A 72089-nucleotide genomic window follows, 5' to 3' on the forward strand; every position below is an offset into this window, starting at 1 on the left:
TTCGACGTTGAGCACACCATCGCAGGCGCTCCTGTCTGTGATGCAGCGTCAAGGGTAAACGCAGCCATGGCCTCCGAGCTGGTAATCGATGCTGCTACAAACGTTGTCGAACTGTTCGTGTAGATGTTTGTTGTCTTGCAAACGTCCCCATCTCTTGACTCAGGGATCGAGACGTGCTGCACAATCCGTTACAGCCATGCACATAAGACGCCTGTCATCTCGACTGCTAGTGATATGAGGCCGTTGGGATCCAGCAGGGCATTCCGTATTACCCTCCTGAACCCACCGATTCAATATTCTGCTAACAGTCATAGGATCTCGACCAACGCGAGCAGCAATGTCGTGATACGATAAACCGCAATCGTGACAGGCTACAATTCCATCTCTATCAAAGTCGGAAACGTGATAGTACGCATTTCTTCTCCTTACACGAGGCATCACAACAACGTTTCACCAGGCAACGCCGGTCAACTGCTGTTTGTGTATGAGATCGGTTGGAAACTTTCCTCATGTCAGCACATTGTAGTTGTCACCACCAGCGTCAGCCTTGTGTGAATGCTCTGAAAAGCTAATAATTTACATATCACAGCATCTTCTTCCTGTCGGTTAAATTTCGCGTCTGCAGCACGTCATCTTCCTGGTGTAGCAATTTTAATGGCCAGTAGTGTAATAATACTGCAAAAAATTTTAAAGCCAGGTGTGGCCTCCGACTTTAATTTACTGATTGACTGCAGATTAAAATTGATAAAAATTGCAGGAAGGTAGGAAATCAGAGAGATTGGAAGTTTCAAATGTACTGTCATGCAGTGATTGACTGAAGCAATGGGAAGAAACACAACAGAAGGCGAATGGATTATTTTGAGACTTGAGATAGTGAAGCCAACAGTACGTCGAACAGGCAAAAGTATGAGGCCCACCTGAAATATTTGAGTAACACACGAGATACTGAACTGAACTGACGAGAGGTGAAACTACAGAAAAGCTGCAAACGAAACAACCAAAAGGGAATAGAGACGTCTAGAAAGTAAGACTAACATAAAATGAAAACCTGCAAAGCAGGAATGCCTGGAGGACAAGTGCAAAGCTGTAGGATCATATACGCTAGTGAACATTTCTTTATCTGTAATTTGTTGAAATATAAGTCTGTCACCTACAAACCAAAGCAGGCTGTAACTTTTTAACGTGTGTAGTAACTGTTATTCCAAAATTTCATTTGGTAAATGTTTGAAACAAGCAACAAGTTTCAGTTAATTACTAAACTATTAAAAACGCTACATTGTAACTAAATTTGTTAAACAACTAACTACTTAATTATTACTAAAAAGATGTCTATTCTATCTTAACTGCATACCAGGTCTACTTCAAAAACGGGTATGTGGGGTTTACAGATTCCAGCAATATTTCGATTTGATACTATTACCATAGCTACGTCGTTCGCTAGTTAACACTGGATACACTGTGTCAGCGTTACAAGGTTAAGATTACACAAGCTTTATAATACAAGCACAAATTAGTATACGTACGCATAATATTACAAGAACAAACATATAACATAACACTTAATGACATTTACAGTGAGAACCTTTTAACAAGCACATGTTCACTTCACTTCATGTTCAGTGGTTTTTGGCGAAGATTCTGCGATATTGTTCCTCGAAATCTGACCAATTCCACGGACTGCATGAATGTTTTAATAGCTACTGTTGAAAAACGCTCCCTTGTCATCGATAGTCGACAGCTCGGGACCTCTATATTTTCCTTATTGCACGTGTTATAATTGTGGAAGTCACTCCTGTTGGTGAATGTTTCATGATTTTCTTTCACATACATGAGACAGGTAAAGACATATTGACTAAAAATAATCATCACTCTTAGACGTGAGTAGATAGATTTGCAGTGGTCCAATTTTCTGGTTGATATTAGGATCCATATTGCTTTTCTTGTAGTAGCAGTAATTTCTTACACCCTTAGAGTGACCCCATAGTCACAATCGATGACTGTGGGACAGTGAATAATTGACTACCAACAGATATTCATCAGTTGTCACATGCTTCAGTCTCCTCGCAAGAGTTCGTCACTCACATGTGCAGTGTGTTTTTTCTAAGTGAGTTTAGTATTCACCATGGACCCCAGAAGATTCACAGCTCCTGCACTGTTTAGGTATCCTTTGTCACTGAGGCTACATACAAATTTTTTATGGTTTCTCTTCTTTAATTTTCATTTTCTTTATATCAAACCATTCCTTTGTAGCTTCTTCTTGAGCCTTTCTGTCATCAATGCCTTTCCACTATAGAGTTGTGTGGTCTGCGAATATAGGTACTGCTCCTGGGAGCTTAAATCATTTACAAATACTGGGAACAGCACAGGGCCAATTACCGATACCTGTGGCACGCCATATTCCAACATCTGTTCCCATGGTAGTGCTCCTTGGACTAATACCATCTGCCTTATGTTTCCCAAATAAGATTTCAGAGTTGCCAGAACAGTGCCTCCCACTCCACATTTACTGAGCTTGTTTAGGAGTACCTTATGAGCAATGCAGTAAAACGCCTTACTAAGGTCGTAAACTGTCAATACTACAGACTCTTTTCTCCCAAAACTGTGCTTTACCCCAGTAGCCAGATCTAGTGCTATTGATGTAAACTTGCCTTTTCGGAAACATGCTGTGCATCTGTGAGGAGTTCACTAATTTCGAAGTGGCTGGCTCTGAGCACTATGGGACTCAACTGCTGTGGTCATTAGTCCCCTAGAACTTAGAACTACTTAAACCTAGCTAACCTAAGGACATCACACACATCCATGCCCGAGGCAGGATTCGAACCTGGGACCGTAGTCGTCGCACGGTTCAGGACTGCGCACCTAGAACCCGGAGACCACCGTGGCCGGCAATTTCGAAGTAATTTGATATTAGGTCTTTCATTGCATGACTTTAGCGAAGACAGGAATTATTGAGATTGGTCTTGCTACCATTGCTCGGTTACCTTTTCTATAAAATGTCAATGTCCATGCAAGTTTAGGAAGTCTTTAAATACACAATTAGTGAAACACTTATTACTTACCATAGTTAATGGTTTGGAAATTTCGTAGCTAATTTTCTAGAGGACATATTTTTGTAACTTATTACAGCAGCTGCAGGGTCTGTCTAGGGGTCTGGGATTGTAATATAGTGTTTCCTCTATTTCAGTGAAATAACTTACAGTTGTTGATTAATCAGATCTTAGGTTCCCTTGCATGGATTGTCAAATCCTTGAATAAACCTATCATTACTTTTCTCTTAGGCTTCTTCTACTTCATTTCTGTACTGACTTCTTGCTTGTGAATATCTGAGGTAGTACACCTTATTTCCACGGGGATCTATTGCTGTTTTGTAGCGATCGTGTAATAACAGTACTACGAATTTTGATTTTTCGGTTTGTTAGTACACCATGTTTTCCTCTTCCGCACTATGGCTGTGTTTTGATGTGCCTGTACAACATTTGTCGATCTTATGTGGATAGGTACAGTCAAATTTGGATTTGATGATCTGGAAAAACTCTTTAAATGCATTAACTGCTGCCATTTGCTGCAACCCAGGCTGTCACATTACTGCTGATACTGTTGTCTGAAAAGCATTTCATGTTTATTTATTCAGGATCCTTTTTCTGAATATATAACTACAATGCCAGGTAACAGTTGCTTGATTTTTATATCCTTTTGTGTATGTAGTTCCATAGCTAATCCACTATGGACAGAGATCATTGGGTCTACTACAGTCCTCTCATAGTCTCAAATATTTATATTTGTGATCACAGTGTCAAGGCAGGCATCACCTCTGGTTAGTAGATGGTTTTCTACAAAAAGGCCATAACTGGCTACTAGGTTCATAAATTCTATCCCCTTAGTGATCTCTTCAGTAAAGTATACATTGAAATTCATCATAAAATGCAATTTGTTTTCTTTCAAGCGCATTAAGTAGGATAAACAGTATTCATTTTGGTTGAGAAAATTTTCAAAATTGCCATTTGGACAATGGTATATCGAGGCAACTGTATTAAGATTGATAAACTCTAAAGCAGCCAACTCCAATTCTAGGTCCATAGAGCAGTTGTTTAAGTCAATCTCTTTAATACAGAATTTTCTGTTGAAATTTATAGATACACCACAAAAGGAAGTAGTTGTTCTGCACCATGCACTTATCAAGTTTAGGTATTCAATACAATTGTAGTACTCAAGTTCCTGTGCTAATAACCAGAATTCCAACAAATACAACACATCTGACTTTTCTTCTAGAAGGACTGAAAACACATCAGGTTTACATGTAACACATTGTACAACTGTACTGATTATAGATTTAGGATTTACATTCTCAATAGTGCGTGACTCGATTTCATCTATTTGCTCCTGGTATCTGTTCGTCACAGAGGAGCCTATTCCACAAGGATTTGGTCTTTCTTCGGAATACAATACGCTTTATCATAGTATTTTAGGGCCATATTGTGCTATCCATTACTTTATCTCTTAGCTCAAAGTCAACACTAACTTTGAAACTGTTATTACGCACCTTAATTTCAATCTCCTTGGCAGTAAAGTTTTTACTCTTATGAAATGTCTTTTGCAGGAAACTAATGACATCTCCTAAAGTTGTCCTGTTTCTGACTCTGTTCACACGAAACCAGGCCCCTTTGTCAGCACAGTGTTTCTGGAATCCAGAGGGCCATGACAAGGGTGAATGGGTGAATAGTTCAAATATGGTGACTTCGGCAGTTCCCACTGACATTTGTGCCACTTTCTACCTCAGGCGACACCGTAAGCACGCCAGCTTTGTATTTGCCTCCACGGTTCCAGTAAGGACACACGCTGCAGCAAGTCTTCTGATTCCCTTTGGTCATTGTGCAGCTTACCTCTGGCACTCCCCAACGCTTATGCCCCACTACATGCAGCCCAACACATGTCTGAGCCGCAATCTTCACTTAGATACTCGTTTGCGATGGATCAGTGCTATTCTCTTCTTGGCGTTGAATACAGATCTCCAGTTTCCTCCTACGTACGTTCTTTGCTGTGTTGTGTACTGTTTCTTCCCTGTTTCAGCTTTTTCCTATTGGAAGACGTCTCTGAAATGAATATGTCTGGCATTCAATCTCTTCGCACTCATATTCACAGCAAAGTCGACGGACTATTCTGCTCATATTCACTGTCTGATCAAAAGCATTCGGACACCCCTATGTAGTACGGAATTTGCCAGCAGAAGTCACGAGAGGCAGCTCCTCCATATACAGGGAGACAGGGAGTACCGTGTTGTCAGCAGAGAGATGGCAGTAACAGCAGAGTAGGTCGATCAGGAGAGCTCAGTGACCTTGGAACATGGACTAGTCACTGAATGTCCCCTGATTAACGTATCCATCAGGGGTATGTGAACCATTCTAAAGCTGCCAGGTCAACTGCTGTTGATGCGACTGTGAAGTGGAAACGCGAAGGAATATCGCTGCTAAAGCAAATCCAGGTAGACTTCATGCCTGATGTACAGGGACCGTCGAGCACAGCAGAGGGTGGTTTTAAAACTCGCGTGTCTCTCACCATACCATGTGACAATCCGATGGAAGTGTTTGGGCTAGATGAATATCTAGAGGACGTTACCTGTCACTACTTGTAGTGCCAACAGCGGTGTACAGAAGAAGTGGTGGTACAGTACAGAGTTCTTTTCGTGGGTAGGGTATGGTCCTCTTACTGCACTTCAGAAGACGCTCAATACGGAAGGATATGAGCACATCTTACAGCTCTGTGTACTCCGTGAAGTTGAGGAACAGTTTGGATGATTGTTTGTATCAGCATTATAATGCACCCTGTCATCATGCAGCCTCTGTGAGACAATGATCTGTGGACAACAGCGTTTCTGAAATAGACTGTCCCGGTCAGAGTCTCGACCTTATCCCAATGCAACACCTTTTGGGTGAGTTAGAACGTCAATTTCGCTGCAGAACCCAGTGCCCAACATCACTACCTTTTCTGGGTTCGTCTCTTGAGGAACATGGGCATTTAGACACCTCATAGAAACTGTCTCAAGCGCAAGCTATCGTAAGGACGAAGTGTGGACACACCCTGTGTTAATGTCTGCCATAGGTGACCATATACGTTTGGTTAGATAGTGTACGAAGATCTATTTTCTGTTAAACCCCAGGATAGTACCCCTGGCGGACATTAAAAACATGTCCAAGTTCTACCTTGGCAGCTTGGCAATTGAACGGCCTGTGTCATGAGCAGCAGACTGCCAGCTTGAGGGAAATGCTGAGCGAGTTGCGACAAACACGGAAGCTGTCGCAGCACATGGGAATGACCGAGAGCCGAAGTCTGCAAGCGAAGCATAATGACGTCATGAAAGTCGAGGGATACCGTAGAACTAGTGACAAAGCAGAGTTTCGTAAGGAAAGCTAGGCCCAACGCATCAATAAATATCTAGGTGTCGAGCAGGTAGAAAAGAGCCCCTGAAAGACAAATCTGACAAAGACCGAACTCACTAGGAGAGCTGACAGCGAGGAAAAAGCAGGACACATGTCACAGCCATCCACACTGCCACAGAGCATACGGGAAGTGCCAACATAAATACGCTGACAAATGTCTCATTGGTGACTGCTGAGGGCTGACTGCTGACTGCTGACTGGCTAGCCTCAGCCCTTGTGGCAGCTGCATCTATTCATTGTGACGGGAGGCTATGGAGGTCGAACATCGGCACACACGTAGGTGTCTTCAATCGTCCATGGAAACCACGAGTCCAGTTGGTAGGACGCTCCTGCTGCCAGCTGCACTGCCAACTTCCGAGGCAACTGATGGGGCGCGGAGGCCGCCGTCGCCCTGGAGGTCTGCTGGTGGCTTCACCTGCGTGACCTGGACGCCGTCCGTAATCAGCACTGCAACTGCTCCCCCTGTTCCAACGGCAGACAGTGATGCTGCCGGCTCCTGTCTCCCAAATGGGGGCCGAGACCTGAGCCTTGTGTGCCAGCGAGTCCTTCAGGTGGACCTGAGGCCAGACTCCAGAGTGCAAATCTACAATGTAAACGAGAGCACTTTCGAGATCGATACGCAGAGCTGGACGCCGCCGGATTCGGCAGGTCGACGATCGCCCCTTGACGTAGCAGTCTCTACTCGACGTTATGCTACACTGGCCGAACTAAAAGTCGCCCGGCCGAGGTGGCCGAGCGGTTCTAGGCGCTACAGTCTGGAACCGCGCGACCGCTACGGTCGCAGGTTCGAATCCTGCCTCCGGCATGGATGTATGTAATGTCCTTAGGTTAGTTAGGTTTAAGTACTTCTAAGTTCTAGGGAACTCATGACCTCAGAAGTTAAAGTCCCATAGTACTCAGAGCCATTTGAACCTTTCTTTTGTCCAGAGAACAAAACACATCTACTACATTTAGAATCTTATTTTTCCAGTATCGCCTGATTTAATTCAACCTGATTCCATTACCTTTGTTTTACCTTTGTTGACGTTCGAGACTATTCATTCCATGCAACTGAGCTTTTATGTTCTTCGCCATCTCTGACAGGATCATAATGTCTTTCATAAATCGTAAATGTTTTCTTCCTTCTCCCTGACCTTTTATTCCCCTTCGGCATCTCTTTTTGGTTTCCTTCACAGTATGGTCAGCATTCAGACTGAATAACACTAGGAATTGACTACAGTCGTGTCTCACTTCCTTCTTAGCTACTACTTTCATGTTGTTATACACATACAAGTGCACATGCATTTACTTATAAGTTGTGGTTACCTTTCGTTCCAATATTTCATCTCTTCTGCCTTCAGAATTTCGAAGAACGTATTCCGGCAGTACTGTCAAAAGCTTTCTTTAAATACAGAAATGCCACTTACGTAGGTTTGTCTTTCTTGGACTGTCTCGTAAAATAAGTAGTGGTCAGTATTGACTTGCACATTCCTACGTTTCTCCCGAACGCAAACTGAGCGTCGCCTTGATAGTCTTCTATCAATTAAGCTAAGTCCCATAGTGCTGAGAGCCATTGAACCATTTTGAACTAAAAGTCGAGCAAACGCCAGCTTTCCGCTGCTGACGAAGCGCAGCTCCACCTGCACAGCTGAGACGCTGTGCTGTGGAAGGTAATACTGTATTAATGTCTAATAAATGTGTTATTGTCAGTGTTGATCTCTCGGTGCTCTACAACGTAACTAAGTCCCCTCCCAACGTATCTTGGCCAGCTCTCTCCTGACGACTGTAAGCGTCTGAGACTAGGCACCTATAGTGCTGTAATGTAATGGCTCGTAACTACCCATCCCAGAGTTTAGTTCATCTACATCATATTCTGCAAGCCACCTAACATTGTGCGGCGCATGGAATTTCTTGTACCACTAACTGATCTCTCCCTAGCTGTTCCATTCACAAATTGCTGGTGGACAGAATGGTGTATCGGTAAGCCTCTGTAGGCCTGTTAGCTCTAATTTCACGAATTTTTCTCGTTGTGGCCATTACGCAAAATGTATGTTAGAGGAAGTAATATGTTGTCCGACTCTTCCCGGAAAGTACTCTCCCGAAATTTCAATAGTAAACCTTTCTGTGATGCACAACGCCTCTCTTGTAGCGTCTGGCAGATGCGTACACATCGACCTAGCGGTTATCGACCTCGTCTGGCGTACAATTTGCGTATATAGCTCGCGCCTGAGGCGAGGCACGTGAAGAGAGAGTGAACACGCAGCCGCTGGTAGGCCTGAATCGCCTGTACACTGTGTTTGGTTCAAATGGCTCTGAGCACTATGGGGCTTAACATCAGAGGTCATCAGTCCCCTAGAACGTAGAACTACTTAAAACTAAGTAACCTAAGGACATTACACACATCCACGCCCGAGACAGGATTCGAAACTGCGACCATAGCAGCGGCGCGGTCCCGGACTGAAGCACTGTGTTTGCAAGCACGCTGGGTGGCAATATAAGCTGGCAGCGCATGCGACTGAGACTGTTGGTATTGGCGTTGGTCACTCTGACGTTCATTATTTCTGCTCACGACGGCATTGGAACCATTGATTAGTTTTTTTTCCTTTTTTAGCAAAATTTCACCCCATGAACTGTGGTAACAATGTAATTTAATGTATTGCTGCCTCTTGTTGCCTCATTCAAAATTCTCGTCGGTTACTTCAATCTGTGCTATGGGTATTGAAAACTGCCAGTCCTGAACGATTTCATTAGTGCTGAAATGCCCGTGTTTTGATGGTATATCAAGTTTGGTTCGATTTTTTATTTTGTTTACTCGACCAATTTTTTGCTTTAAGTTTTCCAGGCCATAGTTTAAATTGTCATTATTGTCTGGCTGGTATACCCTGAAGCACGTATGAACATGTTTTTGGGGCTTGTTGAATTAAACACCATCTCTCTGTGTGTTTTAGAAGGTTGTCTTCTAACTTTGCGTTCTCTACCGTGTGTACAGCGGCCTGTCTGAGGACACGGCCGAGCTGGGCCTGTTGATTGTTGGATAGTAAAAGGGCTCGTGCCAAGAGCGGCAGTTCATGTGTAATGAAGGGAAAGCTGTGTAATCCTGCTTTGAGTATACGCTTCTAATTATAGCCACTATCTCTTGATGCATCTGTAGTAGCGTAAGTGATGGTTTAATTTTAAAACCACGAGTTTGTTTAATATTGTTTAATGATCCGGCGTTGAACTATTGCAGAAGTTAACTCTAAAGTCATTTACTTGTTAGCTTGAATTTGTTTTTGAGATTTCTATAGCTAATCAGAGTAATGCTTTTACGAGAAACTTTGTCTTAAAATTTTATGCTCTGTGCCTTTTCTTAATAATTACCAAGAAATGAAACTTGCTGAGAGAGTTATATTGTAATGAAGTCAATCATGCTTGGGAATTCAAAAATGGCTCTGAGCACTATGGGACTTAACATCTGAGGTCATCAGTCCCCTAGAACATAGAACTACTTAAACCTAACTAACCTAAGGACATCACATACACCCATGCCCGAAGCAGGATTCGAACCTGCGACCGAAGCAGTCACGCGGTTCCGGACCCAAGTGTCTAGAACCGCACGATCACCGCGGCCGGCGTTTGAGAATTATGGCCTGCTCTTTTTATTAACTGAACCTTTCCTGTGCTAGCGTAAAGTTGAGCTACACTGGCACTGTAGTTCGTTGCGGCTCCCTGTAACGCTCTTGCGCCGACTAAACGATACCGTGACGAAATGCGCTGTCCTTCGTTGGATCTTCTCTGTCTCCCCTCTCAGTCCTACCTGGTAGGGATCCCAGATTGGTGAATAATGCTCAAGAATCGATCTAACAAGCGCGTTGTAACTCACACCTTCCTGGGGATTTACATTTACTTAAGATTCTTCCTATAAATATTAGTCTGGTATCGCCTTTCCTACTATTAGTTTTGATTGATCATTACACTTAAGGTTACCCTTGATATATACTCGTAGATATTTTACGGTAGATACTGTTTCTAGAAATTTGTCATCGATAGTGGTTTCTAGAAATTTGTCATCGATAGTGTAGTTGTACAGTAGCGGATTTCTTTTCGTATATGTGCGGAGTATGTTCCATGTGTGCCGGGACTTACCCCAGTTTACTGCTGCTAGCGCCACGTCACCATAACGCATCTGTGCGTAGCATAAAGACAATGCGCCATACTCTAAGGATGAAATTAAAAGTTACAGTTGCTTCTCCAAACGTTATCAATATATGCTTCAGTTTATTAACGTTTAATTTGTCAAGTCTCAGATTAATGAGATGAATATCTTTCCCTAAATACATCATTTTAAGAAAAACATAAGTGGCACTAAATAATAAAGCTATAAAGCCAAACATAGGTCATAATGTGCAAATGTATGCCAAAATCAATTGTTAGAAGTTTCAACTTGATCGGAACAAAATTTTAGTCAGAATCCACGTTTTACGAAAAATGAGTGGCTCTAAATAATGAAGCTAGAAATCCAAAACTTTGTATGAAGCTTCAGTTCGATACAAAATGTGTGACCCCGTTGAACTTCCTCTAATGGTTTTCGAGTAATTTACTGAAAACTAAATTTGGAATAACAACGTCCTTATTTGTAGTATATTAAGTATCATTTATGTCAATGATAGAAAGTTTCGATTACAGCACCTAATGAAACCCATTAAACAATAGATCTACAACGAGTTTCAAGTTCTTAATGTAAATAACAACCAATATAAAATCTGTTAAAATTGTAGTTCAGGGGTCTTGTTCTACCGTCAGTCCCGTTCTACAAATTCTAGACGGCGAAGTTTGATTGCTGTCGAGCTAAGACTTTTTCTTCGATTAAAGCCTACTTAACTCTATACATTAGAAAATTACGAATCTTCTGAATTCATACAGCACAGTGTTATAAAATGTGTGTCTGAGAAACCGGCCATTTAGAGGCTGCTACTGGGGCATAGAGCGGATGACAGCAGGTGATCCCTTCGCCGTCCACTGCACCCGTATATAAATACGGCCTGAGAGGCAACGACTTCACTGCGCACCGAGCTACCTTACGGTCCGTGTCAGGCAAACAACGGCTTACATGCTGCCTCGGGTGACGTCACAGACACGCTGCTACTAAACGTAGTTTCAGTAATAACAGAAAGTGAACCCGCGAGGACTCTACACCGTCCTGTATCACTGAAGTAACTGTTGGTGTGCCGCCGGGATGTTACCAAAAGGCGAGGCGAGTGGTGGCATAATTTTCCACTTCATTTATTGGAAACTTACCGTAGACCTCGCCTCTGAACTGCTCATAGTGTTGTACATGTCACAGACTACAAAATTGCTATTGTCATTATTATCAGGAATATTACACTACTGCCCATTAAAACTGCTACACCAGGAAGATGACGTGCTACAGAGGCGAAATTTAACCGACAGGAAGAAGATGCTGTGATAAGCAAAAGATTAGCTTTTCAGATCATTCACACAAGGTCGCCACCGGTGGTGAAACCTACAACGTGCTGACATGAGGACAGTTTCCAACCGCTTTCTCATACACAAACAGAAGTTGTCCGGCGTTGCCTGGTGAAACGTTGTTGTGATGCATCGTGTAAGGAGGAGAAATGCGTACCATCACGTTTCTGACTTTGACAAATGTCGGATTGTAGCTTATCGAGATTGCGGTTTATCGTATCGCGACATTGCTGCTCGCGTTGGTCGACATACAATGACTGTTAGCAGAATATGGAATCGGTGGGTTCAGGAGTGTAATACGGAACACCGTGCTGGATCTCAACGGCCTCGTATCACTAGCAGTCTAGATGACCGAAATCTTATCCCCATGGCTGTAACGGATCGTGCAGTCACGTCCCGATACCTGAGTCAACAGATTAGGACGCTTGCAAGACAACAACCATCTGCACGAACAGTTCGACGACGTTTGCAGCAGAATGGAGTATCAGCTCGGAGACCATGGCTGCATAACAGACAGGAGCGCCTGCGATGGTGTACTCAACGACGAACCTGGGTGCACGAATGGCAAAACGTCATTTTTTCGGATGAATCCAGGTTGTGTTTACAGCATCATGATGGTCACATCCGTGTTTGGCGTCATCACGGTGAACGCACATTGGACGCGTGTATTCGTCATCGCCATACTGGCGTATCACCCGGCGTGATGGTATGGGGTGCCATTGGTTACACGTCTCGGTCACCTCTTGCTCGCATTGACGGCACTTTGAACAGTGCACGTTACATTTCATATGTGTTACGCCCCCTGGCTCTCCCCTTCATTCGATCCCTGCAAAACTCTACTTTTCAGCAGGATAATGCACGACCGCATGTTGCAGGTCCTGTACGGGCCCTTCTGGATACAGAAAATGTTCGACTGCTGTCCTGGCTAGCACATTCTCCAGACCTCTCACCAACTGAACACGTCTGGTCAATGGTGGCCGAGCAACTGGCACGTCACAATACGCCAGTCACTAGTCTTGATGAATTGTGGTATCGTGTTGAAGCTGCATGGGCAGCTGTACCTGTACACGCCATCCAAGCTCTGTTTGACTCAATGCCCAGGCGTATCAAGGCCGCTATTACGGCCAGACGTGGTTGTTCTGTGTACTGATTTCTCAGGATCTATGCACCCAAATTGCGTGAAAATGTAATCACTTGTCAGTTGTAGTACAATATATTTGTCCAATGAGTACCTGTTTATGATCTGCATTTCTTCTTGGTGTAGCAATTGTAATGGCCAGTAGTGTTGTATGTTGTGCATGTGAAAGTTTATCCAATCAATGTGTTAGAGCTTAAAAGTTTCATTTGCAATCATAGTTCCTGATCCCGCTGAGCAAACAGAGAGTAGAAACACTTCTTTCACGGAACAAAAGAAGAATGTGGACTTGCAGACTGGAAACTATGATCAGTACGTTCTCCGTCAGTTTCTGGCTGATCACAGAAATAGTTTTATGGCTCTTGTAGCAGACGGCGCCGCCACCCCACAAACTTCCATAACCTCCACCGTTCACCAGTCTTCTGTAGCTCGTTCTGTAAATTGATACAGTCTTCTGGAGTTGCTACTTATCATCTGCAAGCAGCCTTAAGCAGCATTCGACGCTTTCTACTGGATCATTTACATACACTGTAAAGAATAACGATCGTATCACATGTCCTTGGGGTATTCCCGAAATTAACTTTACATCTGTCGATTTTATTACGTTAAGAGGGGCTTATTGTGTTTTATCTATAGGAAAGTCTTGAATCCAGTCGCAGGCATGGTAAGCTCGTATTTTTTGTTCAAACGGCAGTGTGGGACGGTTCAGATACCTTCTACATCTGTATAAAATGCTTTGCTGAAGTCAAGGAACACGACATCAACCTGAGCGCCGTTGTCTACAGCGGTATGGATCTCGTGGAGGCACAGGGCGAGCTGAGTTTTGCAAGATCGTTGCGAAATCGATGTTGATTCTTATAGAGCAGATTTTCGTTCTCCAAAAACATCATACTTTTTGAACATAAAACATATTCCAAAATTCTACAACAGATATTCGTCAACGACATAGGGCCGCGGATTTCTCCTTTCCCGCTCTCAGTCGAATAAGCTTCAACGAACTTCCTCTCCGTATGAAAATGCGCTCCGAACATAACTCGACAAGTTCTTCATCTCAATACCACGTGATTTCTAAAGACGTGGATTCGGAAATTTCTCTCAGCGTTGGCGCGCTGTTGGAAATAGTGAAGATTAATATATTATTGATCACTAAAGTCTCAGTTACATGCATCTACAACTTTACGAACTTATGGACCAACCCAATAATTTTCCGCCAAAATCATCTGACTTAAGCAACAATAAAAATATGTATTATATTATGGCCCTAAACGTGCTGGCATCTAGGAGCAGAGACCAACTTCCTGGGTTTTTAGGAAACCCAGATGCTTAACGAAACCGATTATAAAGGATAAGCTTCACTTGACGTTAATGAGCAGCGGTTAGCTGCTTTTCTTCTGAAAGCTACATTTTCTTTTTTCAAGGATTTGCGGGGTGAAGAAGTGAAATATTGAACACCTAGTTACCCATGGAGCAACTCCTCTCTAGTTAACTTCGTTTAGATTACCTGCGATAATAGTTGTGAGCGACTAAGAAACACACACACACACACACACACACACACACACACACACACACACACACACACATAACGTCACAGCAAGTACAGGATGTGAAACTGAGAAGAATTTGCCACATAACGATTAGCGCGCCAAAGTCTTTGCCTTTCTTTCCGAAAGAACAGTTACCATAAGTCATCTTGCAGGTCTCGAAGAATGAAATTACAATGAAATACAGACCATTAGCTGCTTACAGGCGTTGAAAAATATGAACGGGGACAGTTTAAAATGTGTGCCCCGACCGGGACTCGAACCCAGGATCTCCCGCTTACACGGCAGACGCTCTATCCAATGGAGCCATTTTTTCTTAATTATTGTTAGAGTTACTTGGTACTATCATAAAACATCAGTAGACCATAGTCAAATCATCATGTAATATAAGCTGCAAATGGGAGAAAAATTAATTATGATAGCAACAACAGGAAAAGAAGAAAGGAAAAAAAAACGCTAACATAGCCGAAAAATCACCACCAAGCTCTCATGATATGTATGACCAATTTTTATAGTTTTTAATATTTATTTAGTTTTTTATTTTTATTTATATAAAAGGAATCCTATCGTTGCTTGAACGGGGCTTGAAAACCATGTCTCGACTGTAATCGTTCAACGTGAAGAGGGGTCATAAATTTCAAGTAAAACACGTACCCGTCTGCATCTAAATAAGCGGCATGGACCTGATCAGAGTTCACATGAATTGTATCGACAAGCCAATCGTGGGTTTCTAGAGACCCAGGTTGCACGTGTCGTGTTATTTTATCGAAAGTAAAGCTCATAGTACCTTTTTGTGGAATACATGTGGAAACCATGGTAGCCATAGCGGAGCGGCCGAGGCCGCTGAAAGCAGACGAACACAAAACAGTCAGCAAGGCGGAGAGGAGGCGCTATGACTCACTCAGCAGACAGAACAACACTAACGAGGAAAACCTCACACAGGCGACGTCAGGGCAAGTGAAATAAACAACCACCTTGCCACTCGGCGCTCGAAGCGGAACTGCGCCATCGAAGACACAGAGGCTAGTGAGACTGCAGGGACTTACCTCTGGCACTCTCACCGTTAGACATTTCCAACTTACTGCCCACACACTACATTTGTAGTGCCCCTGCCCATTATACTCATTGCTCACGGTAGTCAATCTACTAATTCCAATAAGAGTTTGAGCAATGTGACTCCATCCTCCATATACGGTAAGGCTTACCGGCCAATGATCTTCTTCAGTGCAGATGTACTGACATTGCTCAAACTCTTACGGGAATCGGTAGATTAACTGCCGCGAGTAATGAGTATAGTAGGCAGGGGAAGTACAAAAGTAGTGTGTGGACAGTTAGTTTGCAATGTCGGTCTCAAGAGGAGCGTACCAGGCATAAGCTCCTGCAGTCGCTCTGTCGCCGGTGACAAAAAAAAAAAAAAAAAAAAAAAAAAAAAAAAAAAAAAAAAAAAAAAAGCGTTCATCAAAATGTGTGTGAAATCTTATAGGACTTGACTGCTAAGGTCATCAGTCCCTACACTTACATACTACATAACCTAAATTATCCTAAGGACAAACACACACACCCATGCCCGAGGGAGGAGTCGAAACTCTGCCGGGACCAGCCGCATCGTCGGTGTCCTCAATGGCTCACTTCGATAGAATGTCTGCCATGTAAGCAGGAGATCCTGGATTTGAGTCTCGATCGGGGTAAACATTTTCAACTGTCCCAGAAGCAGCTAATAGTCTGGATTTCATTGTAATTTCGTTGTTTGCATTTAGGCTGACTCGCCCCAGGCAATGCCTGATAAGGTAAATAACGCAGTTACTGTGTAATTATATCAAGGCTACTGTTTAACCTCAATAGTCGAGGCTACTGAGATTTTAAATTTCTGTCAGTGGTTGGTTTCGTTAAATGCGCCTTCTCTGTTATATTTACTGGGTAGGGTCCACTATTAGGAAATGTGGAAACAAGGCGGCAGGATTCCTGCAGTTACGTGAAAGTATTCGAGACAAATGTTTCAATAAGCATAATGAGCAAAAAATTAGTGACCGACAGTAGGTATCACACTAATACTGGGTAACACCGCCTCTCACCTTGATAATCGCCTCAGCTCATGGAGGAAGAGGCTCCGTAAGCGCCTCTAAGTATGCCATGCATCCTGCCAAAATCACTCGCTGATGATGAAATCCAGCAGAGCTATCAAATCGTGGGCTGGATGATTGCTGAAACAGATCCGCTGTTGCAGATAGTCACGGATATTTTCTATGGGATTACTCATACGATGGGGGTCATGTGAAGTGTGATAGGGAATCTGGTGTTCGCACCACCAAGAACCTACAAACCCCATCAACATGGCTGTCGTCCAAGGCATACTTAGCATGTGGAAGAGAAGGCAACACCTGGTCTCGGAGGATGCTGGAATAAACATCCTGAGTCATGGTAACAGCGTACAGAATTAATGGGCCCAAGTCAAGGTACCAAAAACAACATGGAAGACATCATAAAAGTAACTCCTGCCAGAACTGCCCACCCCACCCCACCCCTCTCCCCGCCACATACAAGCTGTGTAAGTTTCAATGCCTCATTGCGATATTGGGGCACTCGTCGCAAAGTCGAGGCAAAGTCTCAGCTCGTCAGACCACACTAGAACCTTCAGTCACCTTCTGCTCAGTGGGTATTGTTTGGATCACTGAAGCTGTGCAGCTGTAGGTTGCACAGAGAGCAACGACCTTTTGCGAAGTAACCACTTCGAAATGTCCATTGAGTGTAGGTCCCTTCGCAGAGCCCACTTGGAAACTGGTTGAGGTGAATCTGCAGGCAGTGACACCAGCAATTGCTACCAAGTTCTGCAGCATCTGTCACCGACACTGCGTGACAGCTGTGTCTTGACCCTGTTGGCCGGAACTTTTTATAGGACCACTGTTCTTTCGCCGTATTACATCGCTATAAGCCTTAGACCATTGCTTCCAGACACGTAGGACAGTTTACGATGATACAATAAACTAGGCAGCTTCATTCGTTGTGCGGTGACAAACACCTCTAAACACAACCGCTCCCTTATGACAGCATGTATCATCCCTATATCAATTCATGTTGCATCACTAATTCCATACAACTAACTAGCACAAGCACGCCACTTCACTGCCATGAGTCATTTCAGCGGTGGAGGGTCACGTGGCAGCCCAATACCAGTCCTACACCACCGGCAGTGCTCCAGAGCGACCGGTGTGCTCTGTTATTGTGGTGACTATGTGGTCGTACGTCTTTTATGAAGCAACACCCTAAATTTTCGAGTAACTGTTCGACAGGTGAGTTCTACACTCGAAAACAAGTTGACCTTTTCAGAACAGATAAATGACCCTATGTCTGAACATTTTGTAACAACAAGACGATCTCTGTACTCGAAAACAACTTGACTTTTCAGAATAGATAACTGACTGAGAATTTTGTAACAAAGCTTTGTGATATCTCTGTACATTGTATGCCACTTGAGATATGACCTTGGCAAACGTCAAATATTGACAAAGGTCGCATTGTTCACGGAGCAGTCTGATAGTGCCCGACAAGTGTCTGGGCGGTACAAAAGCGGCCTTACAACCTGCGCCTCGCGCCGGACCTCCGCCATGAAGCTCGCAGCGCTCGTCATCGCCGCGGCCTGTCTGCTGGCGCCGCCGTCGTTGGCGGCTCCGTGGCTCAGGACTCGCGGCCTCGGGCGCGTCATCAACGGCACGGCGACCGACATCGCCGACTTCCCCTGGATGGCCTCCATGCAGATCCTGGACAACAGCGGCTGTGGCGCGTCGGTCATAAGCAGCACGTGGGCGCTGACGGCGGCTCACTGCGTCCTCGCGAGTCAGGAGATGCCCGGCGCATACACGACCTTGCGGGTCGGCTCGTCCAGCCGCGCCAGCGGCGGTGTCCGCCTCGACGTCGCGCAGATGATCAAACACGCCGACTTCCACATGTCCACCGACGACGCCGACAACGATATCGGCGTCATCCAGGTGAGCCGACATCCAAGAGCACGTTTAGGGTACGTTTATCAGGGTGAACTGGAGAGGTGTTTGTGGCACAACTCGACAACAAGGAGGGACCGGTTGGTAAGACATGTTTTGAGGCATCAAGGGATCACAAATTTAGCATTGGAGGGCAGCGTGGAGGGCAAAAATTGTAGAGGGAGACCAAGAGATGAATACACTAAGCAGATTCAGAAGGATGTAGGTTGCAGTAAGTACTGAGAGATGAAGAAGCTTGCACAGGATAGAGTAGTATGGAGAGCTGCATCAAATCAGTCTCAGGACTGAAGACCACAACAACAACAACAGAGCCCACACAGAGGCATATCGACAATCTTTCTTTCCACGAACAGTACGAGACTGGAATAGAAGGGAGAACCGATAGAGGTACTCAAAGTACTCTCCGCCACACACCGTCAGCTGGCTTGCGGAGTATGGATGTAGATGTAGATGTACAGCGACGGTTAATGCTGGCTGTGGATGACGTTGGAGTAGTCGTCCGATGATGTCCCTTATCGTCCTATGGTGTCCGATATGTGTTCGACTGGAGACTGATGTGATCGAGTAGTTCAAGGCACCGTGTCTACACTCTGCAGAGCATGGTTGGTTACGACAGCGGTATTTCCCATCGGGAAATACACGCTAGAATGCTGTTCATGAATGTTAGCGCAACAGGTCGAATCACCTGACCGACATACAAAACTGCATTCAGGGACGCAACATAACTGCCAGAGTCCTCCCGCTGTCATACGAAATCACACCCCAGACCATATCTCCAGATCTAGGTCCAATGTGTCCACTACGGAGACAAATTGGTAGCATGCCATAAACTGGCCTGCTCTTAACCAACACACGGACGTCACTGGCGCCGGGGCAGACCAGTTTCATCAGAAAACACAACAGATCTTATAAAGAAACTGGTTCTCTACTTTTTATAAAGAAAACCTTTTAAATAATAAAACATGAACTATACAAGGAATCTGATTATCCCTGATAGTCACGGGCAAAAAAATTTTTAGCGTAGTCTTTGTCAGAACGTGCAGAATCTTATGTGAAACCAATAAGACGTCAATTTTAATCTAAATATGGTATGCCAATGTTTACGGAATAAAAAATAAATTAGGTAATTCAGTATAATTATTATATAGATGCGATAATCACTTTAACGGGGCCAAATGAACAATTAAAGTCAATATAATTCCAGGAAACCTGGAAAACCAAAAACAAATTATTGTAAGGGCCTATATAGACATCGCGCATCTGCTAGATGTCAACGAAATACGTAATTTTGTTTTGAAGCTGACAGCCAATGAGTAAATAGGTGCAGTTTTCAAGCAGTAATGGCGGACAGCATCAGCTGGTAATATACCTAATTTTATGGTAGCTAATTTTACTACACAAAAAAATAAAATATGTTCTCCCTCCAAAAGAAGTTACAAACAAACATTAAAATAAGATTATAATGAGCAGCAAAATGTCTGGGATGAATTTTGAAAGAAAATTATTAATTGAACTTTAATTTGGCGGGTTTTCAACACTGTCAACAAGACGAAATAATGGAAAGAATATTTATTGGGACTAAACAAAATTGAGATATTGTGACAGTATATTTAAAATAGTTAGTTTGACTGCAATTGTCCTTAATTTTGAAATGAGAGAGAGCGTAATAGTTTTCTTTTAATGTCTTAACTGTTGCTGCAGGCAGTGCGATGACGTCAGCGGTGGTCCGCGCGGACGATGTGTGAAGTTAATCCTGGTTCGTGGCGTGAAGATAATGATGGACCCTCCTGTTTCATTAATATTGCAGTTACGGCGGTGGTCCACGTCTCCGTTGAAGTCGAATCAGCTGGCAGCACTGGCGCCATAATAATAGTTCCAGTGTGTGCGTTGTCGTTACGTGCGCGACGTTTTATTATTAAAAGTTTATTAATCACGCGGTGCGGGTAGGTCGGAATTATGCAATGTCTTTAGTATTTAAGATATATATCCGGTTAATGCCAATACTTCGCATAGTTCTTTCACCGTGTTGTTACAGGAAAACAGTCACATGTGTTTATCACTATAACAGTCCGTTAAACATCAGTTCAAAAAAAATGGTTCAAATGGCTCTGAGCACTATGGGACTTAACATCTATGGTCATCAGTCCCCTAGAACTTAGAACTACTTAAACCTAACTAACCTAAGGACAACACACAACACTCAGCCATCACGAGGCAGAGAAAATCCCTGACCCCGCCGCGAATTGAACCCGGGAACCTGGGCGCGGGAAGCGAGAACGCTACCGCACGACCACGAGAAAACATCAGTTCAATTTACGTCGTCCTCTTTAAGACAGTTTGGACGATATAATAAATATTTCTTGATCAATTCACAGCACTGTTCCATTACTCAACATATTTGGTTTGTTCCACATTCACGCAATTCTGACAGTTAGTGTCTCCACACGACAATGGTGTCTGATCATGGCTAATTGTCACAGGTTCACACAGTTAGTAAAATCGTCACCGCAAACACTCGATATACTTTTCAGGTTTTACTGTTGACTTAACACTGCACGATCTCCTATTAACCCAGCGAACGCACTGTAATTAACTGTTCCTCCGCGTATCACCGTCTTTCACGCCGAACTTTTTCACGTTTTTCCACCCGTGAACCGGACACGTACCACAACAACTCGCACCCTCTCTACCGATAGTCGTTCGCTCTCTGTCTGACACAGTACTTCTCCTAGCCTAACCAAAGATACATACAGAACCAGAACATTCATGTTCGTACAATATGAAATATAAAACAGTAGGAAAATGAATGAAGAAATAATGTGACGTATTAACAAATAAGGAAGAGTTTAAATAAATGATACATACCTACTACGACAAGGTAGTGCACAAAAGAAAAGAAATATTATCGACTTTCGGGGAAAGCAATGTCTTTACAACCTCCACCTTGCCCTCTCATGAACTCTCGCTTGACACCTCTGAAATAGCAAATAGAGGTGGTTTGGAGTCAGTGGAATGCACACTATGGGGTGTCTGGCTCGCGCCTGTCCTTGAAGAAAGCGGTATGTAATAATTCGTTGTGTCACTGTGATGCCAACTGGTGCTCAAACTGCTTCTGCAGATCCAGTTACGATGCGCCAAAGCCATAGGCCGAACGCGGTGGTCTTCCTTCTCGGTATTGCAACGTGGTTATCGGGAGCCCGGTCTTCTTGCGACTTCATATTCCAGTGACGGCCGATGCCAGCGATCATGTACAGTGGCTGCATTCCTGCCAACTCTTTCTGCACTATCGCAGAAGGAACAACCAGCTCCTCGCATTCCAATTACACGACCTCGTTCAATCTCACTGAGGTGTTGATAATAGCGTTTCCGTCACCATAAGTGTATTCTTGACTAACGTCAACTCACCATGTACACTCTCAAAGGTAGCTAACGCTCATGATCGTTACAGTGTGTATTTAAAGCAAACCTGATTTGCATCCTCACAAGGCGCTCCTAATGCCATTCTCACACGACTGACGCGAAATTTGAACAGACATCATATTTCAGATGTAGAAACACGCCTACCAACTTTCGCTTATGTCACACAACTTCTTCTTGGCTTTGCGATTTTTTTCCTTCAGTGTCTTTTAGTATAATTGTTTGTGGCAGCTGGACGAATGAAGGGGGGTTCACTAATTAGATATGCAGGTGGCTACCGAACTGAATCGTGTGTCTAAGTCAACCTTTGCACTGCTTCCTATTCTTAGAGGGCTATATTTAGTAATCTGAAATGATAAAACTCAGTTTAAACACTGCAACCAACTGACTCATTCCAAAGTCTCGAAAGTGTGGTCAGTCAACGTGCGATTCTCCTACCGTTGGCGCGAAACTGTAGCGTCCAGAACGTTCTAGTACATCAGCAATACCGCAGCCATCGGAAACGAGCTGTCTGATTTCGACTTTAGACAGGAGATTGCAGAACCGTATGTCTTGGGTATAAGGTGTTTAAAACGCTGTTCTTCCGTTTAGCTTGTGTGTGTGCAAACCGTAATATGCAGAATCCGGCAGTCCGAAATCTGTTACGTATTAATCAAGAGGCTGGTCCCGGCGGAGGTTCGAGTCCTCCCTCGGGCATGGGTGTGTGTGTTAGTCCTTAGGATAATTTAGGTTAAGTAGTGTGTAAGCTTAGGGACTGATGACCTTAGCTGTTAAGTCCCATAAGATTTCACCCACATTTGAACATTAATCAAGCACAATTGAGTCTCACAATTGAGTCTCCTGTCGCACGACCCTCGACAGATAAACCCAACTCCCTGCATACGGCGTGTGCAACAACGTCAGTAGGAATTAATAAAACGCTAAGGTCGCCATTGAGATTCGAAGCCAGGATGAGCAAAGCTGTGTTAGGACAACTGACACACCCTCGCTGACAATACATTTTGATTAACATTTCAGAAGCATGATTTATATTTGACACTAATTCCTTGCACTAAAAGGTTAGGTCGTTGATAGCGAAAACCAGTGCCAGTTCTGACAACCCTACCACAACAAAGGTGAAAAATTAATTATGATTGGAGTGTTGCTCACGCTGCTAAATATTGCATTTTCGGGATACAGCAAAGTTATATTATGTGTCAGGTGTCTTTAGAGCACAGTTACTAAAGTCATTTCTTGAAATAATGGATAAACTAGGCAGTCATCTTTTCGTGTTTCCCACGCTGGTCTCGTTGTGAACTCATGGCTCAATCGTCGAAAATCTAGGTAGTGATGATTGCTTCAAATGGTTCAAATAGCTCTGAGCACTATAGGCCTTAACATCTGAGGTCATCAGTCCCCTAGAGCTTAGAACTACTTAAACCTAACTAGCCTAAGGACATCACACACATCCATGCCCGAGGCAGGATTCGAACCTGCGACAGTAGTGGTCGCGCGGTTCCGTACTGAAGCGCCTAGAACCGCTGGGCCATCAGGGCCGGCTATAATGATGATTCCAAGCTCGGATGCAAAGAGGCCTAGGTGTTATTCTGCGATATTCAAAAGTTTTATAGATGTGTTTCATAAACCATTGTTGAAAATTAAACTTTTGCAAGTTAGGACAATGATGATGTAAAAGAAAGTAATCAGCACTCCGAATTTAAATTACACTTCTTTTTTATTACTTTTGTTGTAATATCACGTAACTCGTTCCAAAGCATCCCTTCACAAGAATGAGATTTTCACTCTGCAGCGGAGTGTGCGCTGATATGAAACTTCCTGGCAGATTAAAACTGTGTGCCCGACCGAGACTCGAACTCGGGACCTTTGCCTTTCGCGGGCAAGTGCTCTACTATCTTTTTTTTTTTACCCTACCACTTTTTTCTTTTTTTGCTACCCCTTTTTTAGTAATTTCCCTTAAAAAGCCCCTTAGGAAAATGGAACTAAGAAAAAACCCTAAGTGCCACCGCCACTTTTCATCCTATAACAAAAAATCTGATCCACTTCAGGCGCTGGCTCCTGAGTAAACCCTTCCCAGAGAGCTGCCTATATATCAGGGGAAATATGGGAAATCAAGGTTAGGGCTATCCTATACCACTTTTTTATATTTTTTTTTACATGATTACATTTAGGGAACGTGTACAAATGAGAATTCTAGTAACTAAGTGTTAGAAGTAAGTGTTACAACAACAAAGGTGGCATAAAAGAGTAATCCAGAAATAAAAACTTAAATCACTGATGTAATTCCAACTAAAAGGTTCTTCAATATTGTAACTGGTTCTACTTGGAGCCTCGTCTTCGTTATCTGATATCTCCAATTGCGCCTTTGAAGGGCATCTGCAACGGAGGCATTCAGCGTCGCTAGTGCCTCAAGGAAAACAGCATCCTTGCAGCAGCTTGTTTCTTCCTTCGCTCATGACTGACAAGGCAGAACGTTCAGCCGTTTGTGTGATGCGGCACAGAACATTAACCGCAGCTCGGCACTCCCTAGCTGAGTGGGGGGTTAACGAAAACGCTGCGTAAATAATTTGCGAAGAGCGTACGGTATTTCGGTGTGCGTTCGAGGGCATTGTGAGCATTTTGCAGGAACCACCAGTAATCAAGCTGCTCTTTCTCTCCGTCGCTAAAGATATAGGCGACGGTAAGTCCTTTGAACCATGTAAGCGCATGATATTTTGCAGCCGGAAAGTAAGTTCCATCGGGACAGAGTAGGGTCTGAGGGTCAATCATATCAGGTGTGATCCGGAGGTAACAAGCCAATACCTTCTGTGTTAGTCGCCAAACTCCGGACGATGATGCGCAAGCAAAACGATGTTCATCAGTATCCAAAAGATAACAATCTGGGCAATAAGGGGAGTCTGTCAGTCCAATAGTGTGAAGTCGCTGTAGTGTGGCATATTTTTTGTCGGCGATCTGATACCACTTCGAACGCACCGTGGAGGACAGAAAGTTGTGGTGTATCGTTTTCCACACTCTTGGCCAGTGAACCGTAGGGTACTTGTTTTCCACCACGTTATGGGGAACAGCACGCAGAAGGTTGGTATAAAAATCTTTCGCCTTTGGTGGACGCGTGGCGGAGAGGTTCGAGCTGACATAGCTGTAATCAAGAATGAAGGTCGACACATGAGAGAGCTGTGGTGCGACGTGCGCAACCGACACCGGCGGGACGTTAGAGACTGGCATCAGAACCTGTAGTAAACGACCCGTGAGAGAGGTATATTGACTTTTCCATCGTTTCCTCATGTTGCTCATGTAAAGGCTAGCTGCTCTCGCCCTGACGTTGACCAATCCCAGCCCTCCTTTGTGCACTGGGAGGGTAAGAGTGTCGTATCGTACTTTAAAGATATGACCTGCGGAAACGTAGTAACTGAAGGCCGCCTGAAACCGGCGACCTATCTGCATCGGTAGTGGGAGGACTTGTGCCACGTGGTTGAGTTTTGATGCCACGTAGAGATTCAGGTATTCAACATGTTGTAGCTGATTCAAGTCCCGGAGCAGGTTCTGTCGCACCATTGCGCGTATGATCTGTAGTAACCGTCGGTAGTTTGCTGCAGCTGTTTTACGTACATCTTTCTTGAATGTGATTCCCAAATATCGCAGATCAGAAACTGGTGGGAGGGGAGCGAGGGCTTCCGGTCCGAGACCACGCCCAATATCCAACGCCGCCGACTTGTTGATGTTCAGAAGACTGCCTGCGGCCTGTCCGTATCGCTCAATCCAGGTTAGTACGCTTTGAACTTCGTCATTGGAACGAACCAGGAGTAGCAGGTCGTCAGCGTATGTCCTATAGCGAAAGGTGACGTCCCGCAGCGTGATGCCAGATAGGCGGTGGTTAAGGCCCCCTATGAGTGGCTCGAGTGCGATTGCATAAAGGTAGGTAGAAAGGGGACAACCCTGTCGTAGAGACCTCTTAATGGGTACTGGTCCTACCGTCCTTCCATTGACCTGGACGTATGAGCTGGATGCGGTCCAAAGACGCCGTAGGGTGTCGATGAGGCCCGGGAGAAATCCCATACAGTCCATCACTCGTAGGAGGAAGTTGTGGTGCACTCTATCAAAGGCGCGGTTGAAATCTACGGAGACGATCGCCGCTCTCAGACGGCACGCAGAAGCGATTGCTATTAAGTCCCTGCAGTCACCGGTGGCCATGTGTATGTTGGCTTCTCCCCCCTGCGACGTCTGTTCTGGAGCGAGGATCATCGGCTCGCCATAATCTTGGTGAAAATCTTGTAATCGGCGTTCAGCATTGTAAGCGGCCGATAGTCGTTAATCGATAGCCCTCCACCTGGCTTGTGTACCGGTATGAGAAGACCTTCTACAAACTCTGGCGGCACAACACAGTCTGGAGACATAAGTTCGCGGAACATTATAACCCAGCGAGGCATCATGATGTCACGGAAAGTCCGGTAGAATTCGATAAGCAATCCATCAGGTCCAGGAGACTTATTGGCCGCACCTTTTTCCACGACGTCTTGACTTCTTCGAGTGAGATTTCCTCTGTTAATGCATTCACGGTAGCCTCGTCGATAGTACGTGTTACCTGCTGTAACACTTCAGTAGTGGCCTCTTCATCGACGATTCTTTCCTTGTAAAGATGGCGAAAATGATCCTCCACCGCCTTTACTATGGTTGCTTGGGTCGTACATAAGCGACCATCGTGTGTCCAGAGTTGTGTGATTAAGTGTTGGCGTTGTCGGCGCTTATCCGCCACAACGTGGTGCATAGTGGGTTCCCTGCAAACGTTCGGTCGTGCCGTCGCGAGCGGACGACTGCACCTTCTAGTCGGCGCTTCGTCAATGACAGTATGTGAGCCCTGATTCTGCTTTGATCATGTTGTCTCTCCGAGGAAGGGGGTAAAGCGTCGAGGTCCCTTGAGTGCCGCGTAGTAAAAATCGAGGGTCTGTCGATGCCACGCAGTCACGTCCTTGCCATATTGCATAAGTGTCCTACGGATTGCTGGTTTGGCACAGAGGAGCCACCACTCCAGGGTCGAGGTGTATCGAGGGTGGCGGCGTTCACAGTCAGCCCACGTTGCTGCAACTTGCCGACGGCAGTCCAGGTCCTGGAGATGAGTTATGTTGAGCTTCCAAAAGCCATTGCTGCGCCAGACTTGTTGGGGGCGTAGGTGTATAGTGCACATATCGGCACTGTGATCAGAATAGGCTTGAGGCCATAGTTCGGCGTCCACCACACCTTGTGAGAGATCTTGTGACACATATATACGATCGAGTCGGCTGGCCGAATGATTGGTAAGATGAGTGTGGCCAGAGCGGTTACGGGGGACCTTTTCCCACGTGTTGCACAAGTGAAGTTCTTGGATTATCGCACCCAGTTCCGGACAAGGCATGTAATGTGGGATTTGGTCCTTGGGGTGAAGTACGCAATTAAAATCGCCGCGAAGACGCTGTGGTCGTATCGTCCAAGGAAAAGGGGAGCGACATCAGTGGAGTAGAATCTGGCGCGGTCGTGACGTCTTGTGGTACCCGACGGCGCGTAAACATTAATGAATCGGGTGTTGAGTGCCGTAAAAGCTATCCCTCGCGCGGAGGGAAGAAACGTGTAACTTCAATACCTTCACGCACTAATATTGCCACTCCGGTATCTGCAGGGCTACCGGGCGTCACATGTGTGGTGTACCCGTAAAAGTGCGGGAGTGCAGTCGTTTTCACTTCTTGTAGGAAATCAAAGTCAACCCCCATGGCTCGTATGGTTTCTTTCAAAAGTTGGATCTTGACAGGAGAACTGATCACGTTGATATTCATTGTCGCCAGGCAGTAAGCCTGGCAACGAGTTGTTTGGGCGAGGTTATCCATGGTGAAGGTGGAGAGAAGCGAACATCGGAAGTGATGTCACCCCCCGCCGAACGCGGTCCTCCTTGTGCTGCTTATGCTGCATGATCCGGCGGCGCCTGAGCCGGCCGCGGGTCGGGATCTTGTGTATCGGCGTCCTCGGCCCACGAAGCGGGCGCGGATGTCTGTTCATGGTCCATAGCCTCGGAATGTTTGATAGTAAGGGACCGGGCGACTTCGCTGCCTGCACTGGTACCTTCCCGCTGCTCACTGTTTCTGTCAATGGGCTGATGGTCGAAAGCTGCATATTTTTCTGTCTGTTCTGCTAGGTTGGAGTCAGTGGAAACAGATTCAGCTTCGCGGCTGGCTTATTGAGTGGTCAGTCGTTCTTCCCCGGCCGAATGCGAACCGCTGTGTTCCGACAGGGTCCGACGACGCCGCTTTCGGCGTTTCGGTGATCGCTGTTTCCGTACGTGGCCTTCATTGTCAGAAGACGGCACTGACTCATGCTCCGCCGGAACAAACGCTTCGGTCGGTACAATAAGGGAATCAATTGCCATCTTACTGGCGTCAATGTCTGTCGCGTTCGGTAGCTCCAGAGTCGTAGTACTATTTTCCACCACTGGCCAGGTCGGCGGATCATCCAGGTCTTTGTCCGTGGAAAGTGATTCTTGTACCGCTGAAGCGGTCGGCCGTGTCTGTTGTGTGGAGAACGTCGTGAGCGCCGCCGCGTAAGTAACGGGTAGAATAGTCTTCGCCGCTGGTGGTGCAACGTCCTTCGGTGGGAGTTGTGTGATCCGACGCTGGAGGCACTCGGAACGAAGGTGACCTTCCTTACCGCATCCGGAGCACGTCTTCGGTTGGCCGTCATAAATAACTATGGTCCGGCATCCACCTATCTGTAGATAGGATGGCACGTGTCGTTGGAGATCTACGCGCACTTGGCGTACTCCATTGAGTACTGGATACGTCTTAAACTGGGTCCATTTTTCAGCCACATGTTCGTGTACCGTGCCGTAGGGGCGGAGCGCCGCTACAACTTCTGCCGCCGGGAGTTCAAATGGAAGTTCGAAGATGCGTATAGTCCGCAGTCCCATTGCGGCATGGCCGACCTCGACGTTGCCAACATTGCCATCTGCGTGGCAGAAGCGGAGTTCTTGTTTCATCTCTCGAAGCACCTCGTCGCAAGTAGTTTCGTTTACGAGCTTCACATAGGCCGTGCTACTGACGATCGAAAAGTGAATGCCGACAATGTCGGCAGCCGGGATCTTGGCTTCCTCTTTTAAAAAACGTTCGACTTCGAGCGCCTTTGGTCGGGTAAAGTCGTTCCGAAATGTGAATTTCAAGGTTGATCTTCTGTATTGGTTTGCCATGGTCTTGGAGCGCTACGGCGTCACGTTAGTGTCGGCCGAAGAAAGTAAACAAGGCGCGCGGGCCCTCTCTGCCAGCGGAGAGCACACACCGCACGTCCGCTTCGCTCGGCTGCGAGAGCCGCACTTGTCCATCTGAGCTACCGAAGCACGACTCACGCCCGGTCCTCACAGATGTACTTCTGCCAGTATCTCGTAAGGCAAAGGTCCCGAGTTCGAGTCTCGGTCGGGCACACAGTTTTAATCTGCCAGGAAGTTTCATCCCTTCACAATATAAAACATACATGAAAATATCTTCCTCACAGTTAAAGGTCACATTTCATAAGCTAACTACAATTTGCGTCTCTTTAACATGACGACCAAAGCTTGACTCCCTAATAACCGCTTACGCGACCAAAAATCAGAGTTACAACTACGTCAATGATCATAGTGACAAAAGAAAGAATACACATAAGAATAATATCATTGCAATATATACATATCGGTCTATCGAAGTACCTTTACATTAATAAAATCAAATCTGAATGTTTTCACAGAAATATGTTAACTATTTTACAGCAACACAGTAGAATATTGCTGGTATCGACAGGTTGAGGTGAGGTGCCGTAATGGTTACGTAATTCAAGTACCATTACAGAGTGCAGCAAGGTAACTGATGTACAACGTCTCACCAACGCTGTGCACCGTTATAGTCAAATCCACCCACGAGTTCAAGCGCTTTGAAGAAGGAATCCTGCTTGAACTGATAATTCAGTCAATACCCTAAGCTATCGACTGGCGTTGATATAGATCAATGGGGACACTTGAAAATGTGTTCCCCCCTCCCAACCGGGACTCGAATCCGGGATCCCCTGCTTACATGGCAGTTGCTCTATCTATCTGAGCCAGTGAGTGCACAGAGGATATTGCGTCTGCAGGGATTTATCCCTTGCACACTCCCTTGCACCCTCCCCGTGAGACCCACATTCCCAACTTAATGTCAGCACACTACATTTGTAGTGCCCCTGCCTACTACACTCATTACTCACTGCAGACAATCTTACCGAGTCCCGTAAGACTTCGGACAATGTGTGTGCATCCAGCACAGAAGAAGAAGGTCAATAGACGGCTAGCCTTAACTATATGAAGATGGTATCTGTTCTTTCGGGCATGTCCGAAAGATCAGTGCCATCTTCATATAGAAATCCTGTGTGTCCGCCGCTCACGAGGACCCATGACGAAGTGCCTTGTCGTTCTATGCCGTCCTCTTATTAGGCTGCACAACGTATGTTAGTGTCAGCCAATCAGGGGCTGGTACATCCTTCCAGGCTACTCTATCTTTTAATGACTTATGATAACTTCTGCTTTGAAAAGTAATTAATATTTCCAGATGACTTGGTGGAAGACCAACTAACTTTGGCTGTATCTCTTCAGTTTATGTTGGCCGCTGTGGCCGAGCGGTTCTAGGCGCTTCATTCCCAAACCGCGTGACCGCTACGGTCGCAGGTTAGAATCCTGCCTCGGGCATGGATGTGTGTGATGTCCTTAGGTTAGTTAGGTTTAAGTAGTTGTTAGTCTGGGGGACTGTTGACCTCAGATGTTAAGTCCCATTGTGCTTAGAGCAATTTTTTTCTTGAATTTAGGATGCACTTTTTTTCTTTTAAACACGACATGCTCAGTTTGAAATGCAGGAGTGTGATTAGGTGGATCCATTTTTGGTGTACTCCGGTATTTTTTTAGACGCATAGGGATAGCTGGACCGTTGGCTCCCACCCAAGGGTGATCAGTGGTTTTGCTTGGAGACGAGCCGTCGTCCTGCGTTCCACCTGCACGTTGGCAGAGAGCTTTTGCGACTCCCGACACCCTCAGCCAGAGGGTCTGGCATACGATCCACTCCTGCATCCGCCTTTACGTCATTTTTGAGTGTAGCTACAAAATCTGTCAACAAGCTTGTGGTCTCCTTAGACATGTGCTCCGTTCTATTACAGTGTTAATAATGTACCCTTACAAGATCCCTAAACGTTAAAATTGCGCGTAACGACAGTAACTGTATCTAGTAGACAAAAAGAGGAATGGGCACTTCCACACAAGGAAAGGTGGGTCAAACGCAAATTTTGCTGGACAGGAGAGATACGTTGCGCCAACCTGAAGTTTCTTTGCTGTTTTTAGGAGGCACTGTTGGCCTAGAGAGTAGTTTCTCTGGCTCTCCGTTTGCTGACAGTATCGGAGATTAGTATCTTCCTCCACTATCTTTGCGATAGGGTCCAATTCTAGCTCATTTAATTGCTCAGAAATGTATTCTCACTAAGTTTCGGCTAGTAATTACCGGTCAAACATCCAAAATAAGGAAAATCCTTCATCATAACTATTTTTAGTCAACACTTAATACTTTTCGTAAAACAAAAGAATCATACAGAGCAGTGGTATACGCAGTTCACGTTAACCTAAACATTGTGGGGGACCAAAAAACTGCAGAGAAATAGATCTGCAAAATTGCATATATTTATAACTACAACGTAGTTATTAAACTGAACGTCGTACTGAGTACAGTACTACCTGGCAGAAGCCTATACTGTTATGCAGGTAGCCGACGTACCTTTTACATTAAAGTAAACACATGGCGCAATAATAACATCCATGTCATAGTTAGTAAATTAAGTTTTGATAACGAGCAGCCGACACCGATACAGCATCGCCTCGTTGTATACCAGAATATGAAGACGAACGTACATTTATGTACAGTTAACACACAACTGCAGTATGTGAAAGTAGCAGTTTCATCTACAATCACTACTTCGTTTAGGAAATTATTAAATTACACAAAATAAATTATGGGAGCGACCAAACTGGTTCAAATATTGACGTTTTATCAGAGGCATCAGACTGATAGACTCTCAGTTTATTTAAGTGCAGATAAGAGCTGGCCGGTGTAGCCGAGCGGTTCTAGGCGCTTCAGTCCGGAACCGCGCGACCGCTACGGTCACAGGTTCGAATCCTGCCTCGGGCATGGATGTGTGTGATGTCCCTAGGTTAGTTGCGTTTAAGTATTTCTAAGTTCTAGGGGACTGATGACCTCAGATGTTAAGTCCCGTAGCGGTCAGAGCCATTTGAACCATTTGAACTAACAACAACCCTCCACATAAATTCTGCTGTCGTTATGTGTGTCCTTTGCCTGAGGTTGTGACGTAATGGGTAGTGATGTAATGGGTAGTGACGGACATGAGAATTGCGACGTATCTAATGATTCAAAATAAGTATCGTGTTGATCCAAGCTATGTCGATAGCTAGTAATGCAGACAGTACAGAGCATCAAAGAGGCACTGGTAAATCCTCAAAAATTTGCCAATTCTGGTGGCATGAAAACGGTGTTTGCGATGTTTTGATTCAAGCGGCTTAAAAAGAGTTAGAAGGGCTAAAAATGTATCACAAAATTATTAGAAAATACTGGAATCAAGGTTAAACAGAATATATCATGATGTACGTTTAACTCCGACTGATTAGAGAATTGCAAAACTGTAATTAAATTTCGTGTAGGCAAAGTCTTATGAAAGTTACTGATTTGCCTTTAACAATGCTTCTGCTGATGAGTCCTGCTGAGAGTTCTCAGCGGGACTCATCAGCAGAAGCAGCATTTCCTGAAGATGGCGACCAGTTGGATCGCCGAAATTTCGAGTCATGTTGATTTTAGGATCCGGCAGAAAATCCGAAGAGACTTTCAAGGAATGTACCAGTTTATTCCCAGCGTTCCCAGTATTTCATTAATACGTTTTCGTACCTGCAGTAGACATGATTTTGGGTCTTCTTTTTTTCTGTACTCAGGCTTCTGAGCCGTTCCCACTAGGCTCGAGCGTTCAAGTGGTCAACCTCCCTGGCGATGGATACGACGCTCCAGCAGGCTTGCCAGTCACCATCTCGGGCTGGGGCGCCACCGCGACCGAATTCAACCCCGTCTACCTGCAGCGGGCGGACATGCACGTCTTGGACCGCGACACCTGCCGGGACATGATGGCCGACGTTGCGACAGTAACGCTGGGCATGGTGTGTGCGGGGGACCCCACCATGGCCATCTGCTATGGGGATTCTGGGAGCCCCCTGGTCTATGGGGACATGCAGATTGGCATTGCATCCTGGACCCGACCTGGCTGTATCAGCACTACCTCTGTCTATACCAGTGTGGGCAACTTCCGAGCCTGGATCAGGGACAACACAGGAGTTTAACTCTTGGATACATAACAGGGATCTTCCGGACCTGGCAACCTTTAATTCTGTCAACAAACTGTATTAAAAGTTGCTTATTTTTGTTAAAGCTCTGTGTAATTCTCAGAAATACAACTGACTTTGTTTAAGAAAAACATTGTTTGGTGGAGATCAAATTAATTATTTTTCTTTGTTAATTTTGCATGGCAAGGGTCTTCCAGACACCTTACCGGAATCCAATTCTCGAATAGTTCATTCATCTGACTCTGATGAAACACAATGTAGGCAAGATAACTGACAACAATTAACAGTACGAGACACCTACACTCACTGTCGAAAAGAAGTACTGCAAAGATTACAATAGAGTATTCTTTTGAAGATAAGTGTATTTCTTTATGGCGAAACTGATTCACGTGAGCATATGTTTACTTGTAGGACACAACAACTGTACAACACAATCATATCCTTTACTTACAGCATGGATTCCATAGTATCTGTTAGATGCAAAAGAACAACCGAAGTCAAGAAAAGTGATCAGGATTTAGAACCAACAGTTCCTGAATGGCTTTAAATTGAAGGTCTTTTTGACAGTGATTCAGACACTAAAGGTCACCAGGGTAATGAATCCGCATCTTATAGCATTCCAAGTGAAGAACGACTACAGAAATGCTGATTTCTTTATTGTTCGTGGTGGAACTCAGCCAGTCCCGGAACTGGGAGGGGGGGAGGGGGGGGGGGGGAGGGAAGCAGACAAACCGGGGTACCTGCCGCAGGCAGCTATTTCAGGGGCTGCCAAATTCATATTCTTGAAGAAAAAAAAAACATTATTTCACAAAGCGCCTAGCGTCCAGCACACGTTGGACTACCGATTATTCATAAGATCTTGAAACGCATCCTTGTTGATTTCTGAACACTTTTCAACACATACAAAACTGTTCAGGAAAAATAGCAATACAGCAAAATATATCCCTTAACAATGAAATAAATAGGGAGTGCAGGGCAGTAAATGCGAAATGTTTGTAGGAAAGATGTGAAGAAATCGATAGAAAAATGATCGTCAGAAGGACTGACTCAGCGTATGTAAAATTCAAAATAAACACCGGTGAAATTTAAAAAAAAGGAGGGGGGTGGTTTCATTAAGAATCCAATGGTCAATAGGAATTCCACTGTTAAACGAAGCAGAGAGGGCGGATGGACAAAAAGATTACGTTGAAGGCCTCTATGAAGGGGTGGTTTTGTCCGATGACGTGAAAGAAGAAGGAACTGGAATCGATGTGGAAGATATAGGGGATCCAGTATTAGCATTTAGAAGCTCTGTGGGAGACTTGAGGTCAAATAAGGCAAAAAGGATAGACAACATTCCATCAGAATTTCTGTGCTCATGAAAGGATCTGGCAACAAAATGACTATTCAAGTTGGTGTGTAGAACAGGATATGAGGCTGGCGTTGTAAGATAGACTTTCAGAAACATATCGTTCACACAATTCCAAAAAACAACAAAGACAGATTAGTGAGGGAACTGTCGCACAACAAGCTTAACAGCTCATGCATCCGTCGCAACGAAAAACGCCTTTGTTTTACTGATCGCCACTCCAATTGAAACGTCCCCTTAGCACAATTATACAGGACTGTACTTAAGCTGACACACAATATTTTTGGTGCAACGCAATCTGACTTCCAAAAATCCCTACGAAAGAATGGCCCTGACTAACATTAACCTATACGTTTCACAAATCACTTACCTCACAAAAATCTTCGTTACTCAAGCTACTGCAATACAGCGAGCGCCACTGCTGCCAGCTAAATAAAAGATTCAAACTACGGAAGTCACTAACTACTGATAGGCAGAGTTAGCAAATGAAAGATTTTAATACAGACCTTAATAGTCATAATATATGTAGCAGTTCTTGACATCCAGTCTAACAAATTCCAAAACTCCGCCGTCTCTCTCCCCACGTCCACCACTGCTGGGGGCTCACCTCCAACTGCGCAACGCTATGCGCTGTTAACTTCCAGCTGCCCAACGCTACAATGGCGAGTATTACAACAATGCCACCCAGCCACAGACTGCACACAGCACAGCCAGTGACCTTCATACAGAGCGCTACGTGGCATTACCAGTAAGAAAACCTAAACAGCCTACTTATACAATTCACGTATCATGTCTGTGGCACTATCCCTCCTACTTCTCGATAATGAAAAGCGATGTGCCCTTCTTTGTACTTTTTCGATGTTATCCGTCAATTCCACATGTTTCGTATCCCACACCGCACAGCAGTAGCCCAGAATATGGCGGACAAGCGTGGTGTAAGCGGTATCTTCAGTGGTCCTGTTGCAACTTCCAATGAATCACAGTCTTTGGTTGGTTCTACCCTCAAAACTATCTATGTGATCGTTCCAATTGAGGGTGTTTGTAATTGTAATTCCTAAGTATTTAGTTGAATTTAGAGCCTTCAGATTTGTGTGGCTTACTGCCGAAATCAAGCGGGTTTCTTTTAGTACTGAAGTGAATATCTTCACACTTCTCTTTATTCAGGGTAATTGCCACTTTTTGCACCATATAGATACCTTATCTAAATCATTTTGCAAATCGTTTTGATCATCTGATGACTTTACAAGACGGCAAATGACAGCATCATCTGCAAACAATCTAAAACGGGTACTCAGATTTTCTTCTATGTCGTTAATATAGATCAGGAACAATAGAGGGCCCATAACACTTACTTGGGAAACGCCGGATATTATTCCTGTTTTACTCGATGACTTTCCGTCTATTACTACGAACTGTGACCTTTTTGAAAGGAAATCACGAATCCAGTCACACAACTGAGGCAATATTCTATAGGCACGCAGTTTGGTTAGAAGATGCTTGTGAGGAACGGTGCCGAATGCCTTCTGGGAATCTAAAATATGAAATATGGAAATCTAAAATATGGAATCATGTCTATGGCACTATCTTCCCAACTTCATGAGTATAAAGAGCCAGTTGTGTTTCGCAAGAAAGATATTTTCTGAATCCGTGCTGACTACATGTCAATAAATCGTTTTGTTCGAGGTACTTCATAATGTTCGAATACAGTATACTTTCCAAAACCCTTCTGCAAATCGACGTTAGTGATATGGGCCTGTAATTCAACGGATTATTTCTACTTCCCTTTTTGGGTATTGGTGTGACTTGAGCAATTGTCCAGTCTTTGGATACGGATCTTTCTGTGAGCGAGTGGTCGCACATAATTGCTAAATATGGAGCTATTGTATCAGCATACTCTGAGAGGAACCTCACTGGTATACAATCTGGACCGGAAACCTTGCTTTTATCAACTGATTTAAACTATTTTGCGACACCGAGGATATCTATTTCTATCTTTCTCATCTTGGCAGTTGTTCTTGATTGGAATGCGGGAATATTTACTTCGTGTTCTTTCGTGAAGGAGTTTTGGAAAATCGCGTTTAATAACTCTTCTTTAGTGGCACTGTCATCAATGACTTCACCGTTGTTATCGCGCAGTGAATGAAGTGATTGCGTCTTGCCATTGGTGTGCTTTATGTGTGACGATAATCTCTTTAGGTTTTCTGGCAGATTTCGAGACAGAGTTTCGATGTGGAAATTATTGAAAGCATCTCGCATTGAAGTACGCACTATATTTCGAACTTCTGCAAAACATTTCCAATCTTGGGGATTTTGGGTTCTTTTAAATGCGGCATCCTTTTTCCGTTGCTTCTGCAACAGCGACCTGACCCGTTTTGTGTACCATGGGGTATCAGTAACATCACTTATTAATTTATGTGGTATATACCTCTTAATTGCTGTCGATACTATCTCTCTGAAACCTTTCCACAACTTTTCTATGCTTACATGATCAGGTCGGAAGGAGTGCAAACTGTCTCTTAAAAAGGCGTTAACGGCAGTTTTATCAGCTTTTTAAATAGGTATACTTGGCGTTTCTTTTTGATGCTTGTAGGTGTTGCGGTATTCATACTATCAGCTACTGCCTTGTGGTTGCTAATCCCTGTATTCGTCACGACACTCACTATTTTTCCAGGATTATTTGTTTCTAAGAGGTCAAGTATGCTTTCGCAACCATTTACGCTTCGAGTGGGCTCATGAACTAATTGTTCAAAATAATTTCCTGAGAAAGCATTAGAGGGTCGCAGGGATCCACAAAAAGGGCTTTCGTCTAAAAGGGGCCGGTAAAACACAGTAAGTTAGTTGTAGAAACGATCGGTATTGTGGTTCAGAGGCTGCAGATACCCTGACTTGATCCATCAGGTGCTGGGTTTCCGGGTTCCGCTTAAGGTCAGGATTCCACTATACACAGGCAGCGGCTACAAAGGCAGGGGGGTGGGGGGGCTATGTGGAAGGAACTGGGCGGTTTTTTAGGTTAGAGGGTCGCAGGGATCCACAAAAAGGGCGTTCGTCTAAAAGGGGGCAGGTAAAACACAGTAAGTTAGTTGTAGAAACGATCGGTATTGTGGTTCTGAATTGTCGTAGCTGTGTTGGGAAAGAACCAGCGCTGCGAGTCCTAATAGAAAGCACTGAAGCTCAAATCCTTACAGGTGCAGAAAGCTGGCTAAAGCCGGCCATAAGCTCAGCAGAATTTTTTTTCTAATGATCTAACCGTGTTCAGAAAGGATAGATTAAATACAATTGGTGGTGGAGTATTTATTGCTGTCAGAAGTAGTCTCCTTGTACTGAAATTTAAGTAGATAGTTCCTGCGAAATTGTATGGATAGAGGTTATACTTGACAGTCGGACTAAACTATTAATTGAGTCGTTTTACCGACCCTCTGACTCAGAAGATACAGTTGCTGAACAATTCAGAGAAAACTTGAGTCTCATTTTAAATAGGTACCCCACTCATGCAATTACAGTCGGTGGCGACTTTAATCTACCCTCGATATGCTGGAAAGTTATACGTTTAAAGCCGGCGTTAGGCATAAAACATCATCCGAAATTGTACAATTTCCGCAGGCGCTCCACTCCGCTCTGCACCAAAGGACTACAGTCGGTTCTATTGACGATGCTGCAGATGGTGAGCTCCGACTTAATCTCGCAAGTCTTTACTATTTCCGCTAGCCGCCCAAAACCAGACAGAATCTGCTCCGATCCAAAGCGACACACGTCATTGTTACCGACATGAGTCCGATCTGCAGTTGGCTGCATCCTGTACTCTTTATGGCATCCGGAAGCAGCCTTTCCACAACCGTAATGACTCCCCCCCAGTATGCACACAGAGTGCACACTGGCTTCCTTCCCCTCCTTGGCAGCCATGTTCCTAAGGGACCCCATTACGCACCTAACATTGGAGCTCCCAACTACCAGTAAACCCACCCTCTGTGAACACCCAGACCTTGAGGGCCGAGAAGTTTCCTCTGGAACGAGGTGGACGACTGGATCTGGCTCAGATACGTCGTCAGCTACAGATAACCCCCGAAACCTGTTAGCCAAACAAACTGGTGAGGCCCTACGATCGGCCCCTCAGAAAGGCTTTCGCTGCCTGCCAGACTTCAGAACGATCTCCCACTCGACCATGGGTGAGATGTCAACCGCAGTGCAGGCAGTACCCAGGGCGGCCACAGCAGTGGACCGAATGGGGGCACATGGGACATGCTCAACGTATCTTGCATCCCCACGTCCGACCCCCCACAGTGATGCCCCTTGGCCGCAGCCTCAAGCTGAGTGATGGAAGTCAACACAGCCTGGAGCTGTGAGCGAAGGGTCGCCAACTCAGCTCGCATCTGTACAAAGCAATCACAGTTCCTATCCGTTACTGCAGTCGCTCTCATTTGAAGCTCGAAAAAATATAAAACAAACGAACGATGCACTCGCCTTCTTAGCAGCAGGAACATGAGGTGCTCTGTCACTCACAGTCTATCTGACACAGTGTTAGGCAGGTGTCCTAGTTTCTTTGGCTCTCAGTGTAAATAGGCGAGGAGATCTGGTACAGTTCTATGACATTACTGACGACAAATCACTAGAAACAGAAGCTATTACAAACTATTCGGAAATAGCTATCCAGAGCAAGCTATAGTGGAGAGAATACATAAGTAAATAGTAGGAAAACCAGACGACATGCTAAGGTTCAATGGAGAAGTCTTCAGGAAGTATAATCCATCCACAAAGAAGGTAGCTTACAAACCCTTTTTCGACTAAGAGTTACCCATCAGCGTGATGCCCTCACCAAGTAAGGCTAACAGAAGATGCAGACAACATCTAATGAAGAGTGATTCGTTTTTCAGGAGATCGTTCTGTGGGCGAAAGATATTAAATGAATTCCTGTGGCAGAAATTACAAGAGATGAGTTGTGCGGCAGGAAGAGGTTTACTACTGAAATAAATTCTGGAGAACATATTAATTCCTCGCGTCTACACCTTGCGAAATGACCACAACGAGAAATTACGCGCCACATCGTAAAATGGCATGCAATCGGTGTGTATCTGATTTCCAGTGTAGCGAAAAAGATCATCTGGAGAAAGCTTGGATGCATACTGCTATGAGAGTCTGGAATAGAGTCAAGCAGGTCCAGATTGATGAAATTACTTGTAGGTTACTAGACAGTGTTTGATTCTAAATGTTTTTCTGCCCTACAGTCATATTCAGAAATGAAAGAGTGACAGTCTGCATGCAGTGTTATATCTCTCATTTTACTGTCATAGCCTCTATGCAAGATATGTGATGGTTACAGTAGAATTACCACAAAGTCTACTGTGAATGCCCTTTCCCTAAAATTAATTTTATAATTTACGGCGGTGCTTTACTGTCATTGATACACCGAACTCGTAGGAACCAACCAATTTCGTATTTGTGGAAGGGGGTTTACCATTACAGAAATATCGAAAGATACGTACACTGGTGGACAATTGCCGGATTGACGTGTAGCAATTACAGAAAGGAAAAAGCACTGATGACAATAAGCAAATTTCACCTCATAATTAGAAAGATCGAAGTCTCTGTACATCACAAAGACAATAGTTTTAGTGAACATCTGTTAATGGCGGGAATAGAGAGAAAGACAATCCCATGCTGCAAAACATTAACAAAAAGAACGTCAGACATAAATTTGTTGCATCTTCTAGTTTTTGTGTAATAAAACGTAGCCTGTACTTGCTATTCCAGGGGACCTTAGCACTGTTGTATAGGGTAATATGGCCACCTCTTCCCATTTTTCTGTGTATGTACATATATTATTTAGAAATGTAATCACAAACTTATAACGATGGATATTACACGTTAGGTGTGTTAAGAGAAAAAGAATTAGACGTGCCACTGATCGAAGTCAGAACGCCCCCAAGCTTTTTGCAGCACAGTACGATGATGCGATCATTCGTCTACATCTGTATAATTACTCTGCAATTCACATTTAAGTGCTTGGCAGAGGGTTCATCGAACGTCAATCATACTATCTCCCTACCATTCCACTCCCGAACAGCGCGCGGGAAAAACGAACACCTACACCTTTCTGTTAGAGTTCTGATTTCTCTTATTTTATTTTGATGATCATTCCTATCTATGTAGCTTGGGGGTCAACAAAATATTTTCGCATTCGGAAGAGAAAGTTGGTGACTGAAATTTCGTAAAAAGATCTCGCCGCGACGAAAAACATCTTTGCTTTAATGACTTCCATCCCAACTCGCGTATCTGCCACACTCTCTCCCCTATTAAGTGATAATACAAAACGAGCTGCCCTTTTTTGCACCCTTTCGGTCTCCTCCTTCAATCCCACCTGGTAAGGATCCCACACCGAGCAGAAATATTCTAACAGATGACGAACGAGTGTAGTGTAAGCTGTCTCTTTAGTGAACTTGTTGCATCTTCTAAGTGTCCTGCCAATGAAACGCAATCGTTGGCTCGCCTTCCCCACAATATTATCTATGTGGTCTTTCCAACTGAAGTTGTTCGTAATTTTTACGCCCAGGTACTTAGTTGAATTTACAGCCTTGAGAATTGTACTATTTATCGAGTAATCGAATGCCAACGGATTTCTTTTGGAATTCATGTGGATCACCTCACACTTTTCGTTATTCAGCGTTACTGCCACCTGCCACACCACACATCAATCTTTTCTAAATCGCTTTGCAACTTCGGATGACCTTACTAGACGGTAAATTACAGCATCATCTGCGAACAACCTAAGAGAACTGTTTATATTGTCACCCAGGTCATTTATATAGATCAGGAACAGTAGAGGTCCTATCATGATATGAACGGAAGCATCTGAAATGCATTGGCAGTAAGAATGGCTGTTGTTGTGCACTACAACAAAGTGCTAATTGTACCCCTGCTGCTGCTTGGTGGAGTGATGCGAGGTATTTGTTTAAGTACTGTTGTACACTGATCCGCCAGAACATCATGACCACCGACCAACTATCGACATAAACCCGTCCAGGTGATAGCAGCGTCACCTGGCGAGAAATGAATGCTAGTCCGACACACACATGGAGCATAGAGTATCAGTGAGCGTGCTTCGCGTGTGTAGAATGAGTTTGGTCGAGGTCAGACTGCGATGGCACGAGTAATATGGAACTGCACGACTTGTCGAGTGTTCGAGGAGTGCTGTGGTGTGTGTCTCGTTCGAGGAGTGCTGTGACGAGTCTCTCGAATACGTGGTGAAACCACGTCCAAACTTCATGGGGCTGGACGGCCACCTCTCATTACAGTTGTGGGGCGTCGTAGGCCGGCCAGACTGGTAAGACACGACGGGTGGCGAACTGTGACGGAACTAACATCAGACTTTAATGCTGGGCAGGGTACGAGTACGTCAGAACACACAGTGCACCGAACAGTCCTAACGATGGGCCTCCGCAGCAGACAACCCACGCCTGTGCCAATGTTAACGCGACGACGTCGGCATCTACGAATGAAATGGGAACGCGTCCATCGGCTTTGGACGTTGGCACAACGGCAGAGTCAGCATGGTCTGATGAACGCCGACATCTTCTTCATTATACCGATGGAAGGACGCGAATCCGTTGTCTGCTATGGGAACAGTTCCTTGACACCGTACTGCGGGACGGAAATAAGATGGCGGTGGCACCATTATGCTCTGGCCATCCATGGGTCCAGTGGAGTTGGTGCAACGCACCATGTCGAGCAAGGAGTATCGTCTACCGGTTGCAGACCATGCACACCCCTTCGTGGGGATCATGTTTCCTTACGGCAGTGGCATTTTCAACAAGATAATTCGCCATGTCACAAGGCCACAGTGTGACGGAGTTTTCCGAGGAACACAGTGGCGAGTTCCAGCTGAGTGATGACCCACCATATTGCCAGATCTGAGTCTGATCGAACGCATCTAGGATGTGATCGTGGCGTCGCAGCTCATCGCCCCCCCCCCCCCCCCCTTCTGGAATTTACCTGAATTAGGTCACTTGTGTGGGCAGATGTGGTGTCGCCTCCCTCCAACCACCGACCAAGGTCTCATTGCTTCCATGCCACGACGCATCGTCGATGTTACCTATGCCAAAGGTGGATATATCGGCTACTAGGTGCGTGGTCATAACATTCTGGCTGATAGTGTACCTCAGATTGCTCACTCATGTCCTGGCAACCGTATGGCTGTGTTTGTGGTCGAATAATGGCAGCTGTGGTAGTGACAGCAAGCCATCGCACTTCACTCGGTACGTACAAGGAACCACTTCAGTAGTGTGAGATCGCAAAAAGCCAGAGATCTGCTAATAGCAACAGGGGGTGGACTGGACGAATCCAATGGCGAGCACAGCAAAAGGCTATGGACTGTGGTTGAACTGCTTATTCTAAAAGTAACACACAAAAGTAGCACAGTGCTAGTAGTGTTGATACAAAGCAGAGCAATGGCAACGATAACCAAAGTAAACGTTGGATTATGTCTACAACAACCGCTACCGAAGTTGGCATATCGTCAGAAAGGAACCTGTTGTGTACATAGTCCCGCACAGTCAGCGCATACACAACTTTCCCACTAGAGCGCGCCCCGCAAAGCACAACAGCGCAGGCGCAGCGCTCTTTCGAGTCCGCACTACGAGATGGCGCTGTCTTAGAGACGGACCAAATTCTGCTTCCGCCGATCCGCGTATTAATATGTAACGCAGCCAATGAGATTGCTGCTAACGTAGAACCTTTTCTCCTCGCAGATCACACTCGCGCAGTGATACCTGAACGCTCGAGGTATTATAACGAGTGTACAGACCTCCGATTAGTCAGTCTGCCTTAATCTGCATTAGTCTGCACCAGCCTATAGTCGAATTTCAGTCTGCGCCTAATAATATTACCATATTCCTGTACATAACCATGAAGATAAATGACTAGACACTTTGCCAAGTACCAGAGATATGTGAGTATAACATCAACGTACAAAGAGCAAAGGAACTTCAGACTGTCAATTGTAAATAGCATCCAGAACCAAGTTAAGTTATTTTTATGCTTGTTATTATTTTAATAAATGTGTGTGAAAATTAATCAAGTTCTGTTTAAAGTTGGTCACCGTCAATCTGCTACTCTAAGCGAGCAAGTGGGATTTCTATCGTCTGACCTAACGGCAGAAGATAAACGCGCCACGATAAGACCACGAGACATATTGCTGACACTCGCCTACTTCGTTAGAGCGACAAGTCAAATAATCTGATGGTGTGTGTACCGAAGGTCTTACAGTACGCACACCACAGAACCCAAGGTATTTCGCAGAGCCAGATGAAATGTTAGCGTTTCTGCAAGATGAGTGACTGGAATGTGTAGTGTCGTTTACGCTTGACTGTGCGAACAATGTATATGAGCTGTACGATGATGACGATACAAGTGACAGTGGTAGCGACACAGGTGTTGAGCCATGTTCGACAGGGAGCCACAGATCGCGTCTCCAGTGGTACTCTATAAAGGACAATCGTTGTCCAAGGAGCGAGTACTAGACATAATTACGTACATGGACGATCATCTGCAACATATATAAAAAAAACAACTGCGAACAAAGTCGAATAAGTCCGCAGAAATTACGTATAGCCAGGCGAGGACAGGGCATACTTGTTACAAAAACCTGTGTCTGCGCGTTTCAAGGGCGCTCGGTACATTTTACAGGATGTGCGCAATAGTGACCTACTACGTTACGCGCGTTAAACTGGGAACAACATAAACTGGCAGAACTAAAGCTGTGAGTACCGGGCGTGAGTCGTGCTTCGGTAGGTCAGTCGGTAGAAAACTTGCCCGCGAAAGGCAAAGGTCCCGAGTTCGAGTCTCGGTCGGGCACACAGTTTTAATCTGCCAGGAAGTTTCATACCAGCGCACACTCCGCTGCAGAGTGAAAATCTCATTCTGGGAACAACATAGATTACAGTGATTTCAAGGGATGATTACACGGTTTTAGTGCTACAGAACTGGAAGACTAAGACAACGAAATTTCAAACAAAGCGTCAACGTGACGATGCACTGCAAACTGTGGATTTAGCTCGAAAATTTGTGAATGAGAAATAAAACTTATCTTACCGTTGAATAAGGAGTTTTTTTTTCAACTATGGCAATTTGAAAAGGAAATGCATATGAAAGGAACCCTGGAAATTGGATGTGCCGAGGGAACTGTATCCAGCTGAACTAACATTAATGCCTTAACGCATTCGTATACGGTTTGCCGACTGTTAATCTGGATGGTAAACTGAGGGGAAAGTTATTTATTGTGGTGCGAGAAGCTGGAGGTGCTGTGTCCCCTACAATTCTTTCTCATCCGCGTGATATTGCAATGGCAGTGGGGAACATTTACGTCACACAAGCAAGAGTGGGAAAATGGACTTATGAGAACTACAACTACGGTAAGAGCGCTGCTTTTGGTCTATAGCTGGTCAAAATAATTTGGTTTTCTTGATTGCTGGTCCGTGTATAAAAATCATGCTCCTGTGGAGCAAACTATCCTTCCTGAAAAGTTTGTCACACTGCAGTTCATACCACGGCAATCCACTGGACAAGTTCAACATCTGGATGTTTGTTTTTCCTGTGCCTATACAACATATTGTCGCACTACCTGCAGTTACGCCTAAAACGATAGGAAGTTTCACGATAAGCTCCACTACAGGTCCCACCAGCCCTTTACATCAACATGATTCTATACGCATTCTTTCAGAGTAGATACCTAGCTGAATGTCCCACATGGCGCGTAACTCCCAGTCCGCAGCTCGTGGTCTTGCGGTAGCGGGTTCGATTCCCGGCGGGTTCACGGATTTTCTCTGCCTCGTGATGACTGGGTGTTGTGTGCTCTTCATCATCATTTTATCATCACTGACGCACGCAAGTCGTCGAAGTGGCGTCAATTAAAAAGAACTTGCAATACTGCGGCCGAACTTCCCCGCATGGGGCCTCCCGGCGAACAATGCCATACGATCCTAAGGTGCGAATCTTTGCGATCACTGTGGAGCGCCATTTTTCATTCGGTGTTCATGGTACAATTTAATTTTGTGAAGTGTAATGCATATATCCCATAGAAGATTGATCTCTGCATCTCCGGGACACTCATTTTCTATTGTTTCCCTGATACACTTAGTGACTCTTAAGCAGCAATATTTTTTCCTGTCATAATTATTAACACAACACTTTCAGATGAGTGTCATTGAAGATTGAGCTTCCGACCTCGCACTCATGGAGTTCATTGCTATAGTACACGTCACTGACCACAGAAGATAATCTCCTGCATTTCTGCTTGACAGTAATTACATCGTTATTGTTCCTGTCCTGTAATAGTGGTGGTTGATGCCTAAGTGTGGGATGTTGGCCTAATTTAGCAATGTCTTGTGTGCGTATGCACTTGTCTGTGCAGAAGCGTACTTTCTCTGATACTTTTGCCCTCCCACCATTGGTTACAGTTGTACTACAGCCTTACAATGCCATACTCCTCTAAGACTGTCCAATACTGACATCATAGGCTATAGGCTACTGCTTTTTAACACACTAATAATGCAGGGACAAGTTCCTTACACTGAAACATACATTTTCTATGTAGCAGTGTATTTGTATTTCAATAATCGACTGTGTAACTGTTAAACATTTAAACTCTCTTATTTATGATAACCTACGTGTCCTTGGATGAGTATGTTGAAATATGTATATTTGGAATACTGGGAAAAAATCGGCAAAACTGTCCAAATACTACAACAAATTGCCGAAAAAGTATTAATAGCATTCAGCTGGTTGATGCATGCTGAACCACACTATCTACTTTCAAAGTGTCTGACTTCGTTTTTCAAGTCAAAACCATATTGATTACGATAATTTGGCCAATAGGCTTTTAAGGCAATTAATCGACCTAGAGAAATGGGGCTATGGAAAGGGTGGCGGGAAGGGTAAGGGATAACCCAGACAGTGACTCATATCCTGTCTTACATAAAAATCCCCAAAAACATTGCAGAGTGATCCAGCTTGCCCAATGCTCCAGTGCTAACTAGTTCTGGTATTTTGAGATTCATACTAGCCTTCAACAAGGCGATGGATTGTCTCTATTGTGCGCTGGATAAAAACGTGCGTGAACGGGACAAGATATGCCTATCATCTATTAGGATTGGAAGAAAGATTCGACTTAACTGCCTTGCATTTGCAGATGATTTGACGCTGTTAGCAAACAATAATGATGAAGCAAAGGTTAAGATAGAACAACTAGAACGATTAGCGGCAAAGGTTGGATTGCAAATTTCGTTCGAGAAAACAGAAATGACGTCCAGTTTCCCAATTGACACATCCCATGCCATACTCCATAATAATGAAAAAATAGAAGTAGTAAAAAAGTTTAAATATCTTGGTGAGATTATTACGTGGAATGCTAATGAAAGAGCATCAATAGAGAGTAGAACATTAAAATTACAGCGAGCGTAAGAACCACATGGCCAACCTTAAAAAAACAATCCCTCTCAATAAGTGCTATATTTCGACCTTACTCCTCCGTCGTTAAACCGGAAGCAAGGTATGCAAGTGAAACACTGTTCTAACTAAATACTCAAGCAACAACTGACAAGCTGCAGAAAGTTGTTAGAAGAATACTCCGAAAAATTATCAGTAAAAAACATCAAGTTAATGGGCAGTGGAAACTTTTACCCAATTCCGTAATGCATAAAGAAAGAGAATCCATTATTGATACAATGCGGAAAAGAGGGACTGCATTTTTCGGTCACATAGCTCGCCTACCAAATACTAGAAACCTGAAGCAACTTTTTAACCACTTCTGGAACAGTAAAACCAAAAACATCTGGTTTAAAGGAGTACAAAGTGATCTGGATGAACTGAACATCACCACACACCAAATTCAACACAGAGAAGAGAAACTGCTTCTGAAGAACAAATACACGCGGCTGACATTCAAACCATCAGAACGGAAGAAGTCCTGTCACATCTGCAAAAGAACGAGCAGCCAGACCACACCGAATGAAGAAATCTTGGGAAACGAAGAATTGCCTGACTGTTACATCTAAACTTAATCATTGTAGACTCTGTTGTATTATGCTTGATTTTAGTGCTCCAATGTGGGTGTAAACTATGTAAATAAATAAATAAAGGGAAAGGAATGGGAATATAGATTGCAGAACACATTTAATAATATTTGGTTCAAATGGTTCAAATGGCTCTGAGCATTATGGGACTCAACTCCTGTGGTCATCAGTCCCCTAGAACTTAGAACTACTAAAACCTAACTAACCTAAGGACATCACACACATCCACGCCCGAGGCAGGATTCGAACCTGCGACCGTAGCAGCAGCGCGGCTCCGGACTGGAGCGCCTAGAACCGCACGACCACCGCGGCCGGCTAATATTTAGGTTAATAATTATATTGTCAAGGAATTACACCGTATGAAACAAAATGTCTTGCGATTTGCTAACGTTTCTCCTACACATTGTTGCCTGCTCTTTGCACAATAATTCTCAGTGTCTTGAGTAAGGGTCCGTCACATTCATTTCCTCATCGACAGCGAATTCACTAATCTTTTGGTTTTCCTATCGGGTGCGTGTGAACTTGAACACTTTCCCAAAAGTCATGGAAGTAGAAAGCAGTGGACAGACTTTTTTGAGCTTCCAGGTTTCAGTAATACTCGTTTGTTTAAGACCCTAAACACAGATCTTAGAAGACGAAAGCGTTTTCCACTACGTGCTCGTGACAATCTCATAACTGACCACTCTTTATATAGAACCTTCATAAATGTTTTCTTCGTGTAGTCTCATAGTATATTTCCATAATGCGAATTCTCTGTCAATCGAAATGAAGCAAAGAACTTCAATTCCATGTGGTACTTGGCGTACATTCGGGGAACATATGTTCAACGACTTTTCTTCTAGTTTCTTGTATAAGTGAGTGACGGATATCTTGCCCTAATAGCTAACATTTACATACAGAAGAACTGGTCCGCATAGCAGCAAAGTAGATGGGTCCTCTCCAGCTGTTATGGTTTTCTGTCACCCAATACACTGCAAATTCTGAGATATGTTCAGTAATATTATTCAACTGTTATGTTATGCACATGGTATGTGCACAGTACAAAAATCAAAAATATTAACTTTATTATCTACTGCATTCTTAATGAGCTAGCTACTTTGCATAAAAACCATGCTAATTACGAAATATCACTAATTTCAGATTTTGTTCGAATTGCTGTGCACATGATTTCCACACTGATACGACAGTTAGATTTCGACTGCAGTCATTTCAGAAATTTATACAGAGACTGTGTTAATGATTTCTTTGCCACCACATTAATGATGAGGGCATTAATAATTACGCTTAATTATGCCTGTGTTAGGTTACTGCACCCGAACAATATTGCAGAATATCAGTTCAGTGTCCGCGTGCTTAGCTGGATGGTAACATGCTCGTATCCATGGAAGTGGGCCTGGGTTCGATTCCCAGCAGGGTTGGAGTTTTTCTCCACTCGGGGACTGTGTGTTAGCGTTGCCCTCATCATCATTTCATCCTCATCACCAGCGCGCAAGTCACCCCATGTGGCGTCGAGTGAAATAAGACTTGCACTTGGCGACCGAACTACCTCGGAAGGGGCCTCCCGGACAATGATGCCGTAAGCTTATTTCATTTTGTTCATTGCAGTATGTGGCTAGTAAAGCAGTCTATATAAAAGCGTGCAATAAAAATTGTAGTTCTCTAGAGTTTTATGGTTACATAGTTTTATTTCACTCGCCTTTATTTCAGAGCCTCGATAGTTATATCACAAATTCAGGCACACTTAGTCGCTCCTCTAAACATGGTGTCCGTTTTTCTTTTTTTGGGCTCAATCATCGACTTTAATTGTTCAGAATCATATAACGTCAACTGAGTAGATTTTTTAAATGCATCTTTCTCCGCTTCTAAATTGTTATCTTGCATAAGTATGTTTCCATACAGTATTCATACAGTTCTCTCATCCTCCAGGGCACTTTTCGTTTCTGTTTCCTACTGCTTTGGTTATTATGCATCAGTATGGAGGCTTGCCACTGCACATGTCACATTCTTGCACACACTGAGTATGCATTGATCAGCAGCAAAACCCCTGCTACAGAATGAAGTCACATATCGACTGAGCACAGAACGCCTGTATGAAGATTGTGAGCAGCAGATGATAGAATGGCGCTCAAAAAGAGTGATGACTGGTAGAGCAGTGAGCAGTAGATGGTAGAGCAGCAAAGTGGTGAGGCAATGAATAGTAGATCAAGAGCGACATGTGGTATAGGGGCAGAATAGTTAAGCTGTGCATTGTAGAGTGGTGAGGAGCAGATGGTAGAGTGGAGAACTGCAGGTGATAGAGTGGTAGTCTCTTGGATAGTAGAGTGGCGAGCAGCAGGTCGTAGAGCAGTGCAGCATTAGAGTGGCGAGAGGTACAGTAGTGACCAGCAAGTGGAACAGTGGTAGAGGAGTAGAGTAGTGAGTGGTAGACAGTGAGTGGCATTTGGTAGAGAAGTCGTAGAACAGTGAGTGGTGGAGCAGCGAATCGTAGAATGGTAATAGACCAGCAGAGTAGTGAGTGGTGGAGCACTGAGAGAAAGATGGTAGAGCACCACCATCACTGGTCACTCACCACCCAAACACTCACCACTCTGTTGCTTTAAAAGAGCAGTAGAGTGGTGAGTGTTACGGAGGTGGGTGACCACTGGTGGTGCAGCAAAGCAGTAGATCAGTGTATAGTAGAACAGTGAGCAGCCGATGAGAGAGCAGCAGAGCAGTAGATCAATGAGTGGTAGAACAGGTACTAGCAGGTGGCACAGCAGTGAGTGGCAGGTGGTAGAGCAGTGAGCAGCAGGTGGTAGAGCAATGGGATGTACAGCAGTGAGTAACACATGGTAGAATGGTGGAACAGCATAGCAGTGAGTGCTCGAGCTGTGAGTGACAGGTAGTAGAGCACCAGAGCAATGACTGGTGGGAAGTAGAGCAGTAGATTGAGAGAGCAGTGAATGTTAGAGCAGTGAGTACCAAAGTGGTAGAGGACTGAGTAGAACAGTGAGTAGGTGATAGTGCACCAACAGAGCGGCGAATCAATGAGTGATAGAGCAATGAGTAGTGAGTATCAGGTGACAGAGCAGTGAGTGGCAGGTGGTAGAGCAGTAGAGCAGTGGGAGGCACAGCAGTGAGCGACAGGTGGTAGAATAGCAAAACAGTGCACCAGTGAGTGGTATAGTGCTGAGTAACAGGTGGAAGAGCACCTGAGTAATGAGTAGTGAGTGGAAGAGCTGCAGATTGATAGAGCAGTTGTCGAGCAATGAGTGGTAGAACTGTGAGCATCTGAAGGTAGAGCTGCAGAACAGTAGATCAGTGGGTGGTAGTGCCATGAGTGGCAGGTGGTAGAGCAGTGAGTGAAATGGTAGAGCAGCAAAGCAGGGAGAGGTTGGGTAGTGATTGACAGGTGGTAAAATAGCAGAGTGGCATAGCAGTGAGTGGTAAAGTGGTAAGTGGCAGGTGGTAGAATACGAGAACAATGAGTGTCAGAGGTAGAGCTGCAGAATGATGGAGCATTAACTGTTAGGGCAGTGAGTGACCAGTCATACATTACCAAATGGCAGGGCAGAGAGTGATAGAACAGTGAGTAGCTGATGGTAAAGCAGAAGGGTAGTAAATCAGTAGGAGGTAGGGCAGTAAATGGCACGTGATAGAGCAGTGAGCGGCAGGTGGTAGATCATTAGAGCAATGGGAGGTTGAGCATTGAGTGACAGCCGCTAGAATGGTGGAATGGCTAGCAGTGAGTGGTAGAGCTGTGAGTTGCAGGTGGTGGAGAAGCGGGGCAATACGATGGTGAGTCGTATAGTGGCAGAATAGTAGAGTAGTTGGTGGGGCTAGCTATGATAAAACCGACAGAGCAGTATTGCCCATGAGAAACCTGGCAGTGAACAAGAGTATTGTCCCACGTGCCAGCCAGCCACTCATAGTTGCGACACCTGAAATGTTGGAAATTGAAGAAATGCCTTCAGGGCGTTCGTCGCGACAAAAACGCAAACATTCTTCTTCTTCTTCATAACAACGCCAGAACCCCAGCAGTTCTGCACACCCAAGAGGACCCCAAAACTTCGTTGGACTGTCCTTTCTCATCCACCCAACAGTCCAGATCTTGCACCTTCCTACTTTCATTTGTCTGGCCCAATGGAGGACGCAGTACGGCGATGATGGGCAGGTTATTGACGCAGGACGACGTCGGCTCCGACGTCGACCAGCAGGGTGATACCGTGCGAGCGAGCAGTGGGGTGGCGCAAGGTGGTCGCACTGAACAGAGAGACCGAGTATGACGTCTCCCAAACCACCAAAGAGTTGGAAGCGATAAAACAACATTGTCAGGGCGGACAGGTTATTTCGATTACGTGCTAAGTCACACAAATCTGAAGGCTGTAAATGTAGCTAAATACTTACGGATTACAATTACAAATAACCTAAATTGGAACGATCACATAGACAATGTCGTGGGTAGAGCAAAACAAACACTGCAATTCATTGTAGAACATTAGAAGGTGCAACAGGTCCGCCCTATTCTAGAGTATTGCTGTGCGGTGTGGGATCTGTATCAGGTGGGACTGATGGATGATACTGAAAAAGTACAAAGAAGGGCAGGTCGTTTTGTATTATCGCGAAATAGAGTAGATTAGTGCCACAGACATGAAACGTGAATTGGAGCGCCAGTCATTAAAAGGAAGGCGTTTTTCGTTGCGACGGGATCTTCTCATAAAATTTCAATCACAAGTTTTCTCCTCTAATTGCGAAAACATTCTGTTGGCACCCACCTACATACGGAGAAATGATCATCACGATAAAATAAGAGAAATCAGGACTCGCGCGCCGTTCGAGAGTGCAACGTTAGAGAGACAGCTTGAAGGTGGTTCATTAAACCCTCTACCAAGCACTTAATTGTGAATAGCAGAGTAATCACGTTGATGTAGGTGTAAATGTTCTCGTTCACCAGTTGTGGAAGATAATGGAAGTCATTCGTCCTCGCAACACTCGCCAGTCCCGCCGGGGTGGCCGAGCGGTTCTAGGCGCTTCAGTCTGGAACCGCGACCGCTACGATCGCAGGTTCGAATCCTGCCTCGGGTATGGATGTGTGTGATGTCCTTAGGTTAGTTAGGTTTAAGTAGTTCTAAGTTCTAGGGGACTGATGACCTCAGAAATTAAGTCCCATAGTGCTCAGAGCCATGTGAACCGTTTTGAACACTCGCCAGCACCGTTCCCCAGGTCGGCCACTGACACGCCTGCTACAGCTCTCAGTGCAGTCACTCAAACAAGCAACATTGTGGCTCAAGCACAAGGTTTCTCACTAAATAACGTTACCAATGAGCCGTTCTAATAGGATAAACAATATAGAACAAGACAATGTTTTGTATAACGTTCCATACTTTAACGTTCTGTACTAACTGCAGTCTATGAAAATTGCTTTGTGGTTGTATGTTGTTGATTTTTGTCCTGTGCTACAGACTAGTAAAACGTTTATTTTTCATTGTATGTCTTGCAAATAATAATAAAAAGTTATCCGTTACAACTACAAGAAAACTGCCTTCACACATTGTACTTCGCAGATAGCACGTGTGGACTGAATAGCTAATGCGCTTGCAGTGTCAGTTTCTGGGAAAACACCAGCACAATATTTTTGGTCTTAGGGTCTGTGTTCTAGTTTTAAGTTATAACAGCAGTAACTCAGTATGCATCTACTATAGTGCCCTATTTGTTAAATATATTTGACTTAGTCGTGTAATGGAATTCACAAATGGGAGCATGTAGACGTAACAGTGGAGAAGAATGAATTTTCCATTCCCTTGTTCAAAACGTGATATGCTGCCCAAGAGTGATAAATTGCCTTGCCCTGCCATTACTCAGGTGTAGGGTTGCGCTCCACCAAACCTACCGTGTGGTAGCTTCGGTACAGTACATGAATAACGTAGTAAGTGGTAGGAGTACTGGTAATATTTGCAGCATTCGTAGGGAAAGGAACATAAATATGCGAGAGAAAATCTGGAAGCCGATCATTTCTCTATGTTGTTTGTTTATTTGTTAGTTTGTTTTTCACATAATTGGAACCGCTCATCGTTCACTGTCAGTCCACTGTGTATTTTATATCCTTACAAAGTATAAACTGCATTTTATATGTAATGAAAAGTAATTGATCGGGTAACTTCTGCGGTTCTATCCATGAAAGCAATTAGTGTCGATGCAAGCACATTTTACGCACATGAACATAAAAAAATCTATGATATTTTGTTATTATTTTCTACTCAATAGAAAGTGCTTCATCATGCTCAAAGGCAGGAGTTCCCTGCTATTATTAATATGAGCGAAACTTATTTGCGAATAACGGAAACATGTTTTATAGAAGCTCAACGAAGAATTAAAGCGATGTTGGATAGTTTATTAACATTTATTTTTCTAATTTTACCTTTTTCTTCAGGTAATTGTGTTGTCTGGTACTATATGATATTTTTTTATTATTTTTACTGCAGCATCTCTATTTCAAGATAAAAATCATCCATTTTCGAACAAGGCCTGAATTAAACGCTGACAATTTCAGTAGATTCTGTTTCTTTTTTTTTTAAGTAACAGACACGGGGATAACTACGCAGATGAAAAATGTTCCCTAGATTACGTAGCTATTTCTTTATCCTCACTCAGTTTCTAAACAGTTCACTGCGTCCGGCTTCTAGCGCCATCTGTTGTAACATCGACACAGGTACTGGAATCAGGTAACGTCCGATAGGAATGCAACATACATAACGCACAGTTAACACAGTCACGATCTTAACTGACCAAGGCCACAAAGCCTACAAGAAAAACTGCCATTGTCTGCGCTTGATTCTGATCGTCTACGGAACACTGCGGTAGTTTTAGGACTGGACGCAGGTGACGTGAGTGCCATTATCTTTTTGTGAGTACCAACAGTCTCCCGAGGATTTTCCCCTTGTATAGCCTCCTACTTGTTTCGCTTCGTGCAAGCTTAGTAGTCATTTTGAGCAACAGTAACGACAAATCTGTGAAAAATAAAATACGGCGGTTGAACTCGATAAATGTAGAACTAAGGGATTCTGAAATCGGAAACTGAGTAGGTTTAATAGATTCTAAACATCCACGTGAGCTTGAATAATTCTATTTTTATCGCCATAGGGTCCTGTGAGGCTTCTCTTGGTTTCTTCATATGTGTCAGAGATCTCGGCAATACCGACAGCTAGACTGGGTGTTGTGTACTGTCCTTGGGTTAGTTAGGTTTAAGTAGTTCTAAGTTCTAGGGGACTGATGACCATTGATGTTAAGTCCCATAGTGCTCAGAGCCAACCAATACCGTCAGCTAAATACTTTGTTTCCCCTTTTAAATAGCCAGGCAGAAAAATGAATGTTGGATACTATGAGATCTTGATCAAATGATCGCTGGAATTGTGTTCAAAAACGAGCTCAGTTCTCAAACATTTCGAGAAAACGTCTCAAGTTTTATAGTGGGCAATCTGACATTAGGTGGTGGAATAACTGAAAGTGTCGGTTATAGCAGGTTGTTTATAAATGATGGTAGTGTGAGTCATGGATGGAATTCGTAAGTTTCCCAGCGTTCACAATTTTTCCTGCAATCGATCTTTGGAATATTCATAATTTTCAATGGTAGTTGTTTCATTATATTTGTGTACTTCGTTCAAAATACGTGCAATATTAGCTCTTGCTCTCGACCTCGCCCGCAGTCTTTTCAAGCGTTGTAGCTGATAGTTGCTATCAGCGTTTCCCGTTTCAGGCATCGTGAAGTGATTGCAATCGTCTGAGCGGATCAAGATAGTACGTAGTTTGGTAAGCAACTAACAGATGGCAGCACCAGTCACAAAAAATTTGATAATCCGTTAAGCGCTAATCGAACAGCTACAGAAGCAGCATAGAGGGGGAAAAATACAACCAGTTGCTTTTGCAATTTGCATTACAAATATGAGGCGTAATAATTCAGTTGTACTTAACTGTCTATGCAGGCAGCTCTCGTCGAACAGTTTGTTACGTGGCGTGACAAATCACTTCAGGGAGATCCTCTTGGTATTACCGCCTGAAGTACGTTAAAAATCGTGGAAATCTCACGGGTTTCGGCACCGATTCTTCTGTTGTGAAACACAGTAGTAAATAGCGATTTGCACTCTAGCAGCACACTTTATTTAACAGTCACAGAACATACATATAACTAAAGAGTTTATAACATGTTATGTCTTTCAAAGAGTTTTATCAATCAGAGATATAAATGCCCGACGACTTCGATTGCTAACAGCTGTGATTGCTGGTATGGTGGAAGGTCCGGCTACTCTCGTCTGAGGTGATCGACAGATCACAATCAAACATCTCGCTGCACAACTGCGTGACTCTGTCGGTTGTGCTGAAACGCTCGTCCACCAGTTGGGATGCTCAAAGGGAAATTGAAGAGACAACTTCATCGTGTTCGTCACAACAAAAACGCGAACTAACTGAACCTTCTTCATGACAACTAAGGCTTAACACAAGACTCCGCATCCGAGAGGATCTCCCAAAACTTCACAGGTCTGTTGTTCCTCATCCACCCTCAAGCCCGCATCTCGCAAACGGGAAGCAGTACGTGGCTGCTGGAGGGGTTTTTGATGCGACAACACATTGGCTCCGACGTCGAGCAGTAGAGTGGTACCATGCGTTTCTGAAGGCTCTCCCACGCAGTAAGCTGACGTAAGACCGTCACATTGCACGAAGCTTATGTTGAAAAATAGGGTTTTTTGACCAAAGGATTGGGGAAGAATATGGCGTATTGGAATTATGAATAAAACAAACCTTCTTTCAGAAAAAAAGTGTTGCTCTACCTACTGAATTCCCCTTCTGCAAATGATAGTCTGTGAGTGAGAGCAGGAATTGACTGTTTTTGTGTAGCTTACATTTGATCTACATAGGTCGTTGTGTTCTTTTATTATTAGCAGTACCTGTAGGCACTTAAGTAACCAACAGACGTGTTTGATTTGATGTGTATGCAATACACTGAAGGTTGCTGACAGCCTAAAGTAATAAATGAAGTGGTAATGGTATCAAGAATGAACAATCTGTCTGAGAAAGGAGCGTTGTAAATCCTCTTAAGTTTATAGGTATTGTTGTTGTCTGTGGTATTAACGTCTATAGATAAGCAATTTTACTGTCGTTACCAGAAGGCAATGGCTTGATCGACAGCCTTCATTAGATAGTGGCGTATCCATCGTAGCTAACATCATATGCATTGTCGCCACGAGGCAGAGATTTTCAGAGTGTATTTAAAGAGCTCTGACTATTGTAGACGTGTTTCAGGGGTGCTCGTAGGTTTTCCCGACGAATACACTACTTGGAAATCTCTCGGGCATGCAACTGAATTGATTGATCGTTGTAGAACGATTTTTTCGAGCCGGCCGCTGCGGGAGAGCGGTTCTAGGCGCTTCAGTCTGGAACCGCGCGACCGCTACTCAGCTGTGGTTGCCGGTCCTATGCTCCCATGCGTTAGTTTGATGTGTGTCTGACCCCCCATGACTGATTGGGTATAATTGTATAATTGTACGGTATCAAAAAGTCAACAGTGGGAAAACTAGAACATAAGAGAATTGAAGCATTTGAGGTGTGGGTGTAACCTTCCCCTTCCTAATCGGCCTACTGGATTGCGATGTAACTGACCATCATCGTATATGCCTAGTAAAATATTACAATGAAAAGGCACTCGTTACCGAAGGAAATTAATGCCGGTTAGTTGGAGGAAAGTGTACAACACTCTTTTCAAGGAAGAATCTATTCCAGGGGCGTCTTCTGAGATAATGCCACTGTGCCATGGAACCACTTGTACGAAAAAAAAGAAAGAAAGAAAGAAAGATTGCGCATGAAAACTTGATTCGGAGAATGTGTTCTCTGATTTGAAGAGGCGAGCTTCGATGCGCGCGATCTCGCGGTAGTTTTCTGAATCTTGGAGCCAACTGCAGATGGGCACCGTCTGCTCTCATAAGCACTGTGTGTAAGGTTCGGCAGTCGGTTTCTACACGCTTGTTATCACGGAAGTGGAGCCACAGCTGCACTGACTCAGAGCTTTACATTCCTTCCGCCAGAGGGCAGTACAGTGCAGACCGTGCCCTTGTTAGAATACACTGGAGCTCAAACTTCTTGTAATCCAGTGTTACAATCTTTCAGTAAGTTAATGCTAATGCACTCACAAACAGAAAGTAATGCTCCATTAAACGGAACACAGAAATATATGCTTCAATATCGTCATAAACAGTCCTTATATTTTGAAACTAAGAGGATTATTCAATATTTGTATATTTCACAAAAACTGCTCCATTCACCACCTGTTGAGCATCTATTTTCCAAACAAGTGTAGTATTTCCGTTCATATTCAGTATAGTCACGTAATACAGTTATGTACAAACACATGGTAGTTATCGTAAGGTCAGGTAATTTATGATATATAGCTGTGAGCACAGTGTTATCTGTAAGTGAAAATTCTGTTGACTGTGTAAGTAGCGAACACGAACTAAATAAGTGAGTTATTAAAAACACCTTTTAGCGACAGGACTCTCAGTGAAAAAAAAGCAGATAAAAACACTAGGTAGGCCACTTCCGAATCTGAATCTGCAGCAGCAAACAAAAAGTAGATGCAGTGAGTTCAGCCCAGAAATTTACCGAAAGACCAAATGGATTCATGGTTATGAAAAAACAATGCTGTTTTATGTTTGCTTTGTGCATTATGTGGGGAAGATGTTCGTTGATGTTAAGACCGGAATAACTGATATTGGGCATAAATGGTCTAAAATGAAAGTACATGAAATGTCAATGAAACACATGAATAATGTGCTTTTACATTTCTAGGCAAAACCAACGTTCAGCAGAAATTAGATTCGCAATATAGACAAACAATGGACAGCCACAACAAACGTGTAGAAAAGAAAAGATATACATTGAACCTGGATAAATTCTAGTGTCCGATTCCACTCGTCGGCTTTGAACAATGACGTCATACCTAAGGCAAAGACGCTACCTACAGGCAGCCAATAAAAGCAAAGGATCATACTCGTAAACAAACCATTCTAGCATGCTATAAAATTACAATAACGTTTCACGCAGTTATTTATTATGAACTATATCGAAACGAATTGCAGATAACGAAAACAAATAAGAACAAAAATTAAAAACACATTTTCATGTATGATAAGAATTATTCCCATAGTTCATGTGAGTAGAGAAGCACAGACAACCTTTAAATTTCATTACAGTAAGGCGATGGTGAAGCCACACTGTTATAAAATAGCGTTCATTTTACTCTTAATTACTGATTCCAGCGGAAGAAGACCACGAAAGTTGGGGTTTTGCATGGGAAGAAACTGAAATGTAACAGAAAAACGGGAAAATGACATTAATAACAAGAAATGCGAAACAGCAGCATCAAATGTTGAGAAACCGACACACTGAATTCTGGAAGAAAAGCCAGTACACAACTCCCGAAAATCTACAGAAAGTAACGAATATTGGAATCGATAACTATAATTAATCGGTATAGGTAAATTCTAGTTACCGATTCCAATTGTTTGGTATATTTGCAGGAGTTCTATGCTGTGAAACGTAATAGCATTTCTACATTTTTATTGCTCTCTAAATCTACTGTGCTGGAATAACAAAACTGGAATCGGTAACTAGAATTGACCTACATAGGAGCTCAATTCTAGTTACCTTTTCTAACTATTCGATGGTTCACAATTTTCGACATTTTTGTAGTAAATCTGTGGACTAGGTTTCTGTAGGATTTCTAGATTTCTTATTTATTTCAGAAGTACTAAGAAAAAGTAACAAATATTGTAGGTAAGGCTCCCAATATTTTTTTTACATTGTGATGAAGAGAGTAATACCAAATGTAGAAATCATGTAATAGTACACGCACACACTTGTTGTTAAAACGGTCTAAATAACGAACCATGGAATAGTTGGAATAATCGGTAACTAGAATTAACCTATATAGGTCAATTCTAGTTACCGATTCCTATATTAGTCTTTTTCCGCAGAACTTCAAAGGGCAATTAAAAATCCAGAAATCATATTATATTTCAGTGCGCACACCTGCTGGATAAACCATAATGTACCATGGAATGGTTGGAATCGGTAACTGTAATTGACCTCTATAGCTTAATTCTAGTTACCGATTCCAATATTCTTTAGACCCTACTTTTTGCGTATTTTCGTTACTTGTCTACTAGAACCATGAGATTCAATAATTATTATTAAAAATTAGCGCTATTTCACAATGTTACGACTTCATCATGCGCTGTACCTTAATGGATTTAAATGTTCTCTGTGCTTTTCTTACTCGAATAAATTACTATAATAATTTATTCAGACATGTATACTTCTCTTTTTGTGTTATTATTTATTTTCATTACTTTCAGTTCTTTTCAATATAATTTGTCACTAAGTAATTAATCACGTGGACTGTTATTGTAACTTTATAGAATGCTACATTCGTTTGTTCACGAGTATGACCAGTTGTTTTCAAAGTTTGACTCTATGTAGCGTCTCTGCCCTACGTATGATGTCGTTGCTCAAAGCCAAGGAATGAAATCGGACACTAGAATTGACCCTTGAATTTAATTGTAAATTGTATTCGGTTCTGTAGCGCTTTTTCACTGGCTGTCAGGGGAGACGATGAACCTAATGCCTCTGAAAATTAGAGAGTTTTTCGTGAACTGATTCAGTTCAGTGCAGAACTGGGTAAAGATTTTCAAGTTCATCTCAGACAAGCATCAGCGTTCAAACGCATTTCTAATGCTGTTCAGAACGAACTACTGCAATGAATGTTGGAAATGTACCATGATGAATTTCGTGAAAAAATAAAACGTGCCGATAATGTTGGATTAATGGCGTCTGAAATCACAGAGGAGTCTTGCGAATTTCAAATGGTTGTTGTTTTGCGTTCTGTTATTGATGGAAAACCTGCTCAAAAATTGTGGAACATTATCAGTCCAGAAAGTCAGAATGCTCATACTATATCTGAGAGTATTCTGAAAGAAACTGAACCACTAATTGGCGATGACCGAGTAAAACTACTAGCTCAGAATTACGACAGTGACCACGTTATGAGCAGAAAATCGATTGGCGTTCAGAAATCAGTTAAAGACAAATACCCAAAAGCAAACTACATCCATTGTTATGAGCATCAGTTCATCCTTATTATGTCTACGGCAGCCTCTGTAAATAGCAAAGCCTGCATCTTTTTAGCACATATTTCAGATATATCTTCTTTCTTTTCTAACTCGCCACAGAGATCAAAAGTGTTGTATAGCATTATTCAAAAAAGCTATCCCCATGTGTGTATCACGAGATGGAATTACCATTCGCGACTAGCAAAATATGTTTGTGAAAACAGAGAAGGTCTTCTCACTGTTATGGAAGTCATTGAAACAAGTGAGAGCAAACAACTATCTTCTAATAATGGGGAAGCCGATTCATACAAACAAAGGCTGCGAGTTAACGAAATTTTCTGGCTATCATTTTTCTATAAGATAATGCCTCATGCAGGCGTACTTTTTAATCAGCTTGAGAAGAACGTAACAGAATCGACCAAAGCAAAATAAGACATCTAGAACTTCGAAGCTGTAATGGAAAACATCAGAGATGACATTGGCTCTATCTTTAACGAGATTAGTTTCGAAAATGACGAAACAGTTCCTGCCAAGAAGCCACGGATTCTTGGTGAGTATTAAAAAGAGACGTTTTGGAAGTGGTCGATGCCATCCTTTCTGAAATAATATTACATTTTCAGTTCACTGGAAACCTCATTGCAGCCAACGTATTTGACGCAAAATCAGTTTGACAAATACATCACATATTTTCATAATAGTTTGAAATTACAGACACAATCATATTTCTGGAAAAAATGAAGGTGAAGGGTTAGTTTCAAGTCTTCTATGCTAGGTCTGAGTTGAGAGCAGTTTCTGGCGCAGTTCCGTTTCTTTCGCTGATCCCTCTGATTTTACCAGATGAGTTTCGTGATGCTTTCGAAGAGACTTTAAAGTTTTGAAACAGCTAATCACGATCCCTGTCTCGACATCGGAAGCTGAATGATGCTTTTCAGTGCTCAAGAGAATTAAAACGTTTTTACGATACGCCATGAAAGTGAAACTTCCCCTTAGAACAATTATACACGATTGTGCTTAAACTGACACACAATAGTTTTTAGTGCAACGCAATCTGACTTTCAAAAATTCCTACAAAAGAATGGCCCTGACTAACATTAACCTATACCTTTCACAAATCACTTACCTCACAAAAATCTTCGTTACTCGAACTACTGCAATACAGCGAGCGCCACTACTGCCAGCTAAATGAAAGATTGAAACTACGGAAGTCACTAACTACTGATAGGCACAGTTAGCAAATGAAAGATTTTAATGGAGAACAAACAATGTATTTACCTTAATAGTCATAATATATATATCAGTTCATGACACCAATTCTTACAAATTTCAAAACTCCGCCATCTCTCTCCCCACGTCCACCACTGCTGGCGGCTCACCTCCAAATATGCAACGCTACGCGCTGTTAGCATCCAGCTGCCGCTGCCCAACACTACAATGGCAGACAACAATGCAAACCAGCCACAGACTGCACAGCCAGTGATTTTTATACAGAGCCCTACGTGGCGGCGGCGTTACAGCCTACTTACAAAAGAACAACGTCTGAGTGCCTTGAAGACGCTATCCTGTGAAAAGTCATTCCTCTGTAAAATTGAGGATTTCAGTTCAAGAGCGACAGATTTATTTGCCAACAGGAAGAAGCGGTTAATGGATTTCAAATATAGTTCCTTCTAATTATTTTGAAGCTGCTTTCCCAAAGTCATGGAGTTGCTGCTTTTGGTGAGTACAATGGTTTTAGTTTTAAATGTTGGCAATCTGATTAAATTTTCTTCCCAAAATCCAGACTAAAATTTCGAATAATTTATGGATGCTCTATTATTTCTCGTGCTGGCACTCAAGTTGTATCGGACACTTCTCTGGCAATCGGCCGCGAACGTAAAACAAGCGAGGAGTTCTGGCTGTCGAGAGGAGAAGAGCGATGTGTGGGGACAAGCCACGCCTCCATCTCACATGGCTGGCAGTCTACGTCCGTGTTCTGTGGTCCTGGGGAGGCAGAACCGATGTAATAATGTACATATGGATCGCTGATTCCATCAGGTTTTGTGAGAGTCGTATTCAAGCCCTGTGACAGAGCAACACTGCTCTCTGTGCTCATTTGAAAACAAGAAAAGGAAACAACCAGCAAGCGCAACTCACAGCAAAGTGGAGTACTGCCGGCCGCGGTGGCAGTGCGGCTCTAGGCGCTTCAGTCTGGAACCGCGGGACTGCTACGGCCGCAGGTTCGAATCCTGCCTACGGCATGGATGTGTGTGATGTCTTTAGGTTAGTTAGGTTCAAGTAGTTCTAAGTTCTAGGGGACTGATGACCTAAGATGTTAAGTCCCATAGTGCTCAGAGCCATTTGAACCATTTTTTCTTACGCAACCACACATCAAAACACCCCCGCACATACCCTATGAGCAGTGAAGAATTGTGCTGTTGATATGTGGGCGAGCGTACATTTGTATGTGCGAAAAACATTTTCGCAGTTTCTGTTACTATTTATATTTCATCCAGACATGCGAAAAAGATAGCTACAGAAACGTCTCTCTCTCTCTCTCTCTCTCTCTCTCTCTCTCTCTGTAAATCTTATACAAACGATCGCTATCATGTTCTCCGGGAATATATCAAACTCCTACTGTGCGTAAGAAGGGCACTGTTGTAATAAATGTTCTGTTTCCCTATATGTTTTTTATATGATATCTAACTAAATGTATTAATTATTGACAAAATTTCGTAATACGTTCGATGCGACCAGACAAATATTTTTTTTTAGATGATGTTCTTGAAATAGGTGGAATATAGTGCCATCGCTCACGAACTGCACAGGGGTAAAAAGGGTACCACGTAATATTTACTACAAAAATTACTGATAACACAAAGAAAACACTGATTAGCTAAGAACAGCAATAACTGAATTGTCGCCAGCCTGCTAGGGCAATGAATCTCCAGAATCTTGAGAAAGGTAATGCCAAAGAAATTTAACCACTGGCGTAACAACAGAAGGTTGTCACGCTTTTCAACAGCACAACAGTTCATGAGAAAATAAGCGAATCATAAAGCACTGAGTTTGCAGTTACTTATTCAGAAATACTAAATTTTGAAAGTAACGTTACATGAAATTATTGGTTAAATAAATCACTGGCTTAACTTGTAAAAAATTACTTTGAGTAACCTTAGTGTAACGTAATGCTAAATTTAGAAAAAGGCAAGCAATTTACTTTTGATTATTGAAAAATTGAACCGAATGTACTTTAAGCAAATGAGCAATTGATTTTACTTTTCAAAGAACAACAATAAAATACACTTCAAGCCAGCAGAAGTCAATAGCTAAGCTAAATACAGAATAAACCAAAATGCGCACTCTTAATCTGTGCTGCATCTTTAGTTATTAGTTTTGCCAGTGAAATTTTAATTTACTTTTAAGAAGCCTCTCTTATGAAATACAATAATGAACAGTTACTGTGGCAGAAAATTTAGACTGAAACTGGCCTTTAGCAAACACACTAACTGACAATGAACAGTTAGTTACTTTTTATATTCTTACGACACTCGGTGATTGCATGGAAAGGAAAGGAATCCTGCTCGGTAATGACAATGCCATTGACAACACAGGTACCCTTCAAGTTTCAATTATTACAAGTGATTATTCAAATTATTCATACCTTATGAAAGAAATATTGCTAGGCAATACCTTGACAATCGTAGGATGTTGTAGCTGCGCGGAGGACGAAGAATGAAGCAGACGACAGTGCTGAGCTGCCGCTGTTGCTGCTGCTGTTCGATGAGTACCCGAGTCGTCTCCAGAGCCACGGATGATTACGGGACAGGCAGTAGTTAGAACTGCAGCTTCCTCCGCCTGTACATTCCTACCGTGCTGTCAATACTCGTGGTTTAACTAATCAGGCGCGTCTACACACGCGCGGGCATAGCTGCACACCACGGCGGCGGTAGCGCGCAGCAAACATTTCCGCACAGTTTTATAACTCAAGCCGCACTCTCTCTGTTGGCAACGCGACAGAGACTCTATACTCAAGGATAAACGGCACAACTACTACAGTTTCATGGTTGATATCACTACATTTAAATGAAGTTCCCTTGGCTATTACCTAGCAATTTACAATATTTTCATTACAATCAATTATATACAGTCGAAAATAAACACATCGATTATGTATTAAATATAGTTTCTGTAATACAACTTACACCTTCAGAATCAAACGTACAGTGCAAATTATCAACGGATATTAAACGGCGAATATTTTGGCTGGTGCTGAAGATATTTTATCTGTATTTTCGGTGTTACGTGGTGCAACAGGACATCGCTGAAAATTATGTGGCTGATGGCATAATGAATGAATAGGTTCTCCGCAGAATCAGTGATAAAGGGAATATAGCGAAAACACAGACGAGAAGAAAAGGACAGGATGACAGTACGTGTGTAAAGATGTCAGGGAATAAACTCCATCGCACTAGAGGGGTCTGTAGTGGATAAAAATTGCAGGGGAAGACAGAGATTGGGAAACGTCCAGCAAGTAATTCAGGAGGTTGTCCGCATAGAAGAAGAATTTGTGGTGGGCCACAATAAACCAGTCAGAAGACCAATGACACAAAAGGAGGATGCGTACTATTGGGTTATGCTAGAGATGCGTCACGGACAGTCCCGTAAGACCAACCCCCCCCCCCCCCCCACCCCCCCACTCACCTCCTGGCACTGGCAATGGACTGCAGCCAAGTGGCAGCGGTCTGGCTCAACGTAAAACTACGAGTGTATAAAACCTCCAGCATCACGTTCTTCTTCCTCACTTGCCATTACTTTCTATCGCAGACCTTAGCCTAGTTATGTGACAGTCGGAATTCCATTTGCGCTGCTGGCATGTTGACATCAGAGCTGCTTCCCTGAAGTGGGTCATCCTGCCACTACGGCGACTCATGCTATACTGTGGACAACAGCAAAATTTTACCACCATACATGAATAATTTTGACAATCCGAATTTCATTTGCCTTGTATGGGATCTTACTTTAACGTGAGGTTACAGAATTATTATCCGTTTATCGGTTGATATTTTGTATCCTCATATTAACATTTCTGTAGAAATGTATGCTTCGCGTTTCCAATGATGGACGATGAACAACAGCTACAGTGAAGGCAGTTTCATGTCTCTGAAAACAGAATGCCGGGCGTTTACAGCCGCCCCGTCTTGAGGCCGTTCGGAAGGGGCTCTTCGCGACAGACGTATGGTCACTTCCTTCATTAGTAACGGGGGCGTAATTGGCCGCAAGAACAGTTCATGCTAACGATGCGAGGCGTCTTATAAAGTGGGCTTTTCGCGGCTATGGAACTCCCTGGCGAGTGTCGGTAGGACACATTCTCAGGATTGAGACAAGGCAAGATGTCACTGAACAGTCCCACCATTAGATTCGAAAGAGGTAATTTCGCCACTACGAATGGCGTCATTTGTTTCTCTGTGACCAGTGGTATGAACATGTGCTTCTTTGTGGAGATTGACGCACTAAGAAGAACTTCTTTATGACCGAACACTTGATTCGAGTCTCTGCTTCTAGCTTATCATCAAGCAGAATTCTTAATACATGTCCGGCATTTTGTGGAAGTAGATTCGACCCCCAGGAGTTTGCGGTCGCTGTTTCACGACCTACGTGTAGCCAGAAGTTTTCAGCAACGTAAAGCATTTCGTCAGCACTACCGCTTGAAGCAGTCAGCAGATCATTGCTGCAAAACTCCCCTTCACAACACTGTATTTGGTCATACATACACCACGTATTGGCACATAGGGCATCCTTAATAGTAAATGTCCAGACACACTGTGACCAAAATGGTACTGAAACGGAGAATGACAGACTAGAGGCAGAAATACTAAAAGTCTTTTTCCAAAGCTGTTTCACATAGGAAGACTGCACTGTACTTCCTTCTCTAGATTGTCGCACAGATGACAAAATGGTACATATCGAAATAGATGACAGATGGATAGAGAAAAAATTAAAATCGCTCAAAAGAGGAATGGCCGTTGGACCTGATGGGATACCAGTTCGATTTTACACAGAGTACGCGAAGGAACTTGCCCTCCTTCATGCAGCGGTGTACCGTAGGTCTCTAGAAGAGCGTAGCGTTTTAAAGGAATGGAAAAGGGCACAGGTCATCCCCGTTTTCAAGAAGGGACGTCGAACAGATGTGCAGTACTATAGACATATATTTCTAACATCGATCAGTTGTAGAATTTTGGAACATGTTTTATATTCGAGTATAATGACTTTTCTGGAGACTATAAATCTACTCTGCAGTAATCAGCATGGGTTTCGAAAAAGACGATCGTGCGAAACCCAGCTCACGCTATTCGTCCACGGGGCTCAGAGGGACATAGACACGGCTTGCCAGGTAGATGCCGTGTTTCTTGACTTCCGCTAGACGTTCGATACAGTTCCCCACAGTTGTTTGATGAACAAATTAAGAGCATATGGACTATCAGACCAATCGTGTGATTGGATTGAAGAGTTCCTAGACAACAGAGCGCAGCATGTCATTCTCAATGGAGGGAAGTCTTCCGACGTAAGAGTGATTTCAGGTGTGCCGCAGGGGAGTGTTGTAGGACCGTTGCTATTCACAATATACATAAATGACCTTGTGGAGGACGACGGTTCAATCCCGCGTCCGGCCATCCTGATTTAGGGTTTCCGTGATTTCCCTAAATCGCTCCAGGCAAATGCCGGGATGGTTCCTTTGAAAGGGCACGGCTGCCTTTCTTCCCTGTCCTTCCCTAATCCGATGAGACGGATGACCTCGCTGTTTGGTGTCTTCCCCCAAAACAGTGCAATCCAATGACCTTGTGGATAACATCTGAAGTTCACTGAGGCTTTTTGCGGATGATGCTGTAGTATATCGAGAGGTTGTAACAATGGAAAATTGTATTGAAATGCAGGAGAATCTGCAACGAATTGACGCAAGGTGCAGGTAATAACAATTGAATCTCAATGTAGACATGTGTAAAGTGCTGCGAATACATTGAAAGAAAGATCCTTTATCATTTAGCTACAATATAGCAGGTCAGCAACTGGAAGCAGTTAATTTCATAAATTATCTGGGAGTAGCCATTAGGAGTGATTTAAAATGGAATGAGCGTATAAAGTTGATTGTCGGTAAAGCAGATGCCAGACTGAGAGTCATTGGAAAAATCCTAAGAAAATGCAATCCGAAAACAAAGGAAGCGGGTTACAGTACACTTGTTCGCCCACTGCTTGAATACTGCTCACCGGTGTGGGATCCGTACCAGATAGGGTTGATAAAAGAGATATAGAAGATCCAACGGAGAGCACCGCGCTTCGTTGCAGGATCATTTAGTAATCGCGAAAGCCTAACGGAGATGATAGATAAACTCCAGTGGAAGACTCTGCAGGAGAGACGCTCAGTAGTTAGGTACGGGCTTTTGTTGAAGTTTCGAGAACATACCTTCACCGAGGAGTCAAGCAGTATATGGCTCCCTCCTATCTATATACCTCGCGAAGAGACCATGAGGATAAAATCAGAGAAATTGGAGCCCACAGAGAGGCATACCGACAATCTTTCTTTCTATGAACAATATGAGACTGGAATAGAAGGGAATAGAAGGGAGAACCGATAGAGGTACTCAAAGTACCGTGCGCCACACACCATCAGTTGGCTTGCGGAGTATTGATGTAGATGTAGCCTAGATGAAATAAGTGAAGTTCCGTTTGTTTGATCGCAACGCCCTTTACTGTCAGTGTTAGTCAGCATGGAGGCTTTCTTAACTTCGATGCTAATCATTATCAACGACTTAGTGATTCCGTCGTATAAATGGCTGTGCGATTTCAAGTCATGTCGTAGACGTTCGCCACGCGGGGTAGTCGAGCGATCTCAGGCGTCTTGTCACGGTCCACGCGGCTTCCCCCGACGGAGGTTTGAGTCCTCCCACGGGCATGGGTGTGTGTGTCGTCCTTAGCGTAAGTTAGTGAAACGTCCCCTTTGAAAATTTATACAAGACTGTGCTTAAACTGACACAGAATATTTTTTAGCGCAACGCAATCTGACTTTCAAAAATCCCTACAAGAGAATAGCCCTGACTAAATTAACCTATACGTTTCACAAATCACTTACCTCACAAAAATCTTCGTTACTCGAACTACTGCAATACAGCGAGCACCACTACTGCCAGCTAAATAAAAGATTCTAACTACCGGAGGCACTAACTACTGATAGGCATAGTTAGCGAATTAAATATTATAATAGAGAACAAACAATGTATTTACCTTAATAGTCATAATATATATAGGAGTTCATGACATCCAGTCTTACAAATTTCAAAACTCCGCCATCTCTCTCCCCACGTCCTCCACTGCTGGCGGCTCACCTCCAACTGCGCAACGCTACGCGCCGCTAAGAGCCAACTGCCCAACGCTACAATGGCGAGTATTACAACAATGCGAACCAGCCACAGACTTCACACGGCACAGCCAGTGATTTTCATACAGAGCGCTACGTGGCGGCGGCATTACCAATAAAAAAACCTAAACAGCCTACTTACATTAGTTTAAGTTAAACTAAGTAGTGTGTAAGATTAGGGGCCGATGAACTCAACAGTTTGGTCCCATAGGATATTACCACAAATTTCCAATTTCCGTAGACGTTCTGCCGATCTCAAATTTAGACTAATGAGTAGAAGTTTACGTTCTACACTGAAGAGCCAAAGAAACTGGTATACCTGCCTAATTTCGTGTAGGGCCCCCGCAAGCACAAAGAAGTGCAGCAGCACGACGTGGCATGGACTCGACTAATATCTGATGTGATGTTGGAAGGAACTGATACCACGAATCCTGCAGGGCTGTCCGTAAATCCATAAGAGTTCAAGGGAGTGGACATCTCCGCTGAACAGCACGTTGCAAGGCATTCCACATATGCTCAGTAATGTTCATGTCTGGGAAGTCTGGCTGCAGGCCGAAGTGCATAAACTCAGAAGTGTGTTCCTGGAACCACTCTGTAGCAACTGTGGACGTGAGGGGTGTTGCATTGTCCTGCCGGAACTATCCAAGTCGATCGGAATGCACAATGGACGTGATTGGATGCCGGTGACTAGACAGGATGCTTACCTACGTGTCACTTGCCAGAGCCGTATCTTGACATACCAGGGGTCCCATATCACTCCAACTGACTACACCCCACTCCATTACAGAGCCACCACTAGCTTGAACATTTCCTGCTAACATGCAGGATCCGTGGAGTCATGAGTCTGTCTCCAAACCCGTATACTTCCATTCGATGGATACAATTTGAAACAAGACTCATCCGACCAGGCAACATGGTTCAAATTACATCACACACACCCACGCACGAGGCAGGATTCGAACCTGCGACCGGAGCGGTCGCGCGGTTCCAGACTGTAGCGCTTAGAACCGCTCGGTCACACCGGCCGGCCCAGGCAACATGTTTCCAGTCATCAACAGTACAATGCCGGTGTTGACGGGCCCAGGCAAGGCGTAAAACTTTGTGTCATGTGTCGTCAAAGGTACAAGAGAGGGACTTCGGCTCCGAAATCTCACATCGATGATGTTTCGTTGAATTGTTCGCACGCCGACACTTGTTGATGGCGCAGCATTGATATCTGCAGCAGTTTGCGGAAGCGTTGCACTTCTGTAGCGCTTAACGATTGTCTTCAGTCTTCGTTGGTCCAGTTCTTGCAGGATCTTTTCCCGGCCGCAGCAAAGTCGGAGATTTGATATTTTACCAGATTCCTGATATTAACGGTACACTCGTGAAGTGGTCGTGCGGGAAGACCGCCACTTCATAGTACCTGGGAGATGCTGTGTCCCATCTCTCGTGCACCACGTTCAAATTCATTTAAATCTTGTTAACCTGCCATTGTAGCAGCAGTAACCGGTGTAACAACTGCGCCAGACACTTGTTGTCTTGTATAGGCTTTGCCGACCATAGCGCCGTGTTCTGTCTGTGTACATACCTCTGTATCTGAATACGGATGCCTATGCCAGTTTCTTTGGCACTTCAGTGTATGTCAATACTTGTCCACTTAGCATACGTTTCGTTGAGAGTTGTTTTTATAATAACCATATTATCACTACCTAATTGTTCTACAATTCCTAGTACAGATCCTGTTTAAGTTAGGATGTTGTCACAACTTGGGGGAATTAACCAATACGTTACTCTCGGCTGCAGGTTGACAATGGCATGATCAATTTAATTCACATTTTAGGAGTGACCACCTGTTCCAAACATGACATTGACAGCCATCGCACATAAACTAACGCAATTAGAGGGGGTATTGTTGGAACTTCATCAATTTCAGTCCGTTTCGGCCTTGTTCAAAGTAATTTCGAGGCTGACTAGCTGCAGTACCGCGATGTGCTGTTATTAGGTTTGCTCTAGAATGTGTATGCCCACTCCTTCGTATTGTTGTATGCAAGTTCAGCGGACCCTTCCGCCAACACAACGTGCTAACGTTAAAATATTGAAGATGGTGCTGATATTCCAACGATGTACTCTTTGCTAAAGTCCGTAATAGACTTATGGTACTTGCGTTTTAATGATATATTTATTTTTTATTTATTTCATTTATACGTCAAGTTCCATAGGACCAAATTGAGGAACAAATCTGCAAGGTCATGAACCGTGTAAGTACATGAAATTACAACATAAAAGTAATAACAGATAAAAATAAAATGTTTATAAACCCGAAAAAGTCAACCCATAACTTTAAGTAAACGCATTCAACAATACAACAAGAACCAGCTTACTTTTTCAAGCAAATCCTCGACAGAATAGAAGGAGTTACCCATGAGGAAACTCTGCAGTTTCGATTTGAAAGCCCGTGGATTACTGCTAAGATTTTTTAATTCGACTGGTAGCTTATTGAAAATGGATGCAGCAGTGTACCGCACACCTTTCTGCACAAGAGTTAAGGAAAAATGTCAAAATACCCACACTCGTGAACAGGGGTCGACAAGAGGTCCGTGAACTTACACCACTTATTGCCTGAACCGCCCGTTTCTGAGACAAAAATTTCATTTTAGAATGGGAAAATATAACACTATACGACATAAGCGAATGAAAATAAGCAAAGTAGATTAATTCTCGTGTCGAACGACCACTCACTTCTGAAACCGTTCGAATAGTGAAAATGTCAGCATTAAGACTTTGAACAAGATCCTGAACGTGAGATTTCCGCGACAG

The 72089-nt window shown here is 43.7% G+C and overlaps 1 protein-coding gene across 1 annotated transcript; it reads left to right on the plus strand.

Moving 5' to 3' along the window:
- The first annotated feature begins 18160 nt into the window (after positions 1–18160).
- LOC126285256 (trypsin-7-like) lies at positions 18161–33362 on the plus strand. Its single transcript, XM_049984550.1, has 2 exons — positions 18161–18541; positions 32964–33362. Exons 1-2 carry the CDS (start codon positions 18161–18163, stop codon positions 33360–33362), a joined length of 780 nt encoding a protein of 259 aa, XP_049840507.1.
- The last annotated feature ends 38727 nt before the right edge of the window (positions 33363–72089 follow it).

This window comes from Schistocerca gregaria, chromosome 8 (genome assembly GCF_023897955.1).
Source record: "Schistocerca gregaria isolate iqSchGreg1 chromosome 8, iqSchGreg1.2, whole genome shotgun sequence".
Lineage (NCBI taxonomy): Eukaryota > Metazoa > Arthropoda > Insecta > Orthoptera > Acrididae > Schistocerca > Schistocerca gregaria.

Coding starts and splice junctions, on each gene's coding strand:
- LOC126285256 (XM_049984550.1), top strand. CDS start 18,161: ATGAAGCTCGCAGCGCTCGTCATCGCCGCGGCCTGTCTGCTGGCGCCG. Junction 18,542..32,963: donor ACGATATCGGCGTCATCCAG/GTGAGCCGACAT, acceptor TTCTGTACTCAG/GCTTCTGAGCCGTTCCCACT.